Raw genomic sequence first — 60,433 nt, forward strand, 5'->3', positions numbered from 1 at the left:
TATGGCTATACCACACTTCACTTATTCATTCTCCAGTTGGTGGCCATTTGGGTTTTTTCCAGTTATGAATTATTATGAATAGGGCTGCTATAAACATTTGTGACCAGGTCTTTGTGTGGACAGATGTTTTCTTTTCTCTTGGGTAGACTCCCCTAGGAGTGGAATTGTTGGGTCACAGGGCAAATGTATGTTTAACTTCATAAGAAAATGCCAAGCAGTTTTCCAAAGCAGTTGTACAATTTTATGCTTCCACCAGCACTGTGTGAGTTTTGTTTGCTCAGCATTCTTGTCAACACTTAGTATTGTCAGTATTTTTCATTGTAGCCATTCTGGTAGGGCATGGTGATATCTCATTGTGAATTTAATTTGCATTTCCCTGATAAAGGTGATGCTGAGCACCTTCCCATGTGCTTTTTGCCCATTTAGATAACTTTTCTTAGTCAAGTGCTTCGTTAAGTCTTTTCCTCAAATTTATTTTTTTGTTAGATCATTTGTCTTTTTTCTTATTGATTTGTAGGGATTCTTTATATATTCTGGACACAAGTCTTTTGTCAGGTAGATGTATTACAAATATTTGCTTTCAGTCTGTGGCATGCATTTTCATTTTCTTAATGGGCACAGGTTTTTGATGAGCACAGGTTTTTCATGTTGATGAAGTTCAGTTCGTCAAGTTTTTCTTACATGGCTAGTGCCTTTTATAGCCTAAGAAATCTTTGCTTACCTTGAATGCATGAATGTTTTCAACTATTTATTTTTAGAACCTTTTTAGTTTTATTGTTCACAGTTAAGACTGTGATTCATTTCCAGTTATTTTTATGTGTGTGGTGTGAGTGGAGGGTCAAGGTTCATTTTTCCATGTAGATAACCACTTATTCCAGCTTGTTGAGAGGGTTTTCCTTTCCCATTGACAAGTGTTGGCACTTTCACTGAAAATCAACTTGATCATGTGAATGTGAGTCTATTTCTGGACTCTATTCTGTTCCATTGATCTATTTCTCTATCCCTATGCTAATATCACACTGTCTTGATTTTTTATTTAATTTAATCTTATTATTATAGTAATGATTTTACTTAATAAATTAAATCATTTTATATTTTATAGTAAGACTTGTGCTGTGGTAATCTATTGAACTGGTTCTCTATTGTTGGACATCCAGAACACCTCCAATTTTCCCCTATTACAAATATGACTGTACTGCATGTCCTTGCTCATCTGTGTGAACATGAAGGATTGACACCTGGAGCGGGCAGAGCTGTGTGGAAGGGGGTGACCTGTGTATTGTCATCCTTGTTTTGGTCGAGGCTCCAGACTGCCTCCCACAAGGTGGTGGGGGGTGGGGGAGTGGTGCACCTCAGGCACTACTCTGACCCTTTCCAAGCCAACCTCCAGTGTTTGGTGCCTGTGGAGTGCTATCTCATGTCTTGGCTCTGTGCTTTGTCATAGAGACAGCCATGAGAGGAAGTAGAATCTTTTTGTTTGTTTTAATTATCTTAGTCTTACAAAATGATTAAAATAAAATTAGGTTATATGGTTATATGGCTAAAAAAACAAAAAGCTACAAGAGAAGTCTCACTCCTACCCCTATCTTCATTCACCTCTTTCCTCTTGTTCTCTATAGATAACCATTTTAAACTGTTTTTAAACATTTTCAAACTTACAGAAAAATTGTAAGAATTGATTCACCAAGTGTCAATATTTCCCCATATTTGCTGTCTCTCTCTGTATACATAGGCAGACTTTTTTTGGTCAGAACCATTTGAAAAAAAAAACCTTTCATAGCTCACGGATGGAACGTTTTGTGGCTAGGTACTTCCCATTGTGTCACTCAGGCTCTGGTCATCTCATTTTAGTGACTAGCTGCATCATCCTTTGAGGTCGCTTTGCCAGATCCCCCCATTGTGTAAATTTCCCTCTGCAGTTAGCAGGTGGCCATGTGATTTATTAGCAAGTCCTCTCTAGGTGGGTCTTTGTTGTTTCCAGACTTGCTCTTACCAGCCCCGATGCAGGGAACCACCTGGCACACTGTTGTTGTGTACCTGGGCAACACTGTGTGCCTGCAGAACTGATTTCCGGAGAGTTGAATTCAGGGCATATGTGTCCTTTCACCCTCCCATCCACCATGTGGAAGGAGCCTCTTCCCACAGCCTCACCTCCCCCCTCCTCCAGTCTTTGCCAATCTGACGGGGAGAAAATGTATCTCAGTGTGGCTGTAATCTGTAGTTCTCTCATTATGTGTGAGGTGTTTAAGAACCACTCACATTTCCTTTTCTATGATTATCTATTCCTGCCCTTTGCCCAGAGTTACTGGCTTCTGGATCATTCCACAGTTCCACTCACCACCCCCCACCCCCAACACCCTTATTTGGACTAAATGATGGAGAATGACTCATCTGATGGCAGATCAGCCATCTGAATCTTAAAAAAAAAAAACAGAAAAAAAAACTGAACCATTTTGGAATAAAACCAAATTTAGGTTTTGTCAGATTAACTCATCTAACTCCACATGTATAAGTCTGATAAACAGCAAACAAATTACTTTACATCTGGTAGCTGGTTTTATCATCCTTTTGTCCCTCATGCTGCCTCACTGATTGACACATGAGCCAGGAAGTTATTTAGAATGTGAAATGCCATAAGAGACAAGATTTTGTGAGAAAGCCTAACTTGCTCATGGCCTCGCAACAGGACTGTTCCATCTCATTAAAATATCCAGTACTGAATTTATAATCTCTTTATTATGGAGTAATTTTAGATATACAGACAAGCTGCAAAGATAATACAAGTTCCTATACCCTTCACCCAGCTTGCTCCAGCACGGGCATTTACAAAACCAGGTTCCATTTGTCAAGAAATTGGCATTGGTAGAATACCATAAACTGCAGTCTGTAGTCAGGTTTCACAGCATCCAATCTGGGGTACCATATTATATTTAGTGTATTGTATTTAAAAAAATTTTTTTTTAAGCTTTTATTTTTTAAGAGTAGTTTTTCTTTCACAGCAACGTTAAGAGGGAAAAGGGATATTCCCATATACCCCTTGTCCCTACACATACATAGCCTTCTCATTAACAACCCCCGCACCTCCCCCAGAGTGGTACCTTTGTTGCAATTGACTAACCTACATTGACAGGTCATAATCATGCAAAGTCCATAGTTTACATTAGGTTTCACTCTTGGAGTATATTGGATTTTAATGTTATACATGCCCAGAGTTCTACTAAATGATAGAAGAGAGAATTAGGTTCTCTTTGTATAAGTTTTTATACAAGGAAATAAAACACCTTGTCTTAATGTTTCTAATGTCTTGTCACGGCATATTGAATAAATGTTGGTTTTACCATTTTTCATCTTTCTATATTTATAGCAACAGTGAGAGATTTTCAATGTTCTGAAAAACATTTTTAAAGGTCCTGGAAAATGGTAGTTTTCCCCTTTGGTCAGGACCACTTTGCAGGCCATTTTCTTGGTTCCATACTGCTGTGCCGTGAGGACTGCCTGCTGCCTGGCCGGTGAGGAGGGATTTGTTGATGCCTGCTCTGGGTCATTGTGTTGGCACAGGATACGCCATCAGGGACACTGAAGTGGTGTTGGCGTGTGGTTTTTGCCTGATCCCCAAGGACACAGAGAGGACCGTGGGGCAGGGAGTGCATGCAGGGGCCAGCAGCAGTGCTGAGGGGCTCTGATGGGAGACCAGTGGGCTGACAGCTCTTGGAGGACCCAGAAGAGTGGCTGCTCCGTGTGTCTCCCAAGTTGCCCAGTACTGAAGCAGCAATTGCCCAACACCCTTGGTCCAGAGTGTCCACCTGATGGTTCACAAGAGTGTCCTGGGAGAGGTCGCTGGCACCTACAGTACTGAAGGACAGCAAGAGCTAGGTCATCTCAGATCAGCACAGGCAAGAAGACAGGGCTACCCCCAGCCCTGCCACTTCCTGGTGACAAGGAGACGGGAGGCTCTGTTCTCTGCTCTGCTTAGAGACAGAGGATTTGATGGGATCTCTGAGCGTCCACTCAGAATGTACACAGGTGGGTTAGGCACCCCCTTTTCTAACAGGGGCTTTTCCATTGCTGGCGGCTATGAGTAAACTCTGAATTTGTCCCCATGGGAAAGAGTCTTAAACATCAGAGTCTCATACGGGGCTTAGATATGATCGCAAAGCTCAATGACACATACAGTATAGGTGAGAGGTAACTTTTGCCCAGAGCTAGTGCCTTTGCTGTCCCCTGGCCTCTGTGTCTGCAGGAAAACCTCAGTGAGGCCTGGCCACACATTTGATCCTGCACATTCTGGGGCCATCTGATGTCCACAGCCAGGAACACCCTTGCATGACCGGAGGATGCACCCTGGTGGTTGATCTTATTCTGAGCAGCATTTGGGGTGGGCCTGTGGGTGCCAAGTTACCCCACAAATCCAGCCCAGGCAGAGTCTTGCTCAGGCATGTGCTTACTAAATACCAGCCGGGAAAGAAGGGTCCTACCAGCAGACCAGAACCATGAAGGGGGACTGGTGGAGATACTCGAGGAAGGCTGTGACCCTGCTTCTGGGGCTGGGTTGATGGTGGTTGTTGGGAGATGCGGAGTGGGACAGAGAGAGAGAGGAATGGGGATGAGCTGGAACCTGCTAGCACTCCTGTTTGGGTCTCTCTCATCTAATCACAATGACTTCCAGAAAGGGAGGCACCGTTTCACTTTCATCTCCCCGATCATGGGCAAATTTCCCTTGTGACCAGCCCTAACTCAGGTCCCCAGGGAGAATGGGTTCTGGGGGACAAAGGTCCAGCTTAGCTCATCGACAGTCTGGGGTCCAGTCCTCTCCATCTGGTGGCTCCTGGCCTGACTTCCATGCATTTGCCTGACAGATGGGGAAGAGGGAGCTGGAAGATTGCGTGGGCATTTTTTGAGAGGCCAGGCCTGAAGGTGGCATGTCGTTCCCATTGTCCAGTGTTGACAACATGGCCCACCATCAGCCGGGGAGGTCGGGAGTGATAAGATGTGGTCACTTCACTCTCCAGAAGAAAGTGGAGGCGGTACTGTCCTGTACTCCTCACACTCAAGGAAGTGCAAATAAGAAACAACCAGATGTGGCCATTTCATGTTCAATATTTTATACTATAAAAATACTCATTTTCGGGCTTCCCTGGTGGCGCAGTGGTTGGGAGTCCGCCTGCCGATGCAGGGGAGGTGGGTTCGTGCCCCGATCGGGAAGATCCCACATGCTGCGGAGCGGCTAGACCCCGTGAGCCATGGGTGCGGAGCCTGCGCATCCGGAGCCTGTGCTCCGCAACGGGAGAGGCCACAACAGTGAGAGGCCCGCGTACCACACACACAAAAAAAATACTCATTTTGGATGACCTCTGTTCCTCAAGCTGGGACACAGCACTCTCGGAGTGAATGGAGAACCAGGGAGTTCAGGGTTGGGCAGGAAATTAATGTACAGATGTACAGAGAGACAAACAAATTTATAGAGAGACTCCATAAACCCTGGACTTAACCCCCGAGGCCTCTTTCTTCACGCTTTCCACTGTTCTTCGTACAGACCTGTTTGTTGAAGGGCACAACAGTAAAGTCAGGTAAGAATCACGGGATTGGAGATACATGAAACGTAGCTAACATTCAATTCACGAATCACTCGGTTTATTGCACACAATCAACACACAACAGAGCTTAGTCAAAGTAGGGAGAAAACAGGAAAGGGGGTAATGAACCACTCCAGGGACAAGTCCCGGAAGGAGGCATCTCAGCACCAGCAGCAGTCTCTGGTCCAGCAACGGGTGTCTTGACAACTGTGAGTGGAAAGTCGCTTCTGCTCCAACAGAGCCTCCGGCAGGTCCGTCTGGAACAGCTCTCAGCAGCGTGCAGGCGGGTCCTCCAGCAAAGAGCCTTTAAGTCATTTGGTTCAGTGGTCTCAACTTTTAAGAAGTCAGTAAGGTGTCATGGTTACACCCCAGGGAGTTTTGTCTCTATTAGTCACCCCTCTGTTCCCGAAATCTTTCCAAGGATGTTGCCAAACAAGCTCCTTATCTATATTGCACTCTCAGTGTATCACGCTCACAGTCCTGTATTGGACGTTTCAAAACAACCAGTATGGAAACTCACGTTCACCACTGTGACTCCATCTTGAATTACTTAATGTAGCTTAAATCTTATGCGTTTCACACAAGATGAGTAGGGATCATAACACAAAATAAATCGTATCACAAGACCTTCCTGGGTTCCGCGCCGGCCTGTCCCTTATTCCAAGAGACTGCCCCATACTCTCCTCTGTGAGGGCTGAGAGCTAGGCAGCAGCCCCACCTCGGGATGTGGGCTCTGCCCCATTCAATGTCCCCAAGACCAGTTTCTTATGGCTGGCCTGAGGCACTCTCCCTTTGGATCACCTCTTGAGTGAAATGAGTGAACATTCCCCCTGGTAGAAAGGTCTCTGCTCACCCGTTCTCTCCAGCCTTTGGTTCCACACAAGTCCCTTTCGGTGACTGCTTTCAGGGTTCTTCTGCCTGCCTCAGACCTAGGGCCGCCCCCAGGTCCTTGCCAGCTGTCCTGGTAGGTGGGCCTGGGGGTTTCTGGGGCAGAGCAGGGGCTGTAGGGGGAGCCCTCCTGATCAGTGTTGCCCCCTGTGCAGTGAGCTGCTTGGGGGAGGAGTGAGCATCCCCTTTGGAGGATGGACGGGCAGAGGGATGACGGTTTGGGGCACTTGGCCTTCCCCTGAAGAGCCTCTGATTTGTGAAGCTATTCAGGGCCATCGAGAGTGAATGACAGAATCTTCACCATTGTTACCAGGGAACCCTTCAAGGTTGAGGAAACAATTTGGACCATTGGGTCACTGATGAAATAATTGGATAGAGAAATAGGAATGTGTACCATTAATACCCTGTAGTCACCTCTTCACTTTGGGCTGATGCCCCCTGACCTTAAGGTGATGCCCATTTCCTGATGACCATATTATATCATTGCATAACAGATCTATCTATTATTGCATAACAAAATGCCCAAAACCTTAGTGGCTTAAAAAGACTGTAAACACTTACCAACTCAGTTTTGGTGGGTCAGCAATTTGGATACAGTTTATCTCTGGCTTGGGGTCTCTTGTGAGTCTGCAGTCTTACCCAGAGACTTGACTCTGGGTAATTCACTCCCTCATGGCAAGTTGGTGCTGGCTGTTGGCTGGGGGCCCAGCTCCTCCACACATGGGGCTCTCCTCAGAGATGCTTGAGCACTATCATGACATGGCAGCTGGCTCCCCCAGGGCAACTGACCCAGGAGAGAAAGGCAGAAGCTGCAATGTGATGGGTGACCTGGCCTCAGAAGTCACCCTCGATATTTCTGCAGTGTCCTATTGGCTGCATTACTGTGTCAACCCTATTCAAAGGGGGCGTGGCTGCAGAAGAGTGGGATCACCAGGAACCATCTTGGGAGCCGACTGCCACAAGCACACTTCTTGTTGGATGGTGTCACCTCCCAGTGGAGACCCCCATCTCAGGGTGAGAGGGTACTTCACCCCAGTTCTGCTTTTTGGCCAAGCCCCGCCACCACATGACCTTTGGGTCATTATACCTGGTCTGCTGCTGTGCTGCCAGGGTTCATCTCTGCTTTCTTAGGTCAGTTCTGTACAGCAGAGTCTGGGCTTGGGTCTCCATGTCCTGACGGAGTCCCCCTGCCACTCTCTTGTCTGAGGGATGTCAACAAGGGGAAGGGCTGTGCTGGAGGATGGTGGCAGGCACTGTCCTTCCCAGCCTGGGCTGGAAGCATTCCAGTGGTCAATCTGCCACAGGCCAGGCTCTCGTTCCTCACAAAAACTCCAACCACGCATCCTGTATTATCTCCATTTTATGAGAAGAATTGGAGCTCCGAGGGGCTCAGTGACGTGTGGAGGTCACACAACCTGTGAGCCAGGATGTGAAGCCAGGTGCCCCTGAAACACAGGCCACCCTGTCTTCTGTCACCTGCTGGCCAGGCTACTCTGAGTCCTCAGCAATGGCTGGGGGCCAGATGGAACTCATCCTCACCTTGGTCTTCAGATTCCTGGAGGGAGATGCACCTATGTATCCTAGAGCTGGGCCTGGGTCCAGGGTGGCCATACTCCTAGGGTCTGGCGCATGGTGGCTTTCACTGCAATTATTCATGGAGGTGAGTAAGAGCTCATCAGTGTCCTAGCTGTACAATTCTTCAGATCTTTGGTTGAAAGGAAGACTATCTGGAGGTGAAAGTGGGTAGCATGTCTCAGCCTACCCCCTCCCAAACAACGGGTAAATATTTAGTAGAACTGAGGGCGGAAGCATGTCCCTTCTCCAGCTGGTGTGGGCATCACTTAGGAACTCGTGGAGAAACATGGCTGTGTGCCCTGCCAAGGGAGGTCAGAGTGGGCTGGAGAAATTATCTCATTAACTGGCCCTTTCGATGGTTTCATTCGTTACACTCAACGTGATCCCTGTGTGTTAGGTACTGCCTCTGAGGGGGGCTTTATGGTGACACCCCTGCAACAGCAAGGAAACTAAGGCCCAGAGAAATTGCTTTGTTTTTTAAAAAGCATGTAAGCCTGGATGAAGAATCCATCAATTAAATTAAGTCAGAATTCGTGGTCTAAGTCTTGTAGGAATCCTGGAACTTTATATATTTACTTTCACCCTAGAAGTCATGGAGCCCTTCCTGTGGGTGCTGGTGGTGGGGGGGGAACTGGATTGGGCTGGAGTATCCGTTGTGGAACAGGTCTCCTCAGGAAGTGGCGGGGGACTGGCTTCACCCCGGGAGCATCTTGAAATAATCTGTTTTCAGTGGGACCTCTCAATTTTCCCACCGTCTGTGGCCATTTTCACCGTTCCCACCAAAGAAGACCTGAAGAAGCCTCTGGGGGCCCATTGGGCCCTTTCTTTGATCTAGGGGCCACTGCCTGCGTGGTCTGGGGCCAGCCCCACCGCTCAGGCACTGAACCCACTGACGACCCCTCTCTGAGGGTCTGAACGACAGGTGCCTGGAGGTCTGCTTAGAAAAACCCACAGAGGCAGAGGCAGAATGGCTGCAGCCTCCACGCCCAGAACAACTCAGGGACACCCAAGCAGCCTCTTAAACTTTAAACCAACACAGGCCAGGATGGCCTGGGCCTTGGACAGCGTTCCAGCCGGTTTGGGCTGTATTTTTGCAAATAAGGCAGGGGGAGAACCAGTGAGCTTGGATGTGTGATAGTGCGGAAATGCAAATGCACTGTCGTTTAGTGACCCATATTGCGAAAACCAGCAAAAGGAAGTTGTGTTTTGCTGCTGTCTGAAGTCAGTCCTGGAGAGAAGTGTGTGTGCCGCAGAAGACAGGTGAGTGGTGCTGGCTTTGGGGTCTTCGCCAGCCCTGAGAGCCTGTGCTGGTCCCGTAAGGGGTACTTTCAGGGTCAGGGGAAGTTCAGAGCAGGACCCATTCGGGGTCGGATGTTTTCAAGGCAGGAAGCTGCCGTGGTGGCGCTGAGTGATGTCTTGTGTCCCTTTGTTTTCCTGTGGTGCCTCTGGCATGATTTGTAACAAGTCAGGTTATTGTGGGCATCATCGAACAGCAAACAAGCACACTTGCCAGGACAGTGTTGGGTGTCATCTGCAGTGGCTTAGACTCTAGCAAAGATGAACCTGAGGCCAGGGTCCCTGAGTAGGCTGGGCCTACGGAGGACAGATGAATGGTCCCAAACACGGTCCCTAGGGGGCTAGGCCTTTCCACATGGTGGGGCTCCAGAAGATTCCTCTGCAATCTGCATTTTAGGTACTGACAGACAGGGCCTGTCCATGATAGTGCTACTAGGAAGGAAGGCCAAGCCCATCAGGGCCTCCTCAGAATCCCACACTGTGCCCAGACAGTGCAGGGTGGTGGGCGGACCACCTGTGAGAGGCTCGCAGACTGGGGGAGGCTCATGGGCAGCCATGGGGTACCAGAGGCAGCTGTGTTTGTGCCCGTTGTACAGAGCGGACATGTTCTAGGGCGCGACTGCACCCAGAGCACTTGGCTCCCAGGATCCTCTGGGGTTTGTAGTGTGGGAGTCCCTGTGGTTGCTGACCACCAGCCCATTTACAGCTTCTTGCAGTCGGTGAGGTGCTGTGGGGTCCCCTTGGGAGGTGGCAAGTTGGGCCTGGGGTTCTCTGAGACCCCACTGGAGAGGGGAAACTGAGCATGGGGCAGCAGGTGGCTGGTGCCCTGCTGGTGTTCGTGGCCAACTGGGACGTTTGGCTTGCAGCCCCTCCCCCAGCTTGTGACTTTGGGCAGATGCTTCGACCAGTTAGCTTTCCTGTATGTGAACTGGGGTCTGAGTGGTGCCGGGCTCTGTAGGTGAGCACAGTCCCCTGGAGGCTGGATGTGCTTGGGGCAGCTCTGCTATTATTTGGATTAGTCCTCAGACAAAGCCCAGGGTGACCTCGCTCCGCCGTTCTTTCAGGAGAGGAAGCTGAAGGTCACAGAGAAACTGAGGCCCACCGTTTGCCCTAGACCATGGACTGCAAGACGCCAAGCCGGGCAAACTCAAACCTTTGGAGCCTGACAGCTTGACTGGCAAGTGGCCCTGGGGCTGGGTGCGGCCGGGTGCGGAGGGGGAGGAAGTGGTTTGTCTCCAGCTGGTTGGGTGCAGGAGGCCAGAGGCCCTGGTTCCGCTTCTCGGGCTGATGTCTGTCTCCGCACAAAAACCAGCACCTCCAAATATGCAGTGCCTCGCAAAGCTGGACAAGACTGTGTGCTCTGCACACACAGAAGCCTGGACTGTGGTAGGTCTGTTGGGGTTAAAGCTGAGATGTGGTAGTGAGGCCCCAGAGGAAGGGTGAGACTTTGCTGCCCGGAGTCCCTTGAGAACCTAGGGTGACGGGTGTCCCTGGACCCAGAACAGTGACCATGGAAGAGTTGCTGATCCAGTGCCAGGAGCACCTGCCTTGCTGCCTCATTGCCACCTTCTGCAGATGGGCTCTGATGACCCCACTGACAGATGAGGAAACAGGTCCATGAAAAAGTGGGTGAACATAGGGGTAAAAATGTAACCTTGGGGCAGTATTAACCATAGCCGAGATGTGAAATCCAAACCTGGATGGGGTGTCACTCACTTGCATGACCCCCTGGCTACCCACAGCTATGAGATCCATCCTGGCTCCAACAACCAGGTCCCATCCCCTCCCTTTCTGGGCTCACCCACCTAGGCACACTGTCAGCTCTTCAGATGGCCTGGCTGACTCTTATTTGCGTTGTGCTCTTCCCTCTGTCTGATGGTATCTGATGCTGTTCCCTCTGTCTGGGACACTGGTCTCTCTGCCTCAGATACTGTTCTTTCTGTCTGAGATAATGTTCCCTCTGCCTGAGATGCTGTTGCCTCTTCCTGGGACACTGTTCCTTCTGTCTGAGACTCTATTCCCTCTGTCTGGGATGCTGTTTCCCCTGTTGGGACATTGTTTCCTCTGTCTGAGATGCTGTTCCCTCTGTCTGCAATGCTGTTCCCTCTGTCTGAGGCTCTGTTCCCTCTGCCTGAGAGGCTGTTTCCTCTGCCTAGGATGCTGTTTCCTCTGTCTGTAATGCTGTTCCGTCTGTCTGGGATACTGTCCCCTCTGTCTGAGCCCCCATGTGTGATGACTGGTCACCTAGGTCCCCAGTGAAGTGGATGGTGGCTGTCCTTACACATCAGCTCTGGGGGTTTTGGTGGGGCCCACTTGGAGCCCCTCGGTGCCCAGGACACAGAGCTCTTGCTGGTGCAGGTGTGTGGCTTTAGGAAGGTGAATCCATTGTCTGGGTGTCCCTTTCGCTGTAATTACCTAACAGGGTCACTGTGAAGTTAGATGAGACGACCGTGGGGCTGTCGAGTGATGGACTGTAGGAGGTGGGATTTGACCTTCTGTAATATTGATTTGCATTTTATATTTTCAAAATTTGGACTCAGCCAGAGGACATTTTTGTATGGTTATGTAAACGTACATATTAGAAGGGAAATAAGACTGCTTGCGATGCCGATTCAAATTCATCTATTCACTTCCTCACCGAACATGCTTACTGAGTCCTGCTGTTTGCCAGGTGGGGCCATGTGAAGGAGGTGAGATTTCCATCTGTGTGGGCTGCAGCCAGTGGGGAGTGGAGGTGGGAGGTGTGGGTGAGCCTGGAGGAGTAGCGGGGATGGAGGAGGGGCGGCCTCATCTGGGGAAGGCCTGTCACAGAGCAGGGAGTGAGTTCAGGGAGCTGCGCCAGGCTGTTCCTCTAGAGGGAGCACCTTGCAAAGGCCCCTGAGGTGGCTCAGTGTGGAAGGAGCGGCAGAGTTACATCTGTGCTCAAGGATTTCAGTGTCAATCGGAAGCTGTTGGAAAGTTCTTATCTGTTTTGTTTTATTACTTTTTTAAATAAAAATTTCAAACATAATCAAAAGTAGAGAGAAGTATGTAGTGAGCCCAGGGTGCCCAATGGAGGAGGTCAGAATGGAACAAGGAGCCCCCCTTGCCCCACCCCAAGTGTGGGCCTGGAGGTCTTGGGTACTGCAGAGATCAACTTTTTTCCCCCAAAGCTTTATTACAAAACATTTCAAACATACAGCAAAGCTCCAAGAATTTTACAATGTCCCCTCCTGAGATTCTATTTGCTTTATCACACATCTACCTGCCTATGCAAGGAAGGATTTATTTTTTATTTCAAAGGTTGTGACTTTATTTTTATAGTTGCTTTTAATGTATGGTAATGTACAGTGTCTGTAGTGTTTATATTTATACTCCTTCTAGATGAAAGTAAAAACAGAAACAAAATATGAAACAGAAATAAGTATAGAAAATTTAAAAATAGGAAATAAGAAAAATATTAAGTAAATACATAAGTAAAAAGATTAAGTAGAAACACTGCAGGGACTTCCCTGGTAGTCCAGGGGTTAAGACTCCATGCTGCTAACGCAGGCGGTATGGGTTGGATCCCTGGTCAGGGAACTAAGATTCCACATGCTACGCAGCGTAGCCAAAAAAAAAAAAGAAAGAAACAGTGCAGTGGTCTGTTTCCCAGGCACAACCACCCTGCGCACAATGCAGCCCTGCATGTAACCCCTCTTGTCATAGCTCCTTACACTGCACCCAGTGCGTTCCCTGAGTTTCTGTCCATCCAGCTCGGGGCACACGTCATCACTACTGGGCTCATTGTGTGATTTCACACAACTCCTACGGCAGCTGAGCAGGCCCTGTGACAGGGGACCTGGGAGCTTCAGGCGATGCTAATGGCTGAAGGCCATCACCCTGGTGAGGTGTCCTGCCCATGTTTGTCATTTAGGGCCACTAAAAATGTATGACATGGCCAGTTGAGGGTAGAGTGTTGTGCACTGCCTCAAGCTTTAAGAACCTTTGCAGGACTGTTGTTGGGTCCAATTTTACAGACAAGGAAACTGAGGTTTGGGGAAGTTGAGCTTATCTCTGGTTACCGGGTCAATAAGTGGTAGAAACTGATCACTCTGGATGCAGGGCCTCAGGCCCACTGTGCTGCTGCCTCCCTGGATCCACGCAGGAGGGCCAAAGATGCATCGTGCAATCCATGGGGGCTGTCATGCCCCCACAGGCCCAAGAAGATGGCCTGGGGTCAGAGCAGGGAGGAGTCCAGGCAGGGCCTCCATAGCTGGAGTTGGCTGACCCTCCCTGGTGGGCAGGGGGCTCTAGCCCTCCCACCTCCCTCCCAGTGAGGCACCTGTGGTCTCAGGAGTGTAATCAACTGGGAAATCATCCTGCATTTTCCCCACAATCATGTATTGAGCCTCTAATAATGATACCCATGTTCTGTGCTGGGCCATGAGCCATCTCTGAGCCTCACCTCGTCAGGTGGGGAACCAAAAGACGGTCTGGAGGCCGAGGTCAGAGCCGGAGCCACGCAGAGCGTGGGCCACAGTCCAACCATCCAACCACCCCCCAGGTCTGTTCGAGGCCCTGCCCTGGGGGCCATGTTTCCTGAGGAGTAGCGTGGGCAGTGCAGGGTGACGATGCATCAGCAGCGGGGTGAGAGGTTTACAGGCAGCTCTTGCTCAGGGCCAGGCCTCGCCACAACCGCACGTCACTGTGGGCCTCGAGGCTTCTGGGTGGGTGAGTGGAGAAAAAGCCTGGGTTTGAGGCCCAGGATGACAGGAATGCAGGGCAGGGAGTAAGTTTTCAGTGCTTTTGAATCACTGTCACTTTGACCCTAATTTACAGAACTTTCTATGCAAACCTTTCTGAAATGCATTCCTTTTTTTAAAAGCTTTTTTATTTTTTACTGTGGTAAAATACACATAACATAAAATTTACTATTTTAACCACTTTTAGGTGTACAGTCCAGTGGCATTAAGTACATTCACGTTGTTATGCACCATTGTCACCATGCATCTCCAGAACTTTTTTATCATTCCAAAATGAAAATCTATTCCATTCAATACTAACTCCCCATTCCCAGTCTCAGCTCCACCATTCTACTTTCTGTCTCTATGATTTGCTCCCTCCAGGTACCTCACACAAGCGGAATCTTAATATTTATCCTTTTGTGTCTGGGTTGTTTCACTCAGCACTTCCTCGAGGTTCATTCATGTTGAAGTAGGCTTCCACCTTTTGGCCACTGTGAAAAATGCTGCTCTGAACCTTTGTTCACATGTGAACAGGGGGCAAACATCTGTTCGAGTCTCTGCTTTCAGTTCTTCTGGGAGAAATGCGTTCTTGAGGACATAAGGGATTCATGTTGGAATTTGGTGTTGAAACAAATGCAGCTTCTCTAAGAAAAGCTGCAGCACACCTAGGAGCGTTAGGACCCCCACCTACCTCACACCCCTGCTGTCCAGCCCGCAGGCCCCTGCCCACTCACCAGTATCCCAGTACTAGAACGGACAGGTAACTTTTGCTTCTTTTTTGTTTTTCCATAATATCTAGGTTTTCTTTAAAAAAAAAAAATGACCCATCACTCATGAGGTTTAAAAAAATAACAGTAACTTTTTAAAGTGATGGTGTGAACTGTTTGGGGAACATCTGATCAGGGCGTCCCAGCAAGCTGGGATGGTGCTGTGTTGATCCGTTTCCTTTCCTCCCCACTCTGCTGGCCCCATCCCGCCCCGAGGTCCCATTGACCCCAGCGAATTTTGAAGCATGTGGCACCCCACAGTACCTGTGTCCATCTCTGTGTTCTCAGCACACAGGATGGAGAACGCAGACTGTACCAGCTGCAGCCAGAGCGCTTCCAGGGCTGAGGCCCCAAGGCAAGTATTGCGCTTCTGGATCCTGACACTGGAGTGCAGGCACCCCTGGGTCCCTGGGCAGCTTTGCTGACATGTCATTGATTGTTACATCTGGCATGGCCAGCGCAGCCAGACCTTTGTCACTGCTAATACAGCCTTGTGGGTTTCTGCAGCCTTGTCTCCCAGCCTGCAGCCTGTGTGCAGGTGTGTGCAGCACAGCAGTTTCTGGTATTGCCCTATGGTGCTTCCAGTATTGTTTGAATTCCCTCCTTCACGTAACCAACCACCTGGACATGGTAGGGTAAAGAGCAACCCCACCAAGGATTGTCATCTCTCATGATTCTGGGGCTCGTGGGGTGCATTCCCATGGCTCTCACTCAGGGTTTCTCTGGGACTGTCGCCAGTGAGGGCTGGAACTGTTTCAAAGTCTTCTTCTCAGGCTCACACATCTGATGGCTGCTGCCAGCTGTCAGCTGGGGCCCCACGTGCCGGGGCCACTAAGCCATGTCAGTGACAAGACAGCCAAGGTCTCTGCCCACGTGGGGCCTCCAGGGTACCAGGTGACAGGCAGCAAGTGAGATGGGCATAATGGTGGTTTTAGTGGGGGTTCCTATACTGTTTCCAAGGTGGGGACGTCCAGCGGCAGGTGGAGCGGACTTGTGGCCCATCGGTAAGACTATCCCTGCCCATCTCAGGCAGCTACCAAGTGGCTCAGAGACTCTAGGGCAGACACCACTGCATTCATGCCACCCCATCCAACTGGCTACTGTGGATGGAGTCACTTAACGGGCCACAATGCACTGGAGAGTGGGGCACATTTAATTTCTCTGTACTTCTCCAGTCCCCACACCTCCCCCAGTCCTAGGTTTGGGGCCTTTGATGCTAGGTGGTGGCAGCCTCGGGTGTCAGGGGCCCTGGGTCCTGAGTTCGGCAGCAGGCTCAACTCACCTAGGGTGGGCTCCCTCAGCTCAGGGCTTCTAAAGGGAGAGCTGAGTGGCTGGGAAGACAGAAATGACAAATGCTCCTTGGCTCCTCCGTGATTACACGTCCCTGGCCTTGGGCATGTCAGAATGAGCCCGGATCCCAGTCCAGGGGGTTCAGAGCAGCATGTCTGGGGGACCCAGCTCCTGGGTGCTGATTACCCCAGGCCAGCATGGCCAGGGTCAGCCTTGGCGTCCTTGTCTGAAACATGGAATGTCACCCACCTTGGTGATTGTGACTGAGCAAGGGTACAAAAGCATTCAGCACATCTCCTGGCACATGGGGTGTGTGGGTGTGTATGTATAATTGGATATATGTTTATATGTATTTGTGTATGTGTGCATGTGCATATGTGTATACACGTGTGGAGGCATGTGTGTGTTTATATGTGTGTATGTTGGGCACCTTTGAACATGTGTTTCCTCTCTCCCAACCCTACCTTAGCCCCCGGCTCCTCTGAGCAGTGTGGAGGGGAGGCTGGAACTGGACTGGCCTGCCCTGCACTCACGTTGGCCTTGGACAGGCAGCAGGGAGACCAGTCCTGAGGTAAGCGAGGCTGTGGGCTGTATCCTGTGGCTTCCCAAATCAGATCAGAGGGTCATCTGATCTTTAGGAAGGTTGCTCTGCAACGAGGACCTTCCTCCACCACGTACTCTGCTCCCTGGAGGATGTCTTTATGCTGAGCCCTGGGCTTCCCAGTCTGGCCGAGCATGGTTCAGCTGCCCTTGCACTAAAACCCTTGGAAGATAAGATGGTCATGGCTAAAGGGCCTCCAGAGGAAAGGCACACTTCCTCCCTTTGAAGGGCATCTAGGCAGGCCAGCCTCCCCAGCCTCTGGGCCTGCCACACCCCTCACCACCCTCCTCTACATGATTCATTGTCCCTTCTGTAACAAGGAAAATGACACTTGGTGAGTGTCAGCAACTCACCAAGTTTGCACAGCTCAGAGGTATCACCTTCCACAGGGTATAATCAACATACAATTAACTGCATATGTTTAAAATGTACAATTTGACGTTTCAACATACATATATACACCTGTGAAAGTGTCGCCACTGCCAAGATGATGAGCATAGCTGTCACCCCTTGAAGGCTTCTCTGTGTTCCGTTGTAACCCCCACACCACACCTACCCCTCCTTCCAGGCAACATCCCTGTCTGCTTTCTGGCAGCACCTGTTAGTGTACATTTCCTAGAATTCTATGTAAATGAGAAAAAAGTAGGTGCCTTTTCTTTTGTCTGTCTTCTTTCACCTGGCAACGATTATTTCTGGATTCATCTATGTTGTTCAGAAGTATTCTCTTTTCCCCTTAATGGTTGAAAGATTTGTGTAGAATTGGTATCAATTTTGGTCATTATTTTTCTCAAATATTTTTCAAGCTCACTCCTTTTTTGAGACTCCACATATATATTCTGGTTACACAGATATTATGCTGCTTAAAGTTTTTCCACATCTCACAATTCATTCTCGCTCTTTCATTTTAGATAGCTTCTATTGTCTCTCTAAACTCACTAATTTTTCTTCTACAATATCTAATCTGCCATCAATCCCTTCCAGTGGGTCTGATCACACACTGTGTGGTTTTCATCTCTGCAAGTTAGATTTGCATCTTTTTTTTATTCTTCATGTTTCTACTGACCTTTTAAATATAATGCGGGTAACTGCTGCTGCCTTAATGACCTTGTCTTGTCTGGTAATTCTAACATCTGTAACATATGTGGTTCAATTTCAACTCACTGCCTTTTTCTCCTCACTCTGGGTTGTGTACTCCTGCCCTCTGTGTCTGGTAATTTTTGGTTGGATGCCAGACACTATAAATCTCACCTTACTGGATGCTGAATATGTTTGTGCTCTTATAATTGTCCTTAGGCATTGTTTAGGGAGGCAGTTAAGTCATTTGTAAACAGATGGACTTTCCTGTTAAAATTCATCAGTATTTGTTAGGTGGGACCTGAGCAGAGCTCACCATGGGGCTAATTATGCCCCACACTGAGGCAAGACCCTTCCAAGTTCTCTAACTCCCTGTGGATCTTGGGGTTTCCAGTCTAGCTGGTGGAAACAGGCATATTCCCTGCCCTGTGTGAGCAACAGGTAATGTTCCCTCTGACCCTCTCAAGTAGATCTTTCTCCAGCATTGCAGTTTCCTCACACATGCACTGAGCCATCTCCGAGGGCCCTTGTCAGCTCTCTGCGCTCTCTCTGTGCAGCTCTCTCTCTAGTGCTCTATCCTCTGACCTCCAGCTGCCTTCGTATTCCTGGACTCCCAGCTCTGTCTCCTTACTCAGGGGTCTACCTGAGATCCCCTTCTCTGGGCAGGAAGCTGGGGTGAGAGAGGGATCACTGCACTTGTACCCACCTCTCAGGAGCACCGCGCTTTGCTGCCTGGTGTAAGGTGTCTGTCAACTGTTGTTTCGTATGTTTTATCCATGATTTGGTTGTTTCCAGTGAGAGAGTATCTCCAGTTTCTGTTATTCCATCTTGACCAGAAGCAGGAATCCCTGAGGTGTGATTGCAGCAGGCTCCACCTGGCACCAGATGGCTGCACTGGACACACCAAAGCTGAGCGTGGCCTGCATTCCATCTGGCATATTTTGACTGCTGTGTCATGTCTGATTTCCGGAAACTGGAGTTTATCACCTGTGCTATGAGAAAAATGTAGCAAAGCATGCATTTTCTGTTTAGAAATCTTGATATTTCTCCCCATTAAGCTCTTTAAGAATGTGGCAGTAGCCAATACTAAATGTGCGCCCCGCACTTGTTTTGGTGTCACTTAAAGAAAGGTCCAGGGCTTCCCTGGTGGCGCAGTGGTTGAGAGTCCGCCTGCCGATGCAGGGGACGCGGGTTCGTGCCCCAGTCCGGGAAGATCCCACATGCCGCGGAGCGGCTGGGCCCGTGAGCCATGGCCGCTGAGCATACGCATCTGGAGCCTGTGCTCCGCAACGGGAGAGGCCACAGCAGTGAGAGGCCCGCGTACCGCAAAAAAAAAAAAAGGTCCACTCAGAAGAAATCTGACTGCACTGGAAGGCAAGAGCGTAGGAGACTATCACAGGGGCTGGAGTTGGTGCTTGACTCCTGGGGCCTCGCCAGCCCTCAAGGCCACGCACGCACAGAGGTGGTTCACGCTTCTCTTCTGAGCACACTCTGACCAGAGGCCCTTCTGCTGCATGGGTGGCCGAGGGTCAGGCTTCAGGACACCTTTTTGGTTGTGTGTGTTGCAGGGAGGGGAAACTGCACCTCCACTGATGGTTCTTTATTTTGTTTAGCAAGGGAGGAAGGGAATGTGTGAAGAAGCCACTGGCAGCAGAGCTGAGTGAGTGCCTGTGTCTGGGAGGGCACGTGTAGATGCCAGCCAGCTCTCCTCAGACACAGTGGGCACTGCACACTCAAGGGGACCCTTTCTCCCTGAGTCACTGCATGACTGGGGACAAGCTCAGTTCTGGTCCCAGTTTTAAGCCAGGGCCTAGAAGCTGCTGCACGGGGGCCAGGGACTCAGCCATGCTCCATCCACCCGCAGACCTCTATGACCTGCCCGGGGGTCTCCTGCACTGGGTGGTGGCATGAAGATGCCCTTCCATGTTCTCCCTTGAGCACTGGGTCTGTCATCCATGCTGCTCCAAGTGCCAGCGGAGAAGGTGGTTTTCATTCTCCTTTCACGTTTTTTTTTAGAACCTCCTGAACTGCTCCACTTCAAAACTGCTGGGCAAGAAAAAGATTTTCAGCAAATCCCCCCAGCCCTCCAACCCTGTGCAAGGCCTGGGCTGGCCCACACAAAGGACCCGGAACACAGCCAGCAGGGAGCCTGGCACCCACCCTTCCACCTCAGTGTCCTTGCGGAGTCTGACAGCCTCAGGTAACCCACCTATTGCCCAGGAATAAGTGACTGCCGCTCCTGGTCCCTGACCTCCTCTGCAGCTCCACTGGGGGTTCAAGTGGAAGATTTGGGGGAACGTCAATCTCCTCCCAGTCTAGTCTCACCTTTGACCCTCTCTGTGCACCTAGACTGACACTTGAAGGTGCCTTTCCTCCACGAAGGTTTCCAGAAGAGGCACCATGTGAGGGCATGAAGTAGCTCCAGTGCTTAGCAGGAAGAGGAATTGGGAGCCAAGATCCAGCCTCCTCAGCCTCCAGGTCTCTGGAAAATGACAGGTCACCTGTCAGACAGAATATCGACAGTGATATTGAGGGAGGGTCTCGATGGGGATCCTGCCTCACCTCAGAGCTACGTGGTAGGATAGAGTGCCACGGACGCCCAAGCACAGTACAGACCAGATTCACTGTGCTCACGGTGGTTATTGCTGTTCGTTTACACACATATTCTGAATTCACTGAGGGGCAGGTAGCTTCACGCTACAGAATTCATTCCTCCCTCTCCTTTTTTTCTTTCACTCTCTCTTTTTTCTTTCCTTCCTTCTTTCCTCCCTTCTTTCCTTCCTTCCTTCCTTCTTTCTCTCTTTCTTTCTTTCTCTCTCTCTTTCTTTCTCACTCTCTCCCTCCCTCCTTCCCTCTCTCTCTTCCTTCTTTTTTTAATGAAGAAATTTATTTTTAGAATAAAATGCTTTCCACTTGCCATTGCCCCAAAGCCTGCCTAGTCAGGACCCAGCTGAGGCTGACCAGGGTGTTCACTTCACACTCAGCCCCAGCCCCCCTCCTCCATGTTGATTTTCTCCAGAGGGCCCCACCTGGGGGCTAGTCCATGGCCCAGCTGGCATTGACTATGCTCATTTCTCCCTGACAGGAAGACCCCGGCCAGCGCCTCACAGAGCTCAGAGAACTCAACTTTGAGGATGGAGCCAGGAGGGGTGTCCTCAATGCCCCCAGCCCCCATTGCCACCCGGGGGGAGCCAGATGCTGGGCCTAGCAGCTCCTCCCTGGAGCATCCAAGCACAGACCCGGGGAAGCTCCGAGCGCTCCCTGTTGGGCCTGGAGCCCACTGTGGTGACCCTGCCTCCGGGAGCCCTGGCAGCCAGGCCTCTGCGGGGGACGTGGGCTCTGTGAGTGAGCCCAGCAGCGGCACTAAGATCCCTAACCGGGACAGCGGGATAGACAGCCCCTCCTGCAGCGTGGTCGGTGAGCACTTCTCCTGCGAGGACGGCAGCGAGGCGGGCCCAGGCCCCACCATCAAAGGGCTGCACCTGGAGACAGCCCCAGGTGGCAAGGCCCCACGGGAGGAGGCCGATAGCGATATGGGCGAGGGCAGCAGTGAGGAGCCAGACCCCGAGAATAGCCCCTTGAGGGCTGATGCGGATCCAGCCAAGGTAGGCCACCTTCCCGTCCCAGGCGTCAGGGGCTGCAGAGCTCTCCTCTGAGGGTATTTGAGGTTTACAGTGCCATCACCCAGGCCTGGTGCCAGTAGCAGGGTGTACATTCAGACACCATGCTCAGAGAAGCCCCTGCTATGGGTTGATGGGCAGGCTCTGGGGAAGGACCACACAGGCAGGGATCTCCCTGACATATCAGACAATGATCTCACTCCCAAGCCTTAGTTCTATGGCCCCACGGTGGCACAGGGACCCCACCCCAGGGTGGCTGTGGCGGTCCAACTTAGCGGAAACAGTGCTGCCACCACTTTTTGCCAGTGCTTGCTGCCTGCCTTGCAGAGCCCCCGTGAGGAAGACAGCATGCTTGTCACCTTATTTTATGAATGGGGAAACCCCAGGGTTTCCCATGGTGTGTGGCAGAGGCAGGAAGGGAGCCCAGGCACGCGAGGGGAGCCCCGTGCAGATGGCTCCGGGAAGCAGGTGTGCCCGTCCGTGGGGGCTCGGCCTTGCAAGAAAGCTCATCTGTGTCCCTTTAGCATTTTGGGCTCTGGGCTGTACACTGGGACTTGTGGGGACATGGAAGTAAAGCCGACAGCCCCGGCTTAGAGAGACCACCTGTGCATGGGAGGAGAACAGCGTAGGTAAGCTGCGAGTGACTGGGTCCCAAGACAAGCACAAATGGCATTTGGCCAGGGTCAGACCTGCTGGCTCCTGGTAGAGATGGTATGGACTAACATGGCCGCATCAAGAGGCAGGCTTCGTGGGCAAAGGGCAGCCACAGGCCTGCACTGTCGAAAGCCAAATTCTCAGCGAGTGGGCTGGGGGCATGTTTTAAGCTAAGTTTTATTATTATTCAGGAATGGTGAAGCCCACAAATCAGGAGATGACTGCCATTTAAAGACAGTTTATTACTCATAGTTCCCGAGAGGAGGGGGCACACCACACCATGGGGAACCAGAGGGAAAAGCACCAGGGTAGGGCAGGAGGCAGAGGGAGTGGAAATTGTGAGCAAGAGTCTTTTTTTAATCATGTAATGATTTTATTCTTTTAATTGAAGTATAGTTGATGTACAAATACTATATAAGTTACAGTAGAGTCTTTATTGTGGTTTCTGAGGAAAGGGATGGGTGAGACAGGGTAAGCAGGCTTAAGATTGGCCAGTTTGAATAATTTCAGTGGGTTCTGTGCACAGGGGCTGTCCCTGGATAGCTCGCGTAATTAGGGCAGGGGAATAGGGGAAAGCAAGTATAAAGAAGGTGGTTGGGTGTGGGCTCTGGATGGGCTGGTTTGCACTTGAAAGACATTCTTGCCAGCGAATCCTTTACATCTCTAGGAATCCGCGAACCCCTGGGAGGGAGAGTCCCTCCAGGGTCAACAAGGCCCCAAAGTTTTGGTATCAGGATAATGCTGGTCTCATGGAATGAGTTAGGAAGTGTTCCTTATTCTTTAATTTTCTGGGAAAAATTTGAGAACAATTGGTATTAATTTCCCAGTGAAGCTATCTGTTTCTGGGCTTTTCTTTGTTGGGAAGACTTTTATTGCTTATTGAACCTCCTTACTTGTTATCGGTCTGTGCAAATTTTCTATTTCTTCGCGACTCAGTCTTGGTAGGTTGTGTGTTTCTAGGAATTTATCTATTTCTTTTAGCTTATCCAATTGTTGGCATTTAATTGTTCAGAGCCGTCTCTTCTGATCCCTTGTATTCAACTGTAGTATCAGTTGTAATATTTCCTCTTTCATTTTATTTATTTGAGTTCTCTCTCATTTTTTTGGTAAGTCTAGCTAAAGGTTTGTTAATTTTGTTTATCTTTTCAAAAAACAACTTAGTTTTGTTGGTTTTTTCCCATTGTTTTTCTACCCTCTGTTTCATTTACCTCTGTTCTAATCTCTATTATTGACTCCTGTTTAAGTGCGTATTGTCTAATTTCTACAAATCTGTGGATTTTCCAGTTTTCTCTGTGCTGTTGATTTCTAGTTTCATTCTGTTGTGATTGGAAAAGATATTTTATATGATTTCAGTCTTCTTGAATTTGTTAATACTTGTTTTGTGGCCTAACACGTGGTTTGACCTGGAGAACGCTCTGTGTGCACTTGAGAAGAATGTATGTTCTGCCGTTGTTATATGGAGTGTTCTGCATATGTTTGTTAGGTTCATTTGTTCTACAGTATTATTCAAATCCCCTGCTTCCTTATTGATGTTTTGCATGTCCTATCCAGTATTGAAAGTAGAGTACTGACATCTCCTACTATTCTTCTGTTGTTATCTGTTTCTTGCTTCAATTCTGCCAAAGTTTGCTTCATATATTTAGGAGCTCTGAGGTTTGATGAATAAATATTTATAACTGTTATATCTTCTTGGTGAATTGGTCCTTTTAACATTATATAATGTCTTTCTTTGTATTGTGTAATGGTTTTTTTATTTAAAGTTCATTTGTCTGGGGCTTCCCTTGTGGCGCAGTGGTTGACAGTCCGCCTGCCGATGCAGGGGACACGGGTTCATGCCCCAGTCCGAGAAGATCCCACATGCACGGAGCGGCTAGGCCTGTGAGTCATGGCTGCTGAGCCTGTGCGTCTGGAGCCTGTGCTCTGCAATGGGAGAGGCCACAACAGTGAGAGGCCCGCGTACTGCAAAAAAAAAAAAAAAAAACGGTCATAAAGTCCATTTGTCTGATGTAAATATGGCCACTCATGATCTCTTTTGTTTACCATTTTCATGAAATATCTTTTTCCATCTTTCACTTTCAGCCTATGTATGTCCTTAAATCTAAAGTGAGTTTCTTGTGGGTAGCATATAATTGGATTTTATTTTTAACCTGTTCAATCAATCCGTGTCTTTTGATTGGGGAGTTTAATTCATTTACATTTAAAGTAATTACTGGTAGGGAAGGACTTACTATTGCCTTTTTCATTGTTTTCTGTATGTTTTGTAGCTTTTTTGTCCCTCTCTTACTGCTTTCCTTTTTTAAGTTTAATTGATTTTTTTGTAATAATATGTTTTGCGTCCCTTCTCATTGCCTCTTGTGTATATTCTATATATTTTTTCTATTGCAATTACATAAAATAGTTATAGTATTTTATTTTTTTAAAGATCTTCCATCTGCTTTTTATTTTTTATTGGGGTATAATTGCTTTACAATGTTATGTTGGTTTCTGCTGTACAACAAAGTAAATTAGCTATATGTATACATATATCCCCTCCCTCTTGCACCTCTCTCCCACCCACCCCCATCCCACGCATCTAGGTCATCACAGAGCACTGAGCAGAGCTCCCTGTGCTATACCACATGTTTCCACTAACTATCTATTTTATACATGGTAGTGTATTTATGTCAAACCTAATCTCCCAATTCATCCCACCCTCCCCTTCCCCTCCCCCATGTCCACACGTCCATTCTCTACACCTGTATCTCTATTCCTGCCCTGCAAATAGGTTCATCTGTACCATTTTTCTAGATTCCACGTATATGCGGTAATATTTGATATTAGTTTTTCTCTTTCTGACTTACTCCACTATGTATGACAGACTCTAGGTCCATCCACATCTCTACAAATGACCCAATTTGTTCTTTTTTATGGCTAATATTCCATTGTATAAATATGCCACATCTTCTTTATCCATTCTTCTGTCGAAGGACATTTAGGCTGTTTCCATGTCCTGGCTATTGTAAATAGTGCCGCAATGAACATTGGGGTACGTGTGTCTTTTTGAACTATGGTTTTCTCAGGGTATAAGCCCAGTAGTGGGATTGCTGGGTCATACGGTAATTCTATTTTTAGTTTTCTAAGGACACTCCATTCTATTCCCCACAGTGGAGGTATCAATTTACATTCCCACCAACAGGGCAAGAGGGCTCCCTTTTCTCCACACCCTCTCCAGCATTTAGTTTTTGTGACTTTTTGCTGATGGCCATTCTGACTGGTGTGAGGTAATACCTCATTGTAGTTTTGATTTGCATTTTTCTAATAATTAGTGATGTTGAGCATCTTTTCATCTGTATAACATTTTATTTTAAGCTGAACAAAACTTAATTTCAATGATACACAAAAACTGTACTCCTTTACAGCTCCCCCTCCCAGACACTCTATGTTATTGATGTCACTAATTATGTATTTATATATATAGTATGCACTTTCACATAGATTTATAGTTTTTAAATGTTTTTGTCAAAATTATGATAGTACAGGTTACTATATTTGTTCATGCATTTACCTTTATTGAAGAACCTTATATTTTTATACAGCTTCATGTTGCTATCTACCAAAATTATGATAGTACAGGTTACTGTACTGCCAAAATTATGATAGTACAGGTTACTATATTTGTTCATGCATTTACCTTTATTGAAGAACCTTATATTTTTGTACAGCTTCATGTTGCTATCTACCATCTTTTCACAACTTGAAGGACTTACTTTAGCATTTCTTGTATGGCAGGTCTAGTGGTAATGAACTCTTTATCTTCTGTTTATTTGGGGAAGTCTTAATTTCTTCTTCATTTAAAAATTTTTTATTATTTTTTATTTTATTTTATGAATTGGAGTATAGTTGCTTTACAACATTGTGTTAGTTTATGCTGTACAGCAAAGTGAATCAGCTATATAGATACATATATCCCCTCTTTTTTGGATTTCCTTCTCATTTAGGTCACCACAGAGCACTGAGTAGAGTTCCTTGAGCTATACAGTAGGTTCTCATTAGTTATCTATTTTATACATAATATCAATAGTGTTTATATGTTAATCACAGTCTCCCAGTTCATCCCATCCCCTCCTTCCCCCTTGGAATCCATACGTTTGTTCTGTACATCTGTGTCTCTATTTCTGCTTTGTAAATAAGATCGTCTATACCAATTTTTTCAGATTCCACATACATGCATTAATATACGATACTTGTTTTTCTCTTTCTGACTTACTTCGCTCCGTATGACAGTCCCTAGGTCCATCCATGTCTCTACAAATGACCCAATTTTGCTCCTTTTTATGGCTGAGTAATATTCCATTGCACCACATCTTCTTTATCCATTCATCTGTCCATGGACATTTAGGTTGCTTCCATGTCCTGGCTATTGTAAATAGTGCTGCAATGAACATTGGGGAGCATGTATCTTTTTGAATTATGGTTTTCTCTGGGTATGTGCCCAGTAGTGGGATTGCTAGGTCATATGGTAGTTCTATTTTTAGTTTTTAAAGGAATCTCCATACTGTTCTCCATACTGGCTGCATCAATTTACATTGCCACCAACAGTGCAAGAGGGTTCCCTTTTCTCCACACCCTCTCCAGCATTTATTGTCTGTAGTTTTTTTATTCTTCTTCTTTTTGGCTGCTTTGGATCTTCGTTGCTGTGCACAGGCTTTCTCTAGTTGCGGCAAGCAGGGGCTACTCTTCATTGAGGTGTGTGGGCTTCTCACTGTGGTGGCTTCTCTTGCTGTGGAGCATGGACTCTAAGTGCACAGGCTTCAGTAGTTGTGGCTCACGGGCTCTAGAGTGCAGGTTCAGTAGTTGTGATGCACGGGCTTAGTTGCTCTGTGGCACATGGGATCTTCCTGGACCAGGGCTCGAACCCATGTCCCCTGCATTGGCAGGTGGATTCTTAACCACTGCCCTACCAAGGAAGTCCTATTGTTTGTAGATTTTTTGATGATAGCCATTCTGAGCAGTGTGAGGTGATACCTCATTGTACTTTTGACTTGCATTTTTCTAATAATTAGTGATGTTGAGCATCCTTTCATGTGTTTGTTGGCCATCTGTATATCTTCTTTGGAGAAATGTCTATTTAGATCTTCCACCCGTTTTTGGACTGGGTTGTTTGCTTTTTTGATATTGAGCTGCATGAGCTGCTTGTATATTTTGGAGATCCATCCTTTGTCAGTTGCTTCATTTGCAGATATTTTCTCCCATTCTGAGGGTTGTCTTTTCGTCTTGTTTATGGTTTCCTTTGCTGTGCAAAAGGTTTAAGTTTCATTAGGTCCCATTTGTCTATTTTTGTTTTTGTTCTCATTACTCTAGGACATGGGTCAAAAAAGGTCTTGCTGCAATTTATGTCAAAGAGTGTTCTTCTTATGTTTTCCTCCAAGAGTTTTATACAGTCTGGCCTTACATTTAGGTCTTTAATCCATTTTGAGTTTATTTTTGTGTATGTTAGGGAGTGTTCTAATTTCATTCTTTTACATGTAGCTGTCCAGTTTTCCCAGCATCACTTATTGAAGAGGCTATCTTTGCTCCATTGTATATTCTGGCCCCCTTTGTCATAGATTAGGTGACCATAAGTGCATGGGTTTATCTCTGGGCTTTTGACTCTGTTCCATTGATCTATATTTCTGTTTTTGTGCCAGTACCATCTGTTTTGATTACTGTAGCTTTGTAGTATAGTCTGAAGTCAGGGAGCCTGATTCCTTCAGCTCCAATTTTGTTTCTCAAGATTGCTTTTTCTATTTGAGGTCTTTTGGGTTTCCAAACAAATTGTAAAATTTGTGAAAAATGCCCTTGGTAATTTGATAGGGATTGCATTGAATCTGTAGATTGCTTTGGGTAGTATAGTCATTTTCACAGTGTGGATTCTTTCAGTCCGAGAACATGGTATATCTCTCCATCTTTTTGTGTCATCTTTGATTTCTTTCACCAGTATCTTATCGTTTTCTATGTACAGGTCTTTTACCTCCTTAGGTAGGTTTTTTCCTAGGTATTTTATTCTTTTTGTTGCAATGATAAATGGGATTGTTTCCTTAGTTTCTCTTTCTGATCTTTCATTGTTAGTGTATAGGAATGCAAGAGATTTCTGTGAATTAATTTTGTATCCTGCAACTTTATCAAATTCATTGATTAGGTCTAGTAATTTTCTGGTGGCATCTTTAAGATTTTCTGTGTATAGTATCATGTCATCTGCAAACAGTGACAGTTTTACTTCTTCTTTACCAATTGGGATTCCTTTTATTTCTTTTTCTTCTCTGATTGCCATGGCTAGGACTTCCAAAACTATGTTAAATAATAGTAGTGAGAGTGCACAACCTTGTCTTGTTCCTGATTTTTGAGGAAATGGTTTCAGTTTTTCACCATTGAGAATGATGTTGGTTGTAGGTTTGTCATATATGGCCTTTTTTATGTTGAGGTAGGTTCCCTCTATGCCCACTTTCTGGAGAGTTTTTATCATAAATGGGTGTTGAATTTTGTCAAAAGCTTTTTCTGTATCTGTTGAGGTGATCATATGGTTTTTATTCTTCAATTTGTTAATATGTATATCACATTAATTGATTTGTGTATATTGAAGAATCCTTGCATCCCTGGGATAAATCCCATTTGATCATGGTGTATGATCTTTTTAATGTGTTGTTAGATTCGGTTTGCTAGTATTTAGTTGAGGATTTTTGCATGTATGTTTGTCAGTGATATTGGCCTGTAATTTTCTTTTTTTTGTGATATGTTTATCTGGTTTTGGTATCATCTTCTTCATTTTTGAAAGATGGCTTTGCTGGATACATATTCTTGGTTGACAGTTTTATTTTTCTTTCAGCACTTTAAATATATCATCCCATTCTTCCCACCCCCCCCCCCTTTTTTTTTATTATAATGTGTCCCAGTGTGGTTCTTTGGATTTATCCCATTTGGAGTTATGTGAGCTTCTTGAATTCATATATCCATTTCTTTCCTCATATTTGGGACATTTTCAGCCACTAATTCTTCAAGTATGCTGTACTTGACTCCCAAAATGCATATATTGGTCCCTTGGGTAGTATCCCATAAGTTTCTTAGGCTCTCTTTGCTTTCTTCATTGTTTTTTCTTTTTGCTTCTCTGATTTATGATTTCAAATGACCTAGCTTGAACTTTTCAGTCTAGTTATTGCAATTTTCAGTTCTAGAGTTTCTGTTTGGCTCTTTTTTTTTAAAAAGTTTGTATCTCTTTATTGATATTCTGTTCATGCATCACTTTCCTGATTTCACTTAGTTGTCTGTGTTCTTTTTTAGTTCATTGAGCATCTATATGACAGGTATTTAATATTTTTTACAGGCAGCTCATAGGGCTATGTTTCTTTAGGTTTGGTTTCTGGAATTTTATTTTATTCCTTTAATCACACTATGTTTCCCTGTTTCTTTGTAATTTTTTGCTGGAATTTGGGCATCTGAAAAACAACCATCTCTCCAGTCTTTGCATGCTGGCTTTGTGCAGGGAAAACCTTAGCCAATCAGGCTGGAATTTCTAAGACCTATTAAAATTTTTCTGATCTCTTGCTCCCCTGGCATCTGCCTGCAGAACATCAGCTCTAACATGCTGCTTGCCTGTTTTCAAACTCTGGCGCTGGTCATGACAGCATTACAAATCAGGCAAGACAGAAACCAGTCCCTCAGGCAGCTTCCAGATGAGCCAAAATTTTGGATGCACAGTTCACTCCTTTGTTTTCATCCTGAGGGAGGAGCCCTAGTTGGGGGGAGGGGCGGTTCTTCCCAGTTGTGCTGTGCTATGCTGCATGGGGGAGGAACACAAAAGGGTGTTCCAAACATGCCAATTTTCATTCTTTATTTGATAGAATCTCTTCTTAGTTTTACAATGCCTTGGAAGCTGTAGCTTCTCAGCTGGTCTCTAAAGTTTCCACAGAGGTATTCTTGTTTGTATATTGTTAACTCATGTGTGGGGGAAGGAGGGCCTATAACTTTCTTTTTTTTTTTTTAATATATTTTCTTGAAGTATAGTTTATTTACAATGCTGTGTTAATTTCTACTGTACAGCAAAGTGATTCAGTTATATATATACATATATATATTTTTTAAAATATTCTTTTCCATTATGGTTTATCACAAGATATTGAATATAGTTCCCTGTGCTATACACTAGGACCTTGTTGTTTATCCATTCTATATATAGTAGTTTGCATTTGCTTATCCCAAACTCCCAATTCATCCCTTCCCCCCCCTTTGGCAACCACAGGTCTGTTCTCTATGTCTGTGAGTCTGTTTCTGTTTCATAGATAAGTTCATTTGTGTCATATTTTAGATTCCACATATAAGTGATATCATATGGTCTTTCTCTGTCTGGCTTACTTCACTTAGTGTGATAATCTCTAGCCCATGTTGCTACAAATGGCATTATTTCATTCTTTTTAATGGCTGAGTAATATTCCATTGTATATATGTACCGCATCTTCTTTATCCATTAATCTTTTGATGGACATTTAGGTTGTTTCCATGTCTTGGCTATTGTAAATAGTGCTGCAGTGAACATTGGGGTGCATGTATCTTTTTGAATTATAGTTTTGTCTGAACGTATGCCCAGGAGTGGGATTGCAAAATCATATAGCAACTCTATTTTTAGTTTTTTGAGGGACCTCCATAGTGGCTGCACAAATTTACATTCCCAGTGTAGAAGGTTTCCCTTTTCTCCACACCCTCTCTAGCATTTCTTATTTGTAGACTTTCTAATGATGGCCATTCTGACCAGTGTGAGGTGGTACCTCATTATAGTTTTGATTTGTATTTCTCTAATAATTAGCAATGTGGAGCATCTTTTCATGTGCCTGTTGGGAGGGCCTGTAGCTTTCTAATCTGCCACCTTGCTGATGTCACTCCACGATATATTTTGATGTGGCTATTGCAGCTCCTTTGTAGTTAAAGCCCTGGGAAGATAGAGTTCTCTCTGGGCTGCAGAAGGTTTGGGGGGGGGGGGTTGGTAGAAACTATTATGTCTTCCCCAGAAACCTCCCTGGAAATTCCATCTGCGAGAACTGAGCCCCACATCCCAGTCCCAGCAGCCTCCCCTGGTCATCCCTGGCATACAGCGGGTAGCCTTTGTCATATCATGCCTCCCCAAAACTCATTTTCCCTAGGTGAGCTATGGCTCTTCTCTTCACAGTGCGCTGAGCCCCAGAAGCTGCTCCACATTGCCCAGGAGCTGCTGCATACTGAGGAGACCTACGTGAAGCGTCTACACCTGCTAGACCAGGTAGCCCTCCTGGCTTGGGCCTGCCTTTGTCCACTTCCAGAGTTTCAGTGGACAGTTTCAGAGGCAAACTTTCTCTCTTAGCATTGGCTAGGGCTTGCAGTTGGAGTATGACTGACATGAATACTAAAACTTGGACAAATTTAAGTCTCCTCCAGAAAGTCTTAGTTTTTGCTTTCAGAACTTGTGGCTTTGGGGCAATTGTCTCATCCAGTCACTTTGGGGTTTTTTTCTTCTTGGCAGTTAAATTATCTGAGCATGTAAATGGCCTCTGGACATCTTTCTGCATAAATAGTTGGGAAAGTGGGTGGCACTCTCCCTGTCCACCTGGCAACGTAGGGTTTATGAGCACAGGAAGTAAAACTGCAACAGAAACTGGGTTTTGACAGGTGCTTCTTCTGTTTGTAGCTCACAAAGCAAAGAAAGGAAATCAGGACCATCCACTTCCCTTGATGGGCAGATGGAAGAAAGATGGCCTGTCCCCATCTAGAGGGGACTGTCCCTGCCTCACCCCCAATTCTTAGCCATAAGTAAGCTTGCTTTAAGACCATAAGGTTCTTTGAGCCAGTTTGATGAAGTGGAAGGTTCACTAAGAAAACATAAGGCAATGGCAGCCTCTCTTGAGCTCCCATACCTGCAGCAGAAGCATGATCGTAACCATCTGCAGTGACCCACACTCAGTGACCACTGCATGGGCTTCTCCGTGCCCAGGTTTTCTGCACCCGACTGATGGAAGCAGGGATCCCTTCGGAAGTCACCACAGGCATCTTCTCTAACATCTCCTCCATCTATTGCTTCCACGGGAAGTTCCTCCTTCCTGAGCTGCAGACACGGATCACGAATGAGTGGTAAGTGCAGCTCATGGTGCCTGGGAAGTGTAGGGGCTGACATCTCCCAGGGAGTTTGGCTCCAATGCCCTTGGTGGTTGAGGGTCATGGTGACACTATTGCAGTGGTTTTGTTGAATACTCTCTGCCAAGCAGCCTCTAAATCTGGGGTTTGTATGCCCAAAAGCCAGGAGATACCTGGGGAGCCTGTCTCATAGCGCCCTGGGCTCTCTTTCGGTAGGGTCCTGGGCCAACCCTGACCCCAAGCCCTCTCAGTGTCTTAGCTTCTTCATCTGCAAATTAAAAGGACTTTAATACCTGCTCAGGGCTTTGTGGAATTTAAATGAGGTTTGCCATCTGCAAACACCAGTGAATAGACAGTGCTTATTGGTTTATTTTCCCTCCTAGTGTATATTGCACCTCTGCTTTAAAAAATGAGATGTTTTTCTTCCTCAGCAGTGTCCCCAGAGGGCTGTCCCTCTGTCCCTCTGCCGCTTCTGTTCATTTGTAGCAGAGGGACTGCCCAACTGTAAGAAATGATAATAAAACATTACAGGCATGGCCCCCAGCTTGCCATTCTCCATATTATGTGCTTCCCCCTCTGTTCCGGGTGCTGCTGCAGCTTTGCTTTGGGGTCTCTGCTGTCTCCCCTCTTCACTGGCCTGGCTTGAGCCAGTGTGTGGTTCTGTGGTAAGAGAAGAGGCCATTTCCAAGCTGCAGCCAGGCCAGGGAGAACACAGAGGCCAGGGGGCTTGATTGGGGGTTGTCCCTGCACCTGCAAGGCTCAGCAGGGGTCCAGGGCAATTCGTAAATATTTAGAAAGACATGCTCCACCTGCAGAGCAGGTTATACTGTGTCCAAGGCCATGAGGTTAAAGCTCAGGGCTAGATTGGCTTTCTGGCTGATGCAGTGCACACCTGCTAGATACAAGTTTTCTCCTCAAGGCCCTGGAGAGACTGTCAGCACACAGACACCCCTTGTATAATAAGGGTGCGAGAGTCCAGCAGCTTGCCCATCCGTCTTCACAGGTGGTGGGCCTTTGAGTGCATGTTCCTAGTAATGCTGCAGAGGATGACTTTATGCATATGCCTTTTTTTCTTCTTTTTGATTATTTCTTTAGGATAAATCCCCCACAGTTCTAAGGTCAAAGGTTATTAATATATTTTCTGCTCCTTGAAATTTATTTCCAAATCCCTGTCCGAACCATTCATTATTACACAGTGCTGCTTTCCCATGACATTGCCAGAGTTAGATTGCCCCATTTCATTGTTCCTAATCTTCGCTCATATAGAAGAAGTATAATGGGGTTTCCTTGATTCTTTTTGATAACTGTGGCTCATCATTAAAGAGATTCCATTATTACTAACAACTCCTGGTTTTGAGCAATCGTTCTATGACTGCATGGTTGAAGTACTTTACATGATCCTCTAGGTAACACACTATTTTCCATCCCATGTGATACAGGGAAGGAAAATAAGGCTTAGGGAAGGTGACCAGTTTGCCCACCATCACACAGAGCTGGGAGTCAGGCCATTGTCCCATAGCTCCCTGGTGAAGTCCCTGTCTCACCCTGGCACTTCAGTGGGGCTGTTTGCCTGACGATCTCACTCACTCCCCCACAAAGGGACACAAACCCCCGGCTTGGAGACATCCTGCAGAAGCTGGCCCCATTCCTCAAGATGTATGGTGAATATGTCAAGAACTTTGACCGGGCCGTGGAGCTGGTGAGCACCTGGACCCAGCGCTCACCGGTATTTAAGGACATTGTCCAAGGCATCCAGGTAGGGCGGTCCCACCTCTGCTTCACGGGCACAGTGCTGGCTTTGTGCTTCAACATGGAGAAAATCAGTAAAATTGTGGGATGTGTCCAGATGCTCTATTGATGCTTTGATCCTTAAAATAACTTCCAGGGACAAATCATCATTCTCATTTCATGGGTGAGGAAATCGTGGCTCAAAAAGTTTGTGCGGGGCTTCCCTGGTGGCGCAGTGGTTGAGAGTCCGCCTGCCGATTCAGGGGACACGGGTTCGTGCCCCGGTCAGGGAAGATCCCACATGCCGCGGAGCGGCTAGGCCCGTGAGCCATGGCCGCTGAGCCTGCGCGTCCGGAGCCTGTGCTCCGCAACAGGAGAGACCACAACAGTGAGAGGCTCACGTACCGCAAAAAAAAAAAAAAAAAAAAGTTTGTGTGATCTATGTCATCAGAAACTATTATTCAATAGGACCTGGATCCAAACATGCTGGTCTCCCTCCACAGCATCTCTCAATGGCTAGTGGAAGCACTTAGGAAAATGTTGCATTGATCTTTTCTTTCTCTTTTTCTGCAAACAGCCTGTTCACACCTCTAGTTGCTGTTGTCTACTGCCATGTTGGTCTTTTTCTTACTGATTCATGAGGTTTTTATATGTTAAGAATGTCAGCTGTTAACTGTCAAATGTGTTGCAAATTATTTTTCTCCATTGATGTTTTATTTTTTAACTTTATGTATGATTTTGTTTTCCATACAAAATTTTGGGGTTTTAATTAGCCACATTCACCAATTTTAAATAAAGTAATTCTTTAAAAAATATTTCAAGTATGTGCCACATGCACATACAAGCATACATGTGCACACGTAATACATAGGCACATGTGCACATGTGTACATACATGTGTTCACACATGCATACGTGCACCTACATTCCTCACTGTACCCTGAAGGGTTAATGGGCACAGAGTCCCTCTGTGCTGAGGGTTTGGAGGCCAGGCTCCGATTTGGGTGGCCCCTTGATAACTTTCTGTGTTTTCCCCAGATCCCACTGTAATCAGGTCACCCATGATTTCTCAGCGTAGGGTCCTAGATCCCCCTGCATCTCTCAGCATCCCTGCCCCTCCCCAGAGAGGATAGCTCTGATACTATCAGAGTGTCTCCTTCTCCCCTTTTGCCTGCACTCCTTGCACGCTCACCCCTCCCAGCTGTTCCCACAGAACAGCCTCCAATGAGGATGTGTATAGAAAGGCCAGCGCTGGGTCTAGAGCAGGCCTGCCTGGGGTCCAGCTCCTTACTCCATCCTTCAACCTCTCCAAACTTCAGTTTCCTCTGCTGTAAGATGTGGTCTGCAGTCAGTTGGGTACAGTACTCCAGGCAGCCTCCTGGGGGATCAACATGTGTGTCCATGGGTGCCCCACACTGCCTCTATCTCCCCCACAGAAGCAGGAGATGTGCGGAAACCTGACGCTGCAGCACCATATGCTGGAGCCCGTGCAGAGGGTCCCCCGCTATGAGCTGCTGCTCAAGGACTATCTGAAGAGGCTCCCAGAGGATGCCCCAGACTGGAAGGATGCAGAGAGTGAGCCAAGCCAGCCACAGGCTGAGGGGCTCCTGGGCAGTGGGAGCTGGGGCCCCTGCTGAAAACCCACATTGAGAGAGACAGAGAGTCAGGGACAGAAAGAGAGAGACAAAGAGATAGAGAGAGACAGAGACAGAGAGACGGAGAGAGCTCCAAGTGACCCCTAAACAAGGAGGTGACTGAGAGTCTGAGTGTAAGGGAAAACCGCCCCTGCCCCCATTGCAGTGCGAGGGGTGGATGATGGTTCTGTGGAGGGGGCTGCTAAGTGCTGGCAGAGCTTAGCCCTCACGGAGGACCTTATGGGGCTGGCAAGGCTGCTCCTGGTGCATGGGGAGCAGCTGGCAGGCAGCATGGGGCAAGGTCTGCACAGGGGAGTGGCATGCCAGCCCCAGCGGACCCCCAGCAAATGGGATGCATCTGCAGGGTCACACCTCCACACCCAGGGCCAGGTCTCATGAGCAGCCTGGTACAACCGTGGGGAAGGGCAGGAGCAGGGCAGAACCTGACACTAAGCCTCGTGGGGCGAGGAGCCACCAGGCGCCCTGCAGCTTGACTCTGTCTTCTTCCTGCAGGGTCCTTGGAGCTCATCTCCACAGCTGCCAACCACTCCAACGCTGCCATTCGGAAAATGGTGAGTGTGGGCGACCCTGGAAGATGCCCAAGGGACCAGTAGTTTGGGGCAGGGAGGGCACAGGGTGGGCCAGGTACTGTCAGCATGCATACTCACCCACCTGTCCCCCAGGAAGACAGAGACTCCACTGAGAGCCAGACAGGCCTGTCCCTTACTAGCTTGGTGATTGCTGGTAAGTTATATAGCGCTCCATGCCTCAGTTTCCCCATCTGTAAAATGAGGTCACTGACAGAATCTGTCTCATTGGGCTGTTGTGGGGATTAAATCACTCTACGTGAAGTGCTCAGAACAGGACCTGGCATAACTTAGTGTTAGCTCTTGGCGTTAGCATCATTCATTTGTTCGTTCATTCACTCACTGAAGCTCTGTCAGCTGGGGCTGCTCTAACAAAGTATTGTAGACTGGACAGCTTAAACAGCAGACATTCACTCTCACCGTTCCGGAGGCTGGAAGTTCAAGACCAAGGTGCTGGCGGATTTGGTTCCTGGCTTGTAGACAGCCACCTTCTCGCTGTGCCCTCACATGGCAAAAAAAGAGAGCAAGCTCTCTGGTGTCTCTCTTAATAGGGCTCTAATCTCATCATGCCCCACCCCTCCCCCACCCCATGACCATGACCTCATCTAAACTTAATCACCTACCAAAGGCCCCACCTCCAAATACAGCCTGAAGGTGGAGGAGATGGTGTCCTCTTGTTGATCTAACGCCCCCAAGTAATAGGCTCTGCCGATGGGGTGGCCTCCTAGCCCATACCAATGCCTTTTGACCCAGTGGGCCCTGTCTTCAGAGGCCCTTGTTTGGCCTGCACACTGCCTGGACATGGTGTAAGAATTTCTAAATCCTTGCCCAGAATTAGAGATCAGGTCATTTCACAGGAGAATCCAAATTCCTGGCTTTACTGGAAAACTCTGAAAACCCCAGGCCCACACTAAAACCTGGGACGAGGCGAGGTGCCCCCTAAGTGGGCCGGCTCTCCAGGCCGCCACAGTCCCTACCCAGCCCTGGTTGCCTCAGTCCTGAGACCTATTCACTTTCACATGGGCACTGCTGTTGTTTGAGAGGAAAAAGAAAGTGAAATATTTCTTTGACCCCACATCTCTCAAAAAGGAGAAATGAGAGACGGGCCGCCTGTTTTGGGGCAGCTCTTGCTATGTGTGGTCCACGTCCTGTGTCCTCATTACCTGCCTGTCCCCGGGATTGGGTCTGGAGCCCCCAGACCAGATGCGCCTGAGGTCAGGCCCACAGTGGGGCACCCATGGCAACCTAAACAGGTGACATTTCACTCTAGATACTTTTTATCTAATCTCCCCTTTTCTTCCTCCCCAAGACTAAATCTAATGGAGGAGAAAGAGATGCTTCATGGAACTCTGTGGTCATGAGCTCACACAGAGCCCATGGAGGAGCCCCCACGGGCCTACATCTCTGAGGGGCTTGGGGTGGACTCCTGTCCCACAATAGCATGTCCACTGTGTGGCAGTTCTCGCTCCAAGTCTGGTGAGGCCTCTGTGACCGGCAGGGGGCTCTGGTCAGGTGTGGGGGAAGGCTTATCAATGTGGGCTCATGGGACCCTCTTCATGCTTCCACCTGTCCATCCCTAATCCCCTCAACCTGGACCAACCCCCCAACCTCCCCACCTCCAATCTCCCTGGTCTCCGGTCCGTACTTCTCTACTAAGAGCTTTCTATGGGTTGCTTATTTTGTCACTCCCTGTCCAGAAGCCTCCTGGCCTGCCACTGCCTCACAGGTACACACATTAGCTCTCCTACATGTCCACTGCACGCCCAGCCCCCAGTACACACAAGGCCCTTTGGCCCTGCCTAGCCTGCTCTTCCTCACTCTCCATGCTGGCTCCCCCTCCTGCTCCCATGCCCACATCTACCACCTGTTTCCATACCAGAGGCAGAAGAGCTACCAAACCAGCCTGCTTCCAGGGAGTGCAGGCTAAGATTGGTCAGGTCCAAGGGCAGTGGTGCTGTAGCATGGTGGATCCATGCTCCTTGTTGCTGGGTTAAGGTTCCTGTGGGCTCAGCTCTGCCTTTTGCTGAGTTCACTCCTTCACTCTTGGCTCAAGCCCCTGGTCAGGGCCTATGGCCTCTTGGCCCAGAGCTGGAGCAATGAGCTGCCTACCCTCTCCCCTCACACCACAAGGGTGGGGGTTGGCCACATGACCACACAACCAGTCTCGAGAACAGAGGGCAATGACCTGCGGGTAGGCAGAGGTCTGGTCTCATCATGGCCCTGGGCCATCTGAGGGTGGAGCAGGAAACCAGGTAAGGCTACCACAAGAAGGGATGACTGTCCAGGGCAAAAGCTGCAGCTGCCCAACGTATCTCCTCTGACCCAATGCCCTTCACTGTGGAGGCTAAGAGAGCCAGTCCCAGTTCTCTAGCTGAAACATCTCCAGCAACTCACTTGATTTTTCTGTGCCTCAGTTTCTCTGTCTATAGATTGAGGATAGTAATGGCATCTGCCTCTTAAGGCCGGTGCTAGAATTAAATTAATTAATACCCACATTGTGTTTAGAACAGGGTGTGGCACATAGCAGTGGTGCTAACTGTTGTTATTATTTATTACTCTCTGCAAGTTGAACCTCTGTTCTACAAGGCCCGTGTTTTCCCTCCCACCGTTGTCAGCAGGATCGTGGTCCCTCCTTGGTTCTGGACCACACTTGCAGGGCAGGGTTCCACACACCTCTGGGTCCCCAGCCCTGGCAGGCCTCCAATCCCTGTGGTTGTGCAGCTGCCTGAGCCCCGTGTCTCTCTCAGGAGAAAATGCACAAGCTCTTGGAGGTATACGAGAGACTAGGTGGGGAGGAGGACATCGTCAACCCTGCGAACGAGCTGATCAAGGAGGGCCACATCCAGAAGCTATCAGCCAAGAATGGCACGACCCAGGACCGCCACCTCTTCCTGGTGAGCCCCCAACCGGTCACACCCAGCCCTGCCCAGTCCTGCCCAGCCCAGCTGCAGAACCACGCCCCTGCCACGCCACACCCAGCCCAGCGGCAGAGCCTGGGCCTACCCAGCCACTCAGCCACACCCTCACCCAACCCAGGCCCAACCAGTTGCAGAGCCCCGCCCCACCACTAAGCCACTCCCCCAGTCCAACCCCCAGCATGCCCTCACCACTCCCACATTCAGCCCAGCCCCGCCTAGCCCTGCCCACTCTTGCCAGAGCCACGCCCCACCTCCTCCTTGGGGTGCTCCTCTGTGGAGTCAACCGCCCCTCACCCCATACGTGCCCGTCACTATCGCAGTTCAACAGCATGATCCTTTACTGCGTGCCCAAACTGCGGCTCATGGGCCAGAAGTTCAGTGTCCGGGAGAAGATGGACATTTCCGACCTCCAGGTGGGTGAGCCCCTCCCACCGATCTGTTCCCCTGAGAAAGCACAGAGCAGGTGTAGGGACACAGCGCTTTAGCCACCAAAGTACTCACTGCTGTGCAACTGGTTGCCTGACTACTTCTCTGAGCCTTACTTCTATCCTGACCCAGGCATGGGGGAACATCTCTGAGGGCGCCTTGGCCTAGCATCCTGGGCTGAATGGGCAGGATCCCCTGTCCCTCCACTTGGGTACCGGCCAGTGCGCTGCCGGCTTCATGTTGGCAGGATGAAGGGCAATGCCAGGACCTGGGCCATCTCCTGTCCCCTGTGAAGTTAGCCCTAAGGGCCCCACTTACAGACTCTAAGGGAAACTTGGGGTGAATGCAGATGGGGTGCCCATCCTGCCTGTTCCCTAGTCCTTGGTCCATGCTCTCTCCACTCCTGCACCAATTTGGAGCCCAGATGAGGTTCTGCAGGCACTTGTACCCAAGGTCCAGATGACCTGTTGTCCCTGCTGTCCCTATTCCTTGCGTCCATTGATGTCTCGTGCTGTGGGGCTGCTGGAGCTGGAGTCAGTCCCCCTCTTCTGTGGGAGAGTGCTTTGAATTAACGGGCACTCCAAAAATACTGGCTAAATCAAAGTATTTCTTTATTCTAAAAAGTGAAGGGTTGCATTAGTGATGCAAAAAAAATCCCTTCTGACAGTGGCCAGCCTATGGGCCACATCTACTCCCAAGGGCTGTGGGAGTAGAGTGTTGAGGGGATGAGGGAAGGCTCCCTGTTGCAGACACCTGCAGATAGAAGGTACCTGCCCATGGGGCCTCAGAAACCCCGGCAGAGTAGTGGAGATCCTCCTGGCTCTTCTCCTAAGATTCCCATCCCTGTGTCGGGAGTGCCTGTGGGTACCTTTGTGGGGAAAGGCACTGGGGCTGACTTCCTGGGAAGCCCTGAGAGCAGGCAGATTTGGCCGGCACAGTTCCAAGAACAGTGAATGAGTGGTCCCAGCCCTGCCTGAGCAGGTCGGTGGTCCACCCTCCACCATGGACTGACTCACGGAGTGGCCCGCAGCAACCATGACCCTAAGCTGAGCACTCCCCTGCAGACTCACTGGGTCACCTCTGCCCCCCCTTCTCAGGGAAAGACCTCCAAGTCTGAGAGTGTGAGTCCACAGTTCAGGACCTGCTAAAAGTGACCTACTGTTTTTGTTTTGTCCTTTGTTGTATGCCTTCAGGTGCAGGATGTCGTCAAGTCAAATGCAGCCTACACATTCATCATAACTGGAAAGAAAAGGTCCCTGGAGCTACAAACTCGGTAGGTTTCAGCTGCCTTGGTGTCTGCCGCTGTGTGAATATGTTTGACCTGAAATTTTAGCAGATGGCTTCCTTTTCTAAACTGCATAAACTTTCGATGTGTTTGTGTTCATTTTACTCGCTTATCTGTGGTTTAAAATGTAACAGTACTAAGGGGAAGTCAATGAAAATTAAGCCTCTGCCCACCCCCTGTTCCCCACCCCCAGCAGACATTCTTAACCATCTCTGAAGTATCCTTCCGGAATTTCTGTCCCCATACATATGTATCTATTTTTAATTTTATTTATTTATTTTTAAAAATAAATTTATTTATTTATTTTTGGCTGTGCTGGGTCTTTGTTGCTGTGCGCAGGCTTTCTCTAGTTGCAGCGAGCAAGGGCTACTCTTCGTTGTGGTGCGCAGGCTTCTCATTGCGGTGGCTTCTCTTGTTGCAGAGCACGGGCTCTAGGGCGCATGGGCTTCAGTAGTTGTGGCACGTGGGCTCTAGAATGCAGGCTCAGTAGTTGTGGCGCGTGGGCTTAGCTGCTCCACGGCATGTGGGATCTTCCCAGACCAGGGCTCGAACCCTTGTCTCCTGCATTGGCAGGTGGATTGTTAACCACTGTGCCACCAGGGAAGCCCTGTATCTATTTTTTAAAGCACAGATGACCATTTTCTATCTAGTCTGTTCTGCATCTTGCTTTTTTCATTTAATTTATCAGAAATCATCCCATATATGAGCACCATTTTCTAAAGCAGCATAATTTTCCAGTATGATCGTTGGCTGGTTCCCATTGACGGGCACCTAGGTCCTCTGGGGTCTTGCTGTCGCAAATGGTGCTGCAAGCAGTGTCCATGAACCAAGTTTTGTACATATGTGTCGTTACGTCCATCTGGTAGATTCCTGAAGTAAAATTGCTGGCCAAAGGGTAGCATGTCCACTTTAAATTTTGGTGGCTGTTGTCACACTACCCTGTAAGATGGTGCATGACTTGTGGCGGGGCTTGGGAGAGCCCATCTCTCACTTCCGCCAATGACGTGAGATCTTTGCAATGACCCATTGTGGCCCACCGAAGTGTTGGTTTACATCCACTGCAGAGGGCTCTGCATACCAAGCTTACCACATCTAGCCACATCTGACTTCATCTGGCCACACCTGACCCTACCTGCACCCACAAGGCCACACTTAACTCCACCTGGCCATAATTGACCTCGCCTGACTGCACCTGGTGATACTGGCCACAGTGTTCCAGAGCCTTTGGGGCCACTCTCCCAAGCCGCGAGTTGCACTTCCAGGCAGTGAGCAGCACAGGCATGTACTTCAGGGCTGAGAGGAATCAGGTGGTTTAGAGTCAGTATCCAAGACTAAATGAATAAAATACTCTTTTGGCTTTTATAGGACAGAAGAGGAAAAGAAAGAATGGATTCAGGTGAAGCTCCTAAAGTTTTAAAGTAACCCAATGACCAAATTCTTGAGTGGTATGGCCATTTCATGTTGGAGCAAGGGATGGGATGGCCCCGTGTCCCCCCCAGGTATTACCCACCCATCTATCCACCTTGAAGTGATGGGGTGACCAGGTTTATAAGCACCTTCAGACTCCACAAACCTTTGAATCCATTCTCTTATTTGGGGCTCCCCAGTAAACAAATAAACATAAAGGCCTGGAGGTGGACATGCAGGGAGGTGCCCTCACCCTGGGGAGGATCTCCACTGTCTGGCAGCTCCAAGGTAGGTCCGTGTTGTCCTTTCTCTCCGTGGCTGGCAGGAGAGGTGGGTCTTGCAGGACGAGCAGCTTGACTTCCAGAACGGAGCCTGTGCTTCCAAAGACAGGCCAGGCAGTGTCCTGGGGCAGCCAGAGCAGGCTCAGCTCAGAACCAGCCATGGTAGGGACACAGGTCAGGAGGGCCACGTCAGAGCGGAGGCCAAGGCAGTGACTGGGGTTGGCAGACCACCACCAGGCCAAACGCTAACCATTAGTGATGGTTAGCCACCATTCGTGGCTCCCAAAATTCATAAGACAGAAATCTGAGTGAGAAGAGAAAAAGGAAATTCAAACAGATATTAGATGGGAATGCTGTTGCAGGAATGGAAACGTGGCCTCGAATCCATATAAACTGTTCCAAGAGCATCTGCCCTTGGCTTGGAGAACTGCATGTGGGGTGGCACTGGGAGCCATGGAGATTGGAGTGGGGACCCGGTCAGTCACTGATCACATCCCTGAGCCTTGTTTCCTCATCTCAGAGGACATGTGAGGCTGTTGGTCAGGGGAGAACGCAATGACCACGGGACCCTTGTCCTCACCCTCCTGGAATGCTCTCTGAGGGCCCTTGTTCTCTGTGGTTTTGTTTCAGGTCATTGAGGCCACCATTGAGAAGCACAAGCAGAACAGCCAGACTTTCAAGGCCTTCAGTGGCTCCTTCGGCCAGGATGAGGATTCCTCTCTCACTCCAGACCCGCCTGTGAGTGCCAGTGTCCCTGGGGCAACCCAGGCCCTTTGCACAAGGACTGGTGCTTGGGGGGGAAGCTGGTCCCCATGCTCTCCTCATGCCCACCTTTATTGGGCATCCATGTGGGGACGCCTGTACCTTATAGCTGGGATGGTCAGTGCTTGGACAGGAGGGAGGGAAGGACAGGCCTGGATACAGCTGCTACATGAGGCATTGTCCTATCACATGCACCTAGGGGCTGTGATCTTGTCAGCAGGGGTAGCTTGCTCCCCATGCGAAGCTGTCCCCAGGCCTGGGGGGAGCCAGGAAGCAGGATCCCCCCCAGGGCCAGATGGGTCCACCCTAGGCCTTGGCCATCCCCTCTGTCTAGGTACAACCAAACATGACTTCACAGTGAGGGTCCCTCACTCCATGCCTCAGGGACATCCCTGAAGCTAAGAGATACCCAGCCCAGCCTGGTTGAGCAGCCCTGAGTCCCAGACACCAGGCCGGGGTGGCCCTCCCTGTGGTCTCACTGGTCTGTGGGCCACAGGCCACCTCATTATCCATTTAATATTTCCATCAAATCTCCATTTTGTCTGCTTTCTGGACTATTTTAGAAGAAAACTTTGTGCTGTCCCCGGGCAGGGAAAGTACTGTCCCCTACCTTGAAAAGAGGTGACCTGGAAACAGAACCCCCCACCCCACCCCATACCTGCCGTTAAAGTTGGTGCAAAGACAGAGCCTGACCGTGGAAGGCAGGGCACCGAGCTCTCCACAGATGCCTGAGGACAGCTAGAGGCCAGGGCCACCTCACATGGTGTGATGCAGCTGGTTAGGCCTGGTGGGCCTCAAGGAGGTTCATACCTGCCCACCGCCCTCCACCCCAGCTGGGAAATGATAACTCTTCTGAGATGCCTTCAGGCCAGGGAGGACAGATTCCCAAAGTCATAGCAAACACCAGGCCCCGACAGTCTTCCTCCTGACCCTGTGACCAGACAGAAGGAATGGTGGCATTCCAGCACTGCCTTGGATGTCAGCCTGTGGCCACAGACCTCTGCTCATGCCAGCTGTCTTGTCCCCTCCAGATGGTGAGCGCCAACCCAGAGGTGCCTGCAGCGGTACCCACTGGTGGAGGGGGTGCTGCAGGGGTGAGTGACCCCCCCAGCTTTGACAGGGGCGGGAGGTGGAAGTTGGGTCAGACCAGGGTGACCTGAGGGTGAGGGTTTAGCCTCCCCCTTCCATGTGACCTGGGTCCTCACAGTGATGGCCTCTGGGGCCTGTTGGTGGAGGGCTGGGGCAAGCCCGCTGGGACCCAAATGTCCATTTCCTTGGGTGGGTGAAGGTTACACAGCTGAGTTCTTCTGAAGACTTGTGCTCTTTACCACAGGTAAAGTATGCCTGGATGAAATGTGGATCAAGGCGGTACCTGGCCCTCAGGAGGCTCAGTCAATGTGGGCGGAGAAGGCGTGGTCCAGGGTCAGATAGCCTGTGTGCATGTCCCCACCCCGACAGGGCCAGGCCCCGGGACTATGCCGGAGTCCTTCCTGCCCTGTCAGTTTGGGAGATTAGTAACAGGGTAAATATGTGCGCCTCGCATGCAGTGAGTATCCAGTACAGGGAAGCATCATTATTAACCACTGGGCCTAATAGTCGTGAAGTCTGATGACAGTTATAAGCCTAGACTACCAAGGAGGTGCTGTACCCTGCATCCTGAGAGGGGATTCTCCTGGGCATCTTCGCTTTGCCCTATCCCTCAGTTTTCCGGGCTCAGAAGGAATGAGTGGAGGCCTGAGCCCCAGCCTGACCCCTAACAGGGGCTTTGCTCCTAAAGCGGAACTTCTTCCATGGGTAGGTTGGTCCAGCCCCCACATTCTCTCCACTGGGCCTGCCTCTCCTTCCCTCCCCCTGACTTCTCTTTCTCACATCCCTCATCTGGGCCAGCACTCCCTTGGTGGCAGGTGCTCCCCAGTTGGACAGCAAAGTCTGCCTGAATTTTGCACCAACTTGCAGAGCTCCTTCTTTTCTGGCTACGAGGGCCACCCTGCTGGTCATCACAGCCATTCTGGGTTGGCACCTGTTAGGGTCAACCCATTTTACGAACAGGAAACGGGCTTGATAGGTGAGGAGACCTGGCCTTTGCCTCAAAGGCCTTGTGGTGGGACTTGACTTTCCTGGGACAGCAGCAGAGGGAGGGACGGATGTCTAGCTCCTCACGGGGAGTAAATGTCCCTGTCCTGGCTTAGATTTTTAGTAAGAAAACTAGTCCCCTCCTCCCACACAATCCATGCTGCTGGGTAGCATTGGGCCCCAGCTGAGGCCCCAGAACAGGTGTGCCCAGATGCTCCAGTCCCCTGCTCTGTTACAAGAGCAGAAGCTTTGCCAGGTCACCACACGACCCCTGACCCGATGTGTCTCTGACTGCCAGGCACTGGGAAAACCTTGAGGAGTTTTTGGGCTCCCATGGAGGGATGGAGCATTTCTAGGGCATGATGGGCTTCAGGGACCAAGTGAGAGGAGGGAACCCCCTTATTTGAGTGCTACTGCTGCCACAGGGTGGCACTGCGAGAGCCAGAGGGAGCCTGTGCTAATTTGTTTAAACTCAGTCAGGAAATCTGAAAGCAGCATTACCAGCAGGGGAGAGATGGTCTTGTCACAGCCCCTCAAACTCCCTGAGGGGCTTCCTGCATTGTGGCTCTGTCTGGCCCTGCCTTCCTTTCAGCCCACCCTCCCCCACCATGCCCTGGCCTACCTCACCTGGCCATGTCCCAGGGCCTTTGCACCTGCTATCCCCTCTGTGCAGAATGCCTCAATTATGCCTGCTGTGCCCCAAGGCCTCATCTGTGAAGCCCTCGCAGCTGACCCCAGAGTCACTGACAAGTGTTTCTCACATGAAGCAACCCACCATCAGCTTTCTGAATCACCAAACTGTGCGTGTGAGGCTGGCAGTGTGCTATTGGGCTCCTTTCTGGAACGTCTAGGAACATCATGAAAAGCAGCTTGCACACTCAAGCTTCATCTGTGTAACTAACTGCCCAGAGAAGAATGACACATGAGGCCTCTTCAGCTTTCCAATCAGCTCCAGGGTCCCTTGGCCAGGGTCTCTGACAACCTCCATGATGGCCCTTTGCATGAAGCACTGCTTCTCCCTGTCTCTGCAGGGGAGCTGAGCTGGACCCCCTGCAGGGCCCTCTGCTATCCGACCCTTGGCCTGGGGCATGCCGGAAGGCATCAAGGGCCGTGAGCAACCCCCACTCTTTGTAGGGTGAGTCCACGGGCAGGCCTTAGTCCGTGGATGCGGGGTAAAGTAGAAGTGGCTGTGGGCTGTGTGGTCAGGGAGACAGGGCTGAGGAAGATCCAGTGCCCAGGCAGAGACAGAGGAGCAGGAGGTGGGGCTGGCACACACGACGGGCAGTGCCCATCGGAGAATGTTCTAGCTGGAAGGGACCTGAAGGTCCCATGTTTAATGTTTTAACACGTGGAGTGGGTCCTGACATGAGGCCTTGGGCAACTCCTCCCCCTCTGCCCTCACCTTCCCTTGGGTGGGGAGAAGAGAGAGAGGAGCTGTGTCAGGTGTCTGTTGGCCACTCGGGTGCCCCTCCGATTAGTTGCCCAACTCCTTTGACAGGTGAAAAGGTAGCTGAGAGCCCCTGAGGCTCAGGGCCTCAGCGCGGTCCAGGGGTCTGCCCAGGCCAGGCTGCAGACTTGCTGCGCATCGATGGCGACGCCCAGCCAGTGGATATGCGGGCCACCCCACCTTCTTCTACACAGGGGCTCAGCCTTCCAAGGGCTCTGCAGCACCATTGACTTGCCAAATGCTTGGGATCACAATTCAAGTTCAGGTCTCCTTGTCCCAGTCCCTTTATCCACCCCAAGCCAGGCCCAGGCCCTACAACAGACAAACGCTCGTCAGCAACAGACTTGCAGCTCCGGCCCCAGCACACATGGCCCGGCCATGGTTTTTCTCATTTGTGTTTCTGATGAGCACAGGTTTTGGTGGACCCAGGAGGGCAGCTCCGTGAAGCTCCTGCCATACAGGGCGAGTCCGAGATGTGCTCAGTGGATATTTGTGGAAAGTACCCCAAAGTGGGTTTTAATTCTGGCACTAGAAAGAGTGATCTTTGCTACAACATGCCAGATGTAAGCTTTTGGAGAGGAAATGTAAACTCACTCTTGGTGTGCTCATTTGATTTCCTGGTGTTGTCCTCAGACACACAGTTCCCACTAGGCCCTCTTTCCTAAGAAAAGCTAAACCCAAACCAGGAAGTTTTGCAAGGGAGTCTTGCAGAATACAAAGACTTCCCCGTTCTGCAAAAGTTGCGTCTCTCTTCACGGAAGCACAGAACTGTCAAGGCCTCCCTGGGCTCCAGAGCCACCATGGCAACATATGGACCCTTCCACGATGTCGTGAAAGGCCCCATCCCTGCCACCCGTCATTCAGCATGCACAAACTTAGTGCCGCCCTTCCACCCCAAGCCCAGGACAGGGCTGCCTGTGAAGGGCAGAGGGCCTGGGCTGCACCCACCACAGGGCCAGGCCTAAGACCCAGGCCTATGTCCACACCCTTTAGGACTGATGATAACTGTGGCTCCATCTTCTGAGGCTGGTTGGCAGGGCCACTGTTTGAGACCCAATTCTTCCCTGAATTTTCCTCCTGCTTCCCTGCTTTGTAAGTGAATCTGCTGAAGAGAAGACGTTGAGTAAAACAGGCCCTCGGCACAGACCTCCCACGCCCACGCTTGTGCATTTGGAGCGCTTTGGGTGAAGTCGCTTGGCTGTTACTAGGGAAGCCACGGTGCCACACCTCCCTGGTTAGACTTGGCCCAGGCCTTTCCAATGTCTCCACATCCAAAAAGAAAATCTGAGCCCCTCCCTTTGGTTGACTTATTCTATATCCTCATCCAAAAAGGAAGTATGGTTGGCCAGGAAGACCTGTCCTCAACGATGCAGGTGGGCTCACCTCAGCCACCTGGTCACCAGCCCTCGGTGTCGGGAACTGCCTGGGGGAGCCGCATCAAGCATGGGCCATGGTGGCTTACGGTCTTCAGCACCGAGGAAGCTGGTACCCAGCCAAGAAAGCTGGTACTCAGACCCTGTCTGATCACCGAACTGCAGCCTAAAAAAAGGAAGCCAGGATGGGTCGCTCTTCCAAGCCCCAGCCCCAAGATGCCCGGCTCTAGGAACTGTCCTCTGGTCCCTCTGGCCAGGACGGGGTCCCTGCTGACCTTCAGCACCTGAGCTCTTGGCCACATACCCCTGACCCGCTACAGCCTCTCCTCCATCTTGTGGGCAGCCCTGCCCCTCAGGGATGCCCCAGTAGCCCCCATGGCCTCCCTGTGTTCTCAGCAGTTGTGCAGCGCTGTTCGCAGGGTCTGGAGAGCCCAGGTTCTGCAGCACATGTAAGTGCTTGAAGGCAAGACGCAGATCCAGCCACCTGCCACTGACCACTCCCACCTCCAGTGCCCTTGGTGTCCTCACCTGGAAAACAGGCATGGCAGGGTCACCATGAAGGTTGGTAGAGGGCTGAGGCTCCTGGGCCACAGCAGACCCAGGGATGGCCCCTCCTCTCTCTTCTCATGTCTGAGCCCCAGCAGTCCTGAGAGATGGTCTCAAGGGAAGGAGCCCTGAGTGGGGCAGACAGATGTGCCTCAGGGCTAGAGTGTGGCTGGCAGCCAAGGCTGGGTGACAGGGGTGGCCTCCAGTAAGGCATGTGGCTGTGGGGAGCGTCAGTATTGCTTGTCGGGTCTGTGCCACCCATTTTCCACCCACAGGGCTCTGTGGTCCTGAGCTGCATGGAATAAACTGAGAGGGGGCCCAAGGTTTTCTTACACCCAGTGTCCATGGGGTCAGGGGTCATGAGATGGAGGAGGAGGGTGATGGGGTCTTGGGCAGAGCAAGCGTCCCTATCACCCTCAGAGGCACCAGCTGGTCCCAGGGCTCCTCGTACCAGGGGTCCAGCACTGGCCTCACAGTGGTGGGGCCCGCAGTGGGGTCTATGAGCAGAGGCAGCAGAGCTTGGAAGCATAGGCCAGAATTAGCGTGCTCAGGCTACTTAACAAAGTGCCACAGACACTTATTCTCTAACAGTTCTGAAGGCTGGAAGTCCAGGATCAAGGTGTTGGTAGGGCTGGTTTCTCCTGAGGCCTGTCAACTTAAAGAAAAACACTCAACTTAGAGTTGGATTTAAGTTTTACTCAGGATCTTACTGAGGACTATAGCCTGGGAGACAGCTCTGAGGAACTGCTTGTAAGAGGGAGGGGAGGAGCCAGTATATGTACGAATTTTTTGGCTAGGAAATACATGTAGTCAAGCATACATTTTGGTAAAAGATTCCTGCTATATCACAAAGAACAGATATCTTAAGTTAATACTTTTAAGTGATTTTCTCTGCATGGGAAGATGCAAGAATCTGGGGTCACTGAAATTCTTTCTGAGATGTGCCTCTATCTTGGGGCCTGTTTCTCCAACACACAGAATGCCTCATCTTGTTTTTTTCATCCTGAATTCCCTCCCGGGTGCACTGTCGTGGGTGACTGCAGTGGGTGCATCTTAACCCTTATATAACTGGATGATGAGTGGCACTCTTTGTTCTTTTTTTGTTCACAGACCTCTCTCCTTGGCATGTAGATAGCCATCTTCTCCCTGTGTCCTCACATAGTCTTGCCTCTGTGTGTGACCATGTCCTAATCTCCTCTTCTTATAAGGACACCAGTTATATTGGATTAAGCCCCACCCTAGTGACCTCATTTTACCTTAATCACCTCTTTAAAGGCCCTCTCTCCAAATACAGTCACCGTCTGAGGTGCTGGGGGTTAGAACTGCAAGCTATGACTTTTGGGGGACACAATTCAGCCCGTAACAGCCTCCAATGCCCAAGCCCCTCCCTTCTGTCTCCCTCACCCCCAACCAGTGCATCTCTTTCTCCTTAAACTTGCAGAGTTTATATTAAACATATTTTTAGCTTATTTTGTTCAAATTTTTATTAGGGAAGCTTTGGACACACACAAGTAGAACTAACAGACAGCGAGACCCCCACACCAGCCTGGAGCAACTTCAGCTTTGTGCTGTTCCTGTTTTATCTGTCTTTCCACCCCTATCCTCACCCCACCCCCACATACTCTTCCTTCTTCTGGAATATTTTAAAACAAATCTCAGACGTCATTTTATTCTGCTCAGAAACACTAATGTTAAACTTATTTTAAGTGTTTCTCTTTTAAACAGAAAAAGTGTCTCTGGGCCTCAGTTTCCCCATCTGTGCAAGGGAGAGGTTGAGACAAGCACTTCCAGTAGCCATTCTAGTTCTGACATCCTGGGGAATTTGATACATATCTGTGACATTTCTTAAAATCTTAAGTTTGTGGTGAATTGACTGTGTTTTCTGCTGGGACCCCAGCGCCCCCTACCCACACAGAGAGGAAATGCTAAGGGGCTGGGACGGGGCATTTCCTGAGAGCCATGGTAACATAAGGGCGATCAGCAAAACCAGTCAGGATTCTTGTGCTGTGACGGGGTTCAGGGCCAGGGGCGGTTCCTCACCCCACTTTACAGATGAGGAAACCAAGCTTGGAGAGGAGAAGTGACTCGTGCAGGGTCTCATGGCTGATGAGGGGCAGGGCAAGGGCCTGGGAGCTGTCCCCCAAATTGCACCACTCCTAATCATATGGGGAAACCTAATCAGACAGCGCTACTGAGCCCCCACGCCAGCCTCACCCTGCATGGTCGGTGCCCACTCCCACCTTCACTCCCTCCTGCCTCCTGCTCACCTCCCAAGCCCTTGCATCTGGTGGGGCTGGGGTCCTGGACACGACTGATGTCACTATGGCCAGGGGTAGGCAGTCAGAGTGGACCACATAGGTTCCCTCACTCAGCTCTCAAACCGCTGTCCACAGTGCAGAGGGAACACAGTCCTCAATGGGAATGTGAGGCAGGAGGTGGGGGGGTTAGGGGGGCTGGTCAGTGAGTGGCTGGTTTGCTTTTCTACGTGTCTATTGGTTTTCTTCCTCTTTCACAAGCTGTTCTCGGTGAACACTTGAGAAAATCCAGATAAGAGAGTCAGATAAGAGTTACTCTACCCCAAACAGCCAATAAGATCATCAGGTGTGCTTCCTTCCAGTCTTTTTTTCATGCACGTACTCTTTTTGGTATAAACATTATACGCTACTGTACATTATTTTGCAACTTGCTTGTTTCCCTTAGCAATATAACTTGACACCTTTAAACAGTCTTCCAACATGTTGCCTTGACATCTACCTCCCGTGTATGATTTATATACCTGTTCCTTAGTTTTAGACTGCATTAGATTTTTTAAAATTTGTAAATATGTTTAACTGAAAAAGGAATAAATACTTTTTTTAAAAAAAAGTGAAGTGATAGAATAAAATGAAAACCTCTCTCCCACCGCTGCCTGCCACTCTCCAATTCCTCTTTGCTCCAAGGAGTTTGATGTGGTTCTTGTAAAACTTTTTGAGAAATCTTACACAAAACAGCTTGTTTAAACGTAAAAGAAAACAAACAAACAAACAAAAAAGAAGTAAAAGCATTTTATAGTGTGTTCTTGTGACTAGTCTTAAAGATCTTCTAACCTCTCTGAACACACACCATGTTTCATGACTTCCCGTTGTCTTGCTGAAAGGACTCATCACTGCCCTCTTTTGTGGGAAATTCAGGCAGCATCGGAGGAGATAGAGAAGGGAGTCCAGGCCCTGACCCTGCTCCCACCCCTGGAGAGTGCTCTCACACGTGTTGGGCGGGCAACTGCACACCTCTGAGTGCCTGGCATGGAGCAGGGACCATGCTCTGGGGTCCAATAAAGGGCAGAGCATGGAAGCAAGGGCCACCTGGCTGGATGCTGGGTGCAGACACCCCAGTCCTTGGCGTCTGGGCTCCTGTGCAGAGCAGCCACCTTTTCCCCCAGTGTGGGTTCCGGTGGTTATCTTTGCAGACACGCAAAGTCACTGATCTCCGTGGTGGGACAAGTCATTCCAAGCATAGAGTTCCTGTTCCCCTTGGGATCTCACCCCGTGTGACAGCAGGGCAGCTTCTGGGGAGTGAGGCTGGGCAGGGGGCCATGGCCAGTGTGGCTCCTGCTTAATTTCCTTCTGCACGTCTGGCTTTCTTGCCCTGCATGTGCGTTGCCTGTGTATCGCACAGCTGCCACTCCACATGCGCTGGGAAGCTGACTGCAGCCGTTTGCCTCCCACAGCTTGAGCCCAGGAGAGGGTCCTCTAAGACCAGACGTGACAAGGAGAAGCAGGGCTGCAGCAGCTGCGGCGAGACCTTCAACTCCATCACCAAAAGGAAGCGCCACTGCAAGCTGTGTGGGGCGGTGAGTCCAGGTGGAAGGAGGCCAGCTGCTGGGACCTCCATGTGCTTAGCTCCTCCTCCAAATCTTCTTTCCATGCACACAGACCCCTGGATCCTGGAACTTCTGAGCAAGAAGGCAGGCTCTGGAGGCCCAGCAGGGGCCAGACTTGGGGTCTCTGCCCTGTGGACAAGGCTCCCGACTCCCATGTCTCACAGACAAGCCCTTCCCCTCCACATGCCGTTACACCTCTCCTTCCAGCCTCCTTCTGGACAGTCTTCTGTCCCTGGGCATTGGGGTCACAGGTGCCCTTGTCTTGCAGGTCATCTGTGGGAAGTGCTCCGAGTTCAAGGCTGAGAACGGCAGGCAGAGCCGTGTCTGCGGAGAGTGTTTCCTGACCCAGCCGGTGGCCCCCTCGAGCCCCAGCCTCGAGGAGCCCTTGGAGCCCAAGCAGAGCACAGAGGTGGGTGGGCTGGGTGAGCCTTCCAGACACAAGACCCCAGAAGCCTTGACAGACTGTGCTCCTAGTGCTGTCGCCTTCCCTGGGACCAGGACTGGTAGGGCTCAGTTGGGTCCATAGGCCACTGAGAGCAGCTAGCAGCTGAATGCCAAATATCACATGTGTGCGTGTTGGGCTCTTAGGATCCAGTCATGGCCGAGAGCTTGGGAACCGTTTGCACTCAGGAGTTAGATGGTGCATTAGTCAGCTCAGGCTGTATAACAAATACCACAGGATGGACAGCTTAAACAACAGAAACTTATTTCTTCCTAGTCCTGGAGGATGTGAATGTGTGTGGTGTGTGTGATGTTACGTGTGAGAGGTGTGTGTGTGTACAGGGAAATCATCAACAGCCGCCACATTCTGGTTCCCTGCTGTTCCATTTTTTCCTACCTTATCTTTATTTCTGTCCTGACCCTTCTGTGGTCTCACTGCCTAGAAAGTCCAGCCCAATCCCAAGTGGCCTTGCAGTGACCCTGGGGAAGCTCAGGCTGGCCCAGGCCTTGTCCAGTCTGTCTCCCCCTCCTCTCTCCCCCCAGAGCTTCAGCCTTGGTGCTTCCTGGGGAGTGGCTCTTACAAGGGAGACTCCACCTGACTTGTCCTCTGTGTCCCCAGAAGCCAGCCACTGTGGACCCCCCGCCCAGCCTGCTCTGTGGCCCCCTGCTGGTGTCGGATGGCGGCACAGCCTGGAGCAAGGTGTGGGCTGCCATCTCTGAGTCGGACTCCCTGGAGTTGGTGCTGCACCTTCGAGGAGGCAGCCAGGTGTGTCCTCTGTCCGCTGGGCCACACTGGGGGTGGGGGTCCACCCTGCTCCGGCAGCCCACAGCCTCAAGCCCGCGGCGCCCAGATAGGCCTGGGCCATGCAGCCTGGGCCCAACCCCACGTGGTGGGTGGCTCATGTGACCCTAGGGCCTCAGTTTCCCCGGCTGTCCAGAATCACCCTTCTGCTGCCCACTTGTGGGAGATGGTATTTAGTGATGCCAGGACTCCAGAGGCCGGGGTGCTGACGCTCCTCTCCTTTCCTGCAGGATGGCCAGCTGCTGCATGCCGTCCCCCTCTCTGGCTGCAGGGTGAGTGTGCCAGAGCCCGCAGAGAGGCTGGATGCTGGACACATGTGGCAGCTGCAGCAGGCCCAGCAGTCTTTGTACCTGAGTGCCCCGTCCGCCGAGCTGCAGCAGCAGTGGTTGGAGGCCCTGAGCTCAGCAGCCCACGGGCACCTGGCCCAGGCCAGCCCAGGGGCCCAGCAGCCCCAGGCCCCAGCTGCCCCATGAGCTGAGTCTCTGCCGTGTCTCCTAGCTGTACAGCCACCGTGGCAGGGCCTGTACTCATCTGAGAGGTGGCATCAGGCCACATGCAGGCATGAAGGGAGCCTGGATTGCTGAGGGACCAACAGGCCACATAGCACTTGGCCCTGGAGGGTTCCTCCATGTCAGAGAGGAGAAAAATGAGGCCCAAACAGGGGCAGCCAATTGCCCAGGGTCACCCAGCACGTCCCTCAAAGACCCGGGCCTCTGCCTGCAGGCCCAGCAGTGTGGCCCAGAGCGGGGCGTGGGGTGACTGTCAAGAAAACTCCATCTGAGTGGGCAGTGAGGGGTCATCTGCGCCAGAAGACAGAAGGAGCTCATGGGTGGTGCCCAGGACACCTGGTGGATGTCTGCAGTCATGCCACCCCTCCTGATGGTTGCCCACCCATCTATACCATCTACATCCATGTGAGCTGAACCATACTGGCCCCCCGGACTCCACCTCTCTCCTCTTTCCTCTCCCGGGGACTGGGCACACCCTGTGCCACCTCGTAGCTCGCCACCCCATTTGGAGATGCCTAAGGGAGCGAGTGGTGGGTTCCTGAATAGCCATGCTGCGAAACTACAGGGGGACCACACAGGCGTCGTGATCTGTGGCCTGAGATTTGTGCCTGCCTCCCCTGGTCGGTGGTGGACAGTGCTTATCTACATAAATAAATGCTGGCAGCCAACAGGTGGACACAGCCTTGGGGCAGGGTCTCCCCACAGTGGGCCTGGTTGGCTGGTGAATGAGGGTAACAGATGGGCACAGCCGGTAATGACGCCCTGGACCCCAATCCAGGCCTGCAGGGTGCAAGTAACACCCCTGTGGTTGCCCCAGGATGCAGCGGCATTAGACAGCGGGGCCTCAGACAAGGTACCATGCCTGGAGACCTGCTCTGTGTCCCTGGTCATGCTAGTGAGGTAGACAGGGCCATTTGCCCCTGTAGCAAGTGGAGCCAGACTTAGATACGGGATCGTGGGAGTGCTGGCTACTCACAAAGATGTCGGGAAGGTCTATTTGCACCAGAGCCCCGAGGGCCTTGAAGGAGAGCAGAGGGACCTAGGAACTGATGACTGAGGGGTGTCCAGTCCCTTGGGACCCCCATCCCTCTAACGTCCGCAAGGCACCCTGCGGGGATGCCTGTCACTGCCCAGCCATGGGCAGACTTGCAGGGCACATACCTGTGGGCTGAGAGGGTCATTGTGGGAGCCAGAAATGGATGACTGGTCATGGGTGAGGCAGGGGTGGGGCCCAGGCAAGGAGTGACAGGGCACAGGTGAGGTGCTCAGGGCACAGGTGAGCTGGGACCCAGGTGAAGTGGGCAGGGCCCAGGTGAGGTGGTCAGGGTCCAGGTGAAGTAGGACAGGACACGGGTAAAGTAGAGACCCAGGTGAGGTGGGCAGGGCACAGGTGAGCTTAGGCGTGAGTCAGCGCTGTCTCCCACATACCCACCCTGCTATGCTTGGATGCTGCTGCAGCTGTATACCTGCTGCATACCTGGGCCTCAATCCTGCACCTGTGAGAGCTCACCACCTGCAGTGGGTGTTCTGAAGCTGCTTGATACCGGCAATTTGCCCACTGGGAAGGGGAGGCCAGGCCCTTCCAACTGTGCTCTTACTCAAGAAAATACAGCAAAGTCCCTGCCCATGGAGCCAAGGCAGGGACAGCAGATGTCAGAGGCATTGAAGGGACCTGGATCCCAGCCGGCCTCTTCCCGCTGGTCCTGCCCCTTCTCCCTCGGAGCTCTGCTCTCTGCCTCATGCACTGACTGAGCATGGGCCTAGTGGGGCTCCTTCTCAGGGTCAACTCTGTAATACTCCAGTCTCACCTAAACCCCAGGATGTTCCCACTTGACAGTTGAGGAAACAGTCACAGAAAGGATGCCCCCAAGAGTCCCACAGTTCCAGACCTAGTGGGCAGCTGGAATTGACCTGCTGGACATGGTGCCACTCTGCTGGGGTCTGAGGGGGCAAGACTGGGCCCCCCATCCAGGGTCCTCACCCGCGGCCCCCACTGTGGGTTCCCGCCCAGGGTCCCCGTGGCCGGTTCCCAGTGAGCTCTCTGTGCCCCAGGGCAGACCTGAGCCCTATCCTCTCCCAGCCAACAGCCTGGGGGGCCCGGCACGCAAGCTTCCACAGTAATTTCAGGAGGGTCCTGTCCTCAGTCAGCACATCGGAAGGCTGGCGAGGTGGGCATTCTGTCCCTAGCAGCTCAGGGTACACCAGGACATTATATTCCATCACAGTCCATATGTCTTGGGGCCAGCTACAAGGGTGAAAACAGGAGGCGTCCCAAAGGCTGTGGCTGCAGCAGGACCCGGAAAAATGTCCTCGCTGTCCATTTTGGACAGTGCTGGGCCCTGAGAACACAGAGGAAAGGAAATCCCTCTGTTTGGAGTGGCTATTCCCACTGAGACATTGAGAAGGTGTGCAGCCACAGGGGAGGAACAGAAGCAGGGAAGGGGAGTGGGCATGGCAGGGGGTGTGGCAGGAGTTCCCTAGGAGCCCCACTCCCAGCCAGGACACCCTGGGGGAGGGGTTGCAGGAAGGGTGCCTAAGTTGAGTGCAGGGCCACCAAGGCCTGGAGGAGCCAGTGACACACAGCAAGGAGCAGAGGGAGCATGGGGGAGACAAGGCCTGGTCATGGGGTCTCCACGGGGTCTCATTTGGTGATGCTCCAGGAGGCAAGAGCCACGGGGCAGGCTTGGGGGTCTTAACAGATCCAGTTGGCTGCGATGGGGGCAACCAGGGCAGAGCTGGAGACAGGGCCTTGTGTCTCCAGCAAGTCTCAACACAGACCCCCATGACGGGCATGCTGGAGGCCAGCAGGCATGGTGATATAGGGGAGCCTCTGCCAGCTGTCCCCACGCAGGCATGGACCTGTGTGGCCAGAGCTTCCAGCTTTTCAGGAGATGAAAGAAACTCAGGTGTTCGTGTGAAATATCCTGATAAATGTTAATAACTATTGTGGAGTCTGAAGTCATGGGGTGGGTGGCCGGTGCATGGCCCCAGAAGGCAGGTCTGTCCCCAGGGACCCTTCCGGCTGGGGCATCTGGCCTGGCCCTCTGGATGCCCCAGTAAGGACTTGAGAAGCAGGCTGCCTGCCTGGAGTCTCCACACCATGTGTTTGGGTGACCCTTGGGCCTGGGCTTCTTCCTACCTGCACATTGCCCTCCTCTGTCTACCTTCATCTTGCTCCCATAGCCTGAGGCCTGGGCACTCTGCACTGCCCACCCACAGAGGGTGGAGGCTGGACGCACACTGGCTTTCAGCCTCTCCACTGACCTTCCTTTTCTGTCCCTCCTCCTCCTCCTCCCCAAGTCCAGCCCCCAACCCTGCAGGACAGGAGGCCATCCCTTGAACAGAGGGAGAAGGGAGGCCAGTGGGCGGAGCAGGAGGTGGGCCCTGGGGCCTCTGGGGTCCTAAAGAATGCCAGACAGGGCAGGAAAAGGGTCTGAAGTACCCAACTGTCACAGGAGTCAAAGGCCTGAGCTGAGGGTCTTCTGTGCCCCCAGGGGCTGCTCCTCTTCAGCCTGGGGAACACACATTCCCCACTAGGCCCAGGGGGGATGCTGGCCGTGTCCCTCACAGTCCTGGGAAGAGGAAGGAGCCAACATACACAAGGGTTTGCTGCAGCCAGGCACCCAGCCCAGCCATTCGCTGAAAATAATGACAACTCAGGGTGTCTTAGTAGCAGTGAAACTAAGCCCCAGGGAGGGAAATACACTTGCCCAAGGTCACACAGTGAGTTAGGGACCCAGCCAGGAGTCACTCATTCACTCTTTGTCCATTTCTTCATGCAGCAGGCACTGCTGGCATACCTCCTGTGTGCCGGCCACTTGGATTTCTGGGACTCAGGGGTTGGACTCAGGCCCTGTAGCCTCTGGCCCTGTCACACTTCCAGCCTCATTTTCTCCTGTCCGGCGCCCCCGCACTGCTCCTTTCCCACCCCAGGTCACCAGGCTCCAGCCACTGGACCTTCAGAACACACCAGTCTCCTTCCCATCTCAGGGACTTTGCACATGCTGTTCTGTCTGTCTGGGGTTTCTTCCTGCAGGACTTTGCAAGAGTCTGCTCCGTGAACCTCAACAAAGAGCCCTTGCCCCAGTCTTTCTACTTTTTGTTGGGGTATTTGCTCTCTTGTTTAACCTTTGTCTCCTCATCTAGAACAGAAGTTCTGAGAGCAGAATGAAGTACCTACAATAGTGCCTGGCACAGAGTATGTGCTCAGTTAATATTTGCCAACAGCTTGGGTGAAAGCTCAGAGACTTTGTTCTTGCCATGCAGCCCCAGAGCACTTTGGGTCTGGAATCTTCTTTTAACAGATGGGGAAATCGAGGCTCAGAGAGAGACAGAGGCTGTCTGAGATCATAAAGGCCCAGTGCTCTCCTGCCTCCTCTGAGGTCCCCAGGTCTCCAGGACATACAGCCAATTCCTCCTCAGATGTCTGGTCCCGTTGCAGAAACCAGCACACAAGACCCAAAGGGGCTGCCATGCCCCAGGAAATCAGCAGAGGGGCATTTGGACCCAGGTGGGTCCGCCGTACACCTGTGCCCATCCGTCACCACCCTCCAAGGGGACAGCGGACCACTGTGCACATGGAAGGGGCAGGATCAGCCCCTGAAGTCCCTGCTTACCCTAAACCTCAGAGCCCAGGCCTTGGGGGGCTCTAGCCCTCATACCCCATATGCTCAAAGGGCCTCCCCACCTCCTGGGGTCTGACAGGGCCCTAGAATCCAAGCCCCTGTGAGCAGCTAGTCCAGGTGCTTGGCATCTAGGAAAGAGGGTGGGCTCGCCTCCCCAAGAGCCACTGCAATGTTTCTACAGACGAGCTCTCTCTGAATGATCCTTCTGGGAGGCCCAGCTGGCAACAGAGGGTGGCTGCACTATGGACCCCCCACCGCCCATTCCTTTCAGTCACCTCCCCCTCCTCGCGGGGTCTCCAAGGGGCTCTTCGTGGTCCCAGAGGGCTCCAGGTGGTCACAAGGTGTTCCAGGTGGTCTTGAGGGCCCCAGGTGGTCCTGAGGGGTTCCAGGTGTTTCTAAGGGCCCCAGGGATCCTTAAAGGTCTCCGGTTTGTCTCAGGGGGCCCCGGATGGTCGCCAGGGGCTCCAGATGGTCCTTGTGAGGCTCCAGGTGTCCCCTGGGGGCTCCAGGTATTCCTAAGTCCTCCAAGTGATCTGAGGAGCTCCAGATGGTCCCAAGGCAACCAGCTGTGACAAGAGGCCAGGCTGCTCCCTGGTCACATACCCTCCCACACCCACCACTGCCCCCCATTTACAAGAGAGAAAACAGAGAGAAAAAGGGCCAGAGAAATAACTGGGGCTAGGGCAGGCCATGGGGGAGCAGCCAGGTTCCCACCCTACATTCTGCACATTCCGTCCTAGAAAGCTGGCCTCCCCCGCCCTCCTGGCCACAAGGCCCACCAGGCCTGGTCTTGCTGACCCAACAAATTTCTGGGCTTGGTGCCCTGCTCACAGGTGCAAAGCTCTGATGGAGGTCCTTGCAGCCCCAGGAAGCCATTGTCCCATGGCACCCGCACCATCTCCCTCAAAGCCCAGGTGTGCTCAAGCCGCTGTCTGCTGGGCCTCAGTGGCCCCCCCACTGATGGGAGCATACCAGGGATCCCTGAGGATAGTGGCACACCCACATTGCTCTCTCAGCCTTGTCTTACCTTCCTGATGGCCCCTCTGTGCTGTCCCCAAACTGGACTTGGTCCTCTCTGACCAGCAGGATGGCAAATACCAGGTAGTGCCTAGGGAATTTCCTGCCAAGGAGAAGAGCTGGTGGCTTGGGTGGGCCATCTGGCCCCAAGATCCTAGAAAGTGAAGGTTACAGGGGAAGGATTCCAGCTAGCCCTCCTGTGGCACAGGCTCACTGACCAGCTCTCCCGCTCCCTCTGCTGGGGTTGGTCCAAGATGGCCATGTGACCTAAGATAGTCCCCCGCTTGAGGGTGGAGGGGGCCATCCTGGAATGGGATGGAAGGGCCTCCCGGGGAGCCCAAACCAGGATGGGAGAACAGAGGCAGGAAGAAACCCACCTCTGACTTCACCTGAAGCAGCCATGAGAGAATACAGTTCTTTTGGAGTCTGATTTCTTCTATGGCCCTGCCCCACCCCTCAGACCCCATCTGCAGGGACCAGCCTGCACCCTCCAAAAAGTCCTGCCTTGACCCTCTCTCCCCAGCAGAATCCAGGCTGGCAGTATCCCTGAGAGGGACAA

The 60,433-nt window shown here is 50.6% G+C and overlaps 1 protein-coding gene across 6 annotated transcripts; it reads left to right on the forward strand.

Moving 5' to 3' along the window:
- Positions 1-9,232: 9,232 nt before the first annotated feature.
- On the forward strand, positions 9,233-54,912 carry FGD3 (FYVE, RhoGEF and PH domain containing 3). 6 transcript variants are annotated; one of them, XM_073805921.1, is made up of 20 exons: positions 9,233-9,296; positions 10,397-10,509; positions 19,787-19,970; positions 20,120-20,248; positions 20,856-21,375; positions 31,217-31,306; positions 32,015-32,151; positions 33,754-33,910; positions 35,319-35,457; positions 36,030-36,088; positions 38,851-38,997; positions 39,342-39,434; positions 40,641-40,720; positions 42,098-42,128; positions 43,051-43,158; positions 44,214-44,276; positions 52,328-52,450; positions 52,749-52,889; positions 53,544-53,687; positions 53,954-54,912. In XM_073805921.1, the coding sequence occupies exons 5-20, from the start codon at positions 20,905-20,907 to the stop codon at positions 54,194-54,196; spliced, it is 2,226 nt and encodes a 741-aa protein (XP_073662022.1). In that variant the 5' UTR covers positions 9,233-9,296; positions 10,397-10,509; positions 19,787-19,970; positions 20,120-20,248; positions 20,856-20,904; the 3' UTR covers positions 54,197-54,912. The 6 variants fall into 6 exon arrangements, with proteins under 6 accessions (XP_073662022.1, XP_073662024.1, XP_073662023.1 ...); XM_073805918.1 differs by having other exon boundaries at positions 9,236-9,296; positions 53,541-53,687; XM_073805923.1 differs by lacking the exon at positions 39,342-39,434 and having other exon boundaries at positions 53,541-53,687.
- The last annotated feature ends 5,521 nt before the right edge of the window (positions 54,913-60,433 follow it).

The sequence above is a fragment of the Tursiops truncatus genome, chromosome 6, assembly GCF_011762595.2.
Source record: "Tursiops truncatus isolate mTurTru1 chromosome 6, mTurTru1.mat.Y, whole genome shotgun sequence".
NCBI classification, from domain to species: Eukaryota; Metazoa; Chordata; class Mammalia; order Artiodactyla; family Delphinidae; genus Tursiops; species Tursiops truncatus.

Coding starts and splice junctions, on each gene's coding strand:
- FGD3 (XM_073805918.1), top strand. CDS start 20,905: ATGGAGCCAGGAGGGGTGTCCTCAATGCCCCCAGCCCCCATTGCCACC. Junction 31,307..32,014: donor GTCTACACCTGCTAGACCAG/GTAGCCCTCCTG, acceptor CTCCGTGCCCAG/GTTTTCTGCACCCGACTGAT. Junction 40,721..42,097: donor TCCCTGGAGCTACAAACTCG/GTAGGTTTCAGC, acceptor TGGCTTTTATAG/GACAGAAGAGGAAAAGAAAG.